Here is a 72,089-nt window from a genome sequence, read left to right as displayed (position 1 = left end):
TTTAGTATGTACTTGTATCCATTGCATTTTAAATAAAGTGCATGTATTCTCAGCCCAAAAATATAGATTGCAAAAACAATTAAAAAGGGAGCAAATGAAACTCACCTTAGCAGTATATAAAGTTGTTCACCAAAATGTGACCGAAACTCGGATTACCAATTAATCGTAGATCTCAACCTAGAGAACATATGTTGGTCAATAAATGTCTATTAAGCTAGGTCAGGTCATATTGTATCACAATGCTAATGCTCGAGATCGACATATAATAGTTATCCAAAGTCATTTCAAAAAGTCAATTTTGACAATAGTTCAACAAAACGAGACGTGCCTTATATAAGGATTCATTTACTCGATTGGTAATATTTAAAAGTTCACTTTATCAGTCTCGTAAACAAGTTGTTTAAATCTTAATTGCATATTCAAAAGCAATTTCAATTAACGTCAATCATAATTCAGTTGATCATATCTTTTAATCCGTTCATCGAAACTATTCGATATCTAAATGAAAAGTTATTGATTTTTCGCCAGCTTTCCAAAAACATGTATATCATATACCTTTTACCAGTAATATATGTATTTAATTTGTGATTCATTATAACTGTTTAATGACGAAATTTAGCATACAAGCATATATAAATATATATACTCGAGCACTAGACATGGATACACAATTAATATATAAAAGATAAGATATGAATGCTTACGTATCAATATTGTGATTTAATATTGCAGGAAAGTACGTAGACGCAACGAAGATGATAAACACTAGGTTTGACTTGCGAACAGTACCCATGAACATTACCCATAACCTCCATAGCTATAACCCGTAATTTTTTTAGCTTTATCCCGTATGAAAACCCATTTTGAAAGTGACACGCTCATGACCTCGTCGTAGTATTTTATGTATAATACTAATTATAACGATATTTAAAAATACTAATAATAATAATAAGATTAATAATAATAATATTAATCTTAATAATAATAATAATAATAATAATAATTATAATAATAATTAAATAACATAAATACGGAGTAATATATGATCAGAAGAGGAAATGTGCCACAAATGAACTAAAACGTCGAAATTTATAGACTTTGGCCTATCCCCCTTAGCCATGCGATCACATGGAAGTTGTGAGGGGAAACCATGCGATCGCATGGTCCCTTTTTACAGGTCACATTCGTTTGTTTTTATCTCCGTCGACATATTTAAATATATTATATATAATATATATAATTTAAATTAATTAATTATATATTATATTATATTCTCGTGTATAGGTGACTTGTAATTTTTATTCCGATAAGTCGTACGTCGTCACTCGACTTATGTCCCGGTTTTGGTTTTTCGAGTGTCCCTTCGTACTCTGAGAAAACTTGAAATTTACATTTTGGGACACGTACCTTAGTCAAAATATAGCATTAAATTATCCCTAAATTATATCACTTGAAATATAACTTATACATTTGAGTGTTTTGGTCATTTACTTCTATAAATCATCGTCTCGCTATTTGTTAAATTACATTTTAAAATAGTGTTTTACTATAGCAAAGTTACTGTAGCAAAGTTTTTTTACTGTAGCAAATAGTGATTTTCGAAAACACTGTAGCTTTTCGGGTACTGTAGCAATTCGAAAATACTGTAGCAAATTAGTGTTTTACTGGTTCATCTTAAACGTTTTAGTTAACTTATCTAAATATCAATCAGATAATCAAACCAATAAGGTTAATGCACAATATCATTTTCATAACACTTTGTTACGTTTTCAAGTTATAGCATATATATCTATTTACATATAATTGTTCGCGAATCGTTGAGAACAATCGAAGGGTAATTGAATAGTTCAAAATTTTGAGATTCAACTTCATAGACTTTGCTGATCGTGTCGGAAATGTTAAAGATTAAGTTTAAATTTGGTCAGAAATTTTCGGGTCATCACAGTACCTCCCCGTTAAAGAAATTTCGTCCCGAAATTTGAGTGAGGTCGTCATGGCTAACAATAAAAATGTTTTCATGACGAATATGAGTTGATATATAGAATTTTTATCATCGTTGAATAATATGGATAAAACAATCCAATTACTCGAAGCGTATGAGGAAAGTTATCGTAATAGAGTGAAATGGAGAATAGAGATTTGTCTTAACTCTTGACGTAGTAACAATTGATTTTCGGAATTTAAGGAATATAAAATCTTCATAATCTAAATAAGATTTGATTCTTCGGAATTTGCGGAAATTAGGATTTTCTTTGATTAAATGCGTAATCTTCCTCGATTGCTATGCCTGATATTTCGCTATAAATTGACCTCTCCCGTTTAATTTATTTTTACCACTCCTATAATCTTCTTCCTTATTTAATACTTCTTAATAGATTGTAAAAAATGCTTCATCCAGTTCTGATTCTTGATATACTCCTAAATTTCATATCTGTCATTCTTCTTTTTCATCTACCACCAGAGAAAGTTATTTTCTTCTACTATTACCTTGGGGTTATAGTGTTTTTCATCCTCCCGTGTCTTTATATTGCTATACGCATTGATATACACGGTTTGTAATTTCGGAGTTGTTATAGGGCTTTATATTTTCCATTATATTTCGGAGCTTCATGCTTTCGTTTTCTCTTCCCGACTTTAAGTCAAGCGAATAATGTGATACCCCGTCCTAATCCACCTGGACGAAGTCACCAACATCTGGTCCCATTGCGATGATCGACTCGAAATAATGTCTTTAAAATGAGCAAATGCACAGCGGAAGGTTTCTTTCATACCTGAGAATAAACATGCTTTCAAGTGTCAACCAAAAGGTTGGTGAGTTCATAAGTTTATCATAAAACAATAAAATTCACATTTTGATAGACCATAAGATTTAAATGTGCATGGTACAAATGGGCCCGAATCCTATACCTACCTGTAATGTACATGCGATATCTTTTACCTACAGTACACATTTCTCTTGTACGAAACCATTTTTCATCAATCTTAGTAACCATACACATACCTCGTGCACAAAAATAACATACACATAACCTGTATATAAAATCATTCTCTCGATACATAACATTCATATCAATTGGTGGCAATTATCATGTCCACATAATTCAATGGTGGCAATTATCATGTTCACATAATTCAGTAATAATTCGCAGAACTTCTGTCTGCATAATAATTCATTTGAGGAATGTTTTGCTTGTGTCTATCTCGTCAAATATTTATAAAATCATTTCATGTATTCGCAGTTCAAAATATATTTCAAAAGCATTTAATAAAGCAGTTGTATAAACAGCGCATGTATTCTCAGTCCCAAAAATATAGAGAGTAAAAGGGAATCAAATGAACTCACAATATTGTATTTTGTAGTAACAATACATATGACGATATTGAACAATGTAGGGTTGACCTCGGATTCACGAACCTATATCAATTATATATATATTAATACATATAATTGTAATCGAACCAAATTAGGTATTATTATTAATTGTTATTTTAGTAACCTGTACGTTTCATTAATGACTAAATTAACTATATTTATTTTTATATACATTAAATAGATAATTAATATTTATTACAAACATATTAATATAGTTATGTTTTATGTAAATAATATATTTCTATATAGAAAATCTTTATTTGATATATTAATAATACTAATAATAATAATGATAAAAATAATAATATTAGTGTTAGAAATAATAAAAATGATAATATAAATAATAATGATAAAAATAATGATAATTCTAATAATAATAATAATGATAGTTCTAATAATAGAAATGGTAATTTTTATAAAAAAAATTAGTTTCAATAATAATATCACTTACATTAAAAATGATAATAATAATAATAATAATAATAATAATAATAATAATAATAATAATAATAATAATAATAATAATAATAATAATAATAATAATAATAATAATAATGAGTAATAAGTAAACTACCTCAAAGAAGTTGTCCTTAAAAAAAATGCCCAAGTCCGGGTTTGAACCCGCGACCTCCCGCTAACCCAATATCATCCTTAACCATTCCATCGCCATTTCATTTCTAATTTAACCACTACTCTAAATCATTTAAACTCAAATGAATCTACTCCTTCTTCTTCTTAGTTCACATAAAATCGTCATCAACATTTTATGTTCATAATATCATCATCATCGTGACCAATATTATTATCATCGATCATGAATCATTATCATCTTCATTTCCTAACCCGTTACCATAATTATCTACATATCATCTTTATCATAACCTCATATCATCATACCATTATGTATTCATCATCATACACAATCATCATTATGTCCTAATCATCATCATGAAACAATTATCATCTTAATTATCTTATTATTATATCTATATCATCATCCTTCAATTATGTAATCCTAACATCATTCAAGTATCAACATCCTATCTCGAGTTATTTAAACAGAAGTGAAAATGGAATAACAATTGCAACCACAATCTATTATCATTATTCTCATGTTTGGCCCAACAAGCTAAGCCCAATATCGAAACTAATTAGTGACGGCCCAACTAAAGGAACTCTTGGCCCAAACAACGATTCTAAATAATCAGTCCAACAACACATCCTGTAACCAACCGATTATGATATTGTAAGGGTTTCAAGTCGGGTTATTCCACCGAAACAGAAACATTATTATATTCGTTTCATATAATAACAAAATATCAAGTTATGTGATTCCATTTTGTCGGCCAAAAAATCCTACATGTAAGTGCTATACTATAAAATATAATCAAGTGGGTTATCTAGTTAGATTTCCACTCACCAACTCTCCATCATAAATAACAGTTTTTTTTCGATTAACACAGTAGCTTCATCTTTATTCAATAACGTTATTGCATCATCCTTCAAATGGTTATGCTCGACTAAAACAGGAAAGTGATGCATCAGTAGTTCACAATGGTTGTGGTGGTGGTTTGAAATGAATAGGAAAACAGAAAACAACTGCAGTAGTAACAGGAGCTTACATAAGATAATTCAAAGGTATTTTCAAGCTGTGAATCGAGAACAGAAACAGGAGAAAAAAAATAGAAAACATGACATCAGAATACAAAATGTTGTCCTTGGTGATTGTCGGGCTGGAACAGGAAACATTGAGTAGTGATTGGTAACATGTTGATGGTTTTGTGGTGACGATTGAAACAGAAAATCAGAAGTAGTAACCCAGGCTATGGTTTGGGTAGTAAAGGTATCAACAGAAGCAACAGTTTGAGGGCTGAAGATGGTGACAGATGGTGGACTGTGGTGATGTAAGGTGATAGTCATGAATGTTTTGGTTCAAGGTTGAAGATGGTGGTGATAGGGTGGTGCAAGGAGAGGTGGTGTTATGGCGTGTGATGGTTATTCTTGCAAGTGGGTGGTGGTGTTTGTTGTGTTCAAAACTGAAACATAAACATGGTAACGAGGTTGTGGTGACTTCCGGTAGTGATTCATGAAGAAGAGAAGAGGGAGAGAGAGTATGAATGAGTTGAGGTGGTTCAGTTTCAAATAGGGATGGTTGTTTTGGGTCGTGCTCAAAATGAAAACAGAAAACGGAAATTGTTTAAGGTGATGAAGGTGGTGATGACTTTTAGATGGTGATCACGATGGATAATGAGCCAGGGTGGTGGCGGATGGTAGTTGCCAGTGGGTGATGGTGGCGAGCAGGAAGTGGTGATGGATGATGCACGATTGTATGTATCTATATGTGCTCTCTAATGATTGTATAAGTTTATCTATATACAAGGATAAGAGATTATTGATAGGTAGTTAAAACAATGACACTAACAATAATGTATCATCAAAGTCACGGATGAATAATATTAATAATATAATAATAAAACTTTAATAACCATGCAGAATTCATAGCCACCATTCACTGTACGGTTAATATGTCGACATAATTTTATAATTATTTAGACTTCATGTTTTTCACGGACTGGATCTCATGCTCTGTTGTTAAACGTGGCGGATAAAAATACTCTAAAAAAATCCCATATCTCTAAATTAACAATATTTATTTATTTTGGTCATTATGGTATAAACGTCAATCATTAATTTAATAAATAAAATTTACATCAACTGTCCCTCTCAATTCTGGGTAAAATATAAAAAGTGTTAAAATTAAATAACTAGATCATAAATACATTTTAGTAAGCCTAAAATTTATAGAACTTATTTTTGGAACACTGTTTATTTTAAAATCACATAAGTTCGAATTTAACTTGTTTAATATAAATCGGAACATCAAACGAGTAATACAATCATTTAATATTTATTTTTAATATACTTTATATATATAGATATGTTTTAAATAATAATTATTATAATATCCTATTTTATAACAATAACATTAAATATTTCAAATTATACATCCAATTATTATTTATATATATACACACATATCTATTTACAAATAGTTGTTCGTGAATCGTCAGGAATGGTCGAAAGTCAAATGAATATAGGAACACAATTTTAAAGTTTTTGAGACTTCAACATTACAGACTTTGCTTATCGTGTCGAAACCATATAAATATTGAGTTTAAATTTGGTCAAAAATTTCCGGGTCGTCACAAATAATGGTCCAGAATTCGTAGGTATGGATTTTGAAATGAACATAGTTAATGTTCTAAGAAAGAAATTGTAATGGCACGATCTTGATTTGTCAAATTACCAGAATATCTGGAAAAGACCGAATCATCAAGAAATATATTTTCTTGATATATTTGAAGATTATATGGAATGAAAGAGTTATGTAACATGGTTCATGATGAGGGTGGGATCTGTGAACCTTTATCACGTTCTATTAGAAACTCAGCATGACTTACTGTAATATAATCACATTGATCAAGTGTCATTATATTATACTAATTCATGCTTCAGTTCCCAACACTACTTCAAAACATTCATATTTTAAACTTAAAGGTTTCAGAATTTAGAAACTAAAATAGTTTCTTTTATGATGTAATACAGATAGCGCGAAGAGATGAATGATTTCAGATAAGAATAGTTATGAAGATATTTTCAGAAATATCGAGGATATTTATAATGAAAGATACGATGATATCTTAGAATTTCTAATATCAGAGGATGATGCGGAAAATCTGTCTGTGAAGGTTTAGAACGAGGAGTAAGGTGTTTGCTAACGATTTTAGCAGACACTGAATCATTTGGATCCTTTGAAGGTAGATTTCGTCCTTGTGATTTTTCCACAGCCTCCTTCATAGTTTGCTCAATCCGTTTTCCAATTTCAAACCTTCTCTTTTTCTCAGCTTTACCACCATACTATTCTTTATCATCAAACTTTTGACTGTCAAGGTCGTTTACAGTTTTTGCTACTTCATCAGCATTGTTCCAATTTCAGAGAACTAGTTCATAGTTTGGGATGTTTTTTAGAAACTTCACATTCGGAGTAAATAAGTCTAGGAGATAGTGAACTTCACATTGGGATGTTTTTTTTACTGTAGCAAATAGTGATTTTCGAAAACACTGTAGCTTTTCGGGTACTGTAGCAATTCGAAAATACTGTAGCAAATTAGTGTTTTACTGGTTCATCTTAAATGTTTTAGTTAACTTATCTAAATATCAATCAGATAATCAAACCAATAAGGTTAATGCACAGTATCATTTTCATAACACTTTGTTACGTTTTCAAGTTATAGCATATGTATCTATTTACATATAATTGTTCGCGAATCGTTGAGAACAATCGAAGGGTAATTGAATAGTTCAAAATTTTGAGATTCAACTTCATAGACTTTGCTTATCGTGTCGGAAACGTTAAAGATTAAGTTTAAATTTGGTCAGAAATTTCCGGGTCATCACAGCTGTGACGACCCGGGAATTTCCGACTAAATTTAAACTTAATCTTGATATGATTTCGATACGATAAGCAAAGTATGTAATGTTGAGTCTAGAAAATTTTGAAACAATGTTCATATATTCAATTGACTTTCGACTGTTTCCGATGATTCACGAACCATTGCTTGTAAAAATGTGGATATATATATATAAATATGTGTATATATAAATATATGTATCATATATATAATAACATGAACATTAATAAACTATTATATACATTTATTGTTATAAATAAATATGTACAATAAAATACATTGTAATAAAAACTATTATTTTATATGTATATATATTTTAATCATTTAATATATATTTATGTGAATAGTAAATTTTGTTATTTAAAACTGTTTATATATATACATAGTGTATATTAAATATATTTAATTTTGAGCTTAAATGGTAAATGTCTGTAACTTTCGGTTGATGTTTAATTATTTTAAAATAGATCTAATATATATATATAAGAAGTTCTAAAATAAATGTTGTTTCAAAATTTGATTAAAAAGACAATAGTTTTGATAAATATTTTTTTTACCATTTCAATCAAAGTTTTTGTACTCCGTACATATAAATTGGAACAGAAAATAAATATTTTTCGAACCTTTTTGATCAGGTTTCAAACAGGTAATGAGTGAAATAATTAAATATATTTAATCAAAAAAATTGGGATTTTTAGGAACACTTTTATATGTTAACTGTTTAGCAATGGACACAATATAATACTCCGTGAATTAGATATTATTATTAAAGAAACCATTATTTTTTTATAATATTGTTATCATTTTTTATGATTTTTGTTTCATTATTACTTATTATTATTATGGATATAATGATGATGATGATGATTATTATTATTATTATTATTATTATTATTATTATTATTATTATTATTATTATTATTATTATTATTATTATATTTATTAATTATTAATATTAATCTAAAAATAAAAATAAAAAAGTCAAGAACTAGTACCATTCCGTTACCCATTTCAATCCAACTTTTTTAAATTTTGTTTTCTATCTGTAATCTGTTAGATGTCCATTTCACAACTCAATTAGGATCAATGCAATCACTCTATAAAAGAATTATTCTGCAATTCATTAAGTAAAACATAAAAAATCACAAAATAAGCTCGACACTCTGTACATTCATCTTTTTCACCATATTTTGATTTCGAATGAATTTCCAAAATGTAATAATGCAGTCTTGTTAGGAATCGTCTATCTAAACTATCTGTAAGTTTTCAATCTTCAATTCTTTCTATCAATTTCTAATTTGAGAGTCAAAGTTTTGGTTTTCAAAGTCAACTAAGTGTTCTTGAATCAAATTCGAGTTTGTTTTGATATCTCCAGTTAATTTGATGATCCATAAAGTTTATAGGATTGATTTGCAACACAATTCATGTTGTAATCATAACCTATAACACTCTTAATCTAAAAATCAATTTTTGAGTTCTTGAGTTCTTCACAGTAATATACACTAACGTAAATTCGAAACAAATTTCAAAAGCTAAAAATGCAGAGTTGTTAGGAATCATTTACTTAAACTTCCTACAAAATCTCAATTTCCAATTCTTAATAACGAATTCGAATTTGCAAGTCAAAGTTAAATTGTCAAAAGTCAACTGTTTTGTTCTTGGAGAAATTAGAGCTTGTTTTGATGTTTTAAGTTCAATTGACGATTTCAATAGTTTTTAGGAATGATTTGAAACATGTTTCATGTTGTAAAGATTGTCCAAAACGAACTCAAAATTGAAAACAAAATTTTTTTTTTTCTAGCTACCAGCAAGCAGTAGGATTTTTTTTTTGTTTTTTTTCTCATTTTTTTTATATCATGAACACATTTTTATTTTTTGTTTCATGTTTGTTTAGAAGTCCTAAAACCATTTTGATGATTGACTATTAAGAATGAAGTTGTTTGATTGTTTAGATTTTGGTGAAGAAGATGAAGTGGGTTGAAACATGTAATAGATAAGTATTTAGGTTTGTATTATAAATCAGAAAAACTGAAATGGAGGAATGGTTAAGGGTGTTGATGAGTGAGCGAGAGGTCTCGGGTTCGAGCCCGGCTTGGTGCAATCTTTTTAAAACTGACTCCTAAGGTAGTTTTATACTTTTAAAAATTATTATTATTATTAATATTATTATTATTATCCTTAGTCAGGTATTTCTACAATTATTAATTTTGCAAAACAAAAGATATATATGTAAATATATTATTACATAAAATATACTAATATTATATAAAATTATGTTTCAACTAATATTATTGATATAACATTAATTAAATATCAAATAAGTATCATAATATATTATAAGAATAATTAATACATAACAAATATATAAACTTAATTGATTTATACTATAATGTGTTAATACTTGATATAGGTTCGTGAATCCGAGGCCAACCATGCATTGTTCAATGTCGTCATATGTATTTTTACTACAAAATACAGTATTGTGAGTTTCATTTACCTTTTTACCCTTTATATTTTTGGGCTGAGAATACATGCGCAACTTTTATAACTGTTTTACGAAATAGACACAAGTAATCGAAATTACGTTGTATGGTTGAATGATCGAAACTGAATATGCCCCTTTTTATTAAGTCTGGTAATCTAAGAATTAGGGAACAGACACCCTAATTGACGCGAACTCTAAAGATAGATCTATCGGGCCCAACAAGCCCCATCCAAAGTACCGGATGCTTTAGTACTTCGAAATTTATATCATGTCCGAAGGAGGATCCCGGAATGATGGGGATATTCTAATATGTATATTGTGAATGTCGGTTACCAGGTGTTCAATCCATATGAATGATATTTTTGTCTCTATGCATGGGACGTATGTTTATGAGAAATGGAAATATGAAATCTTGTGGTCTATTAAAATTATGGAATGATTATTTATGTTAAACAAATGAACTCACCAACCTTTTGGTTGACACTTTAAAGCATGTTTATTCTCAGGTACAAAAGAAATCTTCCGCTGTGTATTTGCTCATTTTATAGATATTACTTGGAGTCATTCATGGCATATTTCAAAAGATGTTGCATTCGAGTCGTCGAGTTCATCAAGATTATTATCAAGTCAATTATAGTTGGATATATTATGAAATGGTATTCAAGCCTGTCAACTTTCGATGAAATGAAAGTTTGTCTTTTCAAAAACGAATGCAATGTTTGTAAAATGTATCATATAGAGGTCAAGTACCTCGCAATGTAATCAACTGTTGTGAATCGTTTATAATCGATATGGACTTTGTCCGGATGGATTAGGACGGGGTGTTAAAGTTGGTATCAGAGCGGTGGTCTTAGCGAACCAGGTCTGCATTAGTGTGTCTAACTGATAAGTCGTTAGGATGCATTAGTGAGTCTGGACTTCGACCGTGTCTGCATGTCAAAAGTTTTGCTTATCATTTAGTGTCAAAAATTATTTTCTTATCATCCTTAAAGTCTAGACACGTCTTACTGCCTCTATTACATAGACAGTGTATAGATAAGTTCATATCTTAGTGTATATGTTATTGTTACCTTTGCCTGACAGCTTCCGTAGATTCCTCCATAATTTATGGGATTTTAGTATTATATATGCATATGTAAATTATGTATTGCAGGGTACTAATCTACATCCTATAATCTATTTCTTATCGAAAATCCTTCATCTGATCGTACGAGATGAATTCCTCAAGCAGTTCGAATTCCTCGGATTCCGATGGCTATTCCGATATGGAGTTTCACCTATCAGCGTCACCGGAATGAATCAATCAATCAGTCATCCCCAATTCATCTGATGGGTTCGTAGTCGACTTAATCAATGGAGACGCGAAGAAGGTGATCCCTTCCATCAAACGAATTCACCTATTGACAATGAACCTGAAGCGTTTACCGGCGAACCTGTTCGAGACACCATTTTCTCTCTCACTTCTAGAGTGTCTCGTCACGATCATATACTATCTCAGATTCTAAACCTCATTCATCCGCTCGTTCGAACCGACAATCATCTTAGTATAATAGAAGAAGTCAACGAGCTTCACGCCCGAGTTGTAGCCTTGGAAAAGATAGTGCAAAATTTACCAGCTTCAGCAACATCACCGGCATCAACAGTACCATCAATAACAGTACCAGTACCATCAACAATCCATGCCTCAACATCTCACTCTGTACCTCAAGTATAATCATCGTTCTACGTATCGTTCTACATCATTTATCTTCGTTCGACATGGCGATTATGTAATCTCTAATGTTTTAGAGATTATATATTCTTGTTCCAACGGTAAATCAAATGAGTTTAATATCATATTGACTCATTAAATCCATGATTACATCTGAAGAAAATATATATGTATATATATTTTCATAAAGATTGTAATTAAAAATTCTTGTGTACAAACTGTTAATGGTGAAAATATTTTAACGGGTAGGTAATACCCGAGGTGTATTTAGATTTCACATTAATAAGTTACACTGTACATTCTTCGAATATAATTCAACAGTCGTTTACTATCCTACTTACATCCACCGATATACAAATCCGTTCACCACAGAATAACCATATTCATCCAATTTCATATTTGGATTTTGATTTATCAAAAATCAAGTGGCATAATGAAGGAAACATTTGACAAAATAAAATTTGTTAGAAACAAACAAATTAACTATGAGAAATTTTGTTAAGAATCCACGCTAACTGTTCCTAACTAATTGTTCCCAGCTAACTGATTACACTTTATTTATCGCAATTTAATTATCGCAATTTACATTCTCGCAATTTTATTTATCGTCATTTAATTTCTGTTATTTACTTTACGCACTTTATTTATCATCATTTAATTTCTGTTATTTATTTTTACGCACTTTAAATATCGGGACACGTATACAAGGTTTTGACATATCATATCGACCCATCTATATGAAAGGACCCGTCCTAATCCATCTGGACGAAGTCACCAACATCTGGTTCCATTGCGATGATCGACTCCAAATAATGTCTTTAAAATGAGCAAATGCACAGCGGAATGTTTCTTTCATACCTGAGAATTAACATGCTTTCAAGTGTCAACCAAAAGGTTGGTGAGTTCATAAGTTTATCATAAAACAATAAAATTCATCATTTTGATATACCACAAGATTTAAATCCTGCATGGTACAAATGGGCCCGAATCCTATACCCACCTGTAATGTACATGCGGTATCTTTTAAATACAGTACACCTTTCTTGTGTACGAAATCATCTTTCATAAATCTTAGTAACCGTACACATATCTTGTGCACAAAAATAACATACACATAACCTGTGTATAAAATCATTCTCTCGATACATAACATTCACTTTTCATTGCTTTCATAGCTTGGCTTGGTAACCGACCTTAACATATAATGCGCATAATAATATCCCCAAAACAGAACATCTCGTCTGTATAATAATCATATAAACTTCGAAGTACTAAACACCACGCCCACTAGCCCTTTCGTCTAGTGAACATTCTGGGTGGGGGTGTTAAACCCGGTAGCTACCTTTAGGATTCGCGTCAATTAGGGGCCATTTCCCTAATTCTTAGGTTACCAAGCAATAATAATCAGGGGAAAAAATATTCATATCAATTGTGGCAATTATCACGTCCACATAATTCAATGGTGGCAATTATCACGTCCACATAATTCATTCGAGGAATGTTTTGCTTGTGTCTATCTCGTCAAACATTTATAAAAGCATTTCATGTATTCGCAGTTCAAAATGTATTTCAAAAGCATTTAATAAAGCAGTTGTAAAAGTAGCGCATGTATTCTCAGTCCCAAAAATGTAAAGAGTAAAAGGGAGCAAATGAACTCACCATACTGTATTTTGTAGTAAAAATACATATGACGTCATTTAACAAGTGTAGGGTTGACCTCGGATTCACGAACCTATATCATTTGTATATATATTAAAATATATAATCGTAACCGAATAAGTTTATATATTATATCTTACATTATTTATTTAGTTGTATATATATTCAAAATGTTAAATTTATATATAGTTATATTAATATATATTTGATTAGTATAAAGATATCTAACTTTTTATATATGTGAATATTTATATAGATTTTGTAAATATAATTAAAACACACTTATATCCAAAATAATATCTTTAAAACTTTTATTTTCATACATGTAATTATTAATAATAATGATGTAGATAATACTGATAATAATAATAATAATCTTAGTTTTAATGAAAACAAAATAATAAGTTAGTAAAAATAAATAACAACCATAATAATAATAATATCAGTAATGATAATAGTAATATAAATGATAATATCCTAAGTTATGTTTATGATATTAATAATAATAACAATAATAATCACAATAATAATAATTATACTAACTAAAATCATAATAATAATAATAATGAAAATATAAATGTAAAATGGTATACCCCCTTTAAAAGCCTTCCTTAAAAAGGATTGCCTGCGACGAGGATTGAACCTAGGACCTCTCGTTTAACCCTTAACACTCCAAACCATGCTTCTATTCCTCAATTTCTGTTTTAAGACTTAGATTTAATTTATATAACTCGTGTACTTCGGTTACCTTCTTCTTTTTTTTTTTTCATGTATCACTTCTATATTTTACTTCAATATATCCTAATCATTATTTCAGCTAGGTCTCGGCCCATTAACCCAAAATATATATACGACCCATCAATTCCTTCGGCCCAACACTTGTAAACTGGATCACGGCCCAATTGCAGAGCCCATACATATTCTGTTGTTAATAATATAAAAAAATATGCTATGGCCGGGGATTGAACCCGCGACCTCTAGTTTTAAGAAAACACTCTCAACCATTCTACTAATCTCATTTTTCTGATTCAAAATCATACCTATAATTAATAACCCGCCATTCATCTATTTCTTTTCCTTCTCATTCATCACAGCTCATACACTTAGTCACCTTCCATTAACTTGTCTTTACAACTCACCTTGATCATTAATAACTTCATGTGGGGAACCTTTGGTTTATAAATATCAGTTAGAAAAAGAAATAAATAACATCATCGATGATTAAAAAAAAAATTCATAATCGCTTTATAACTTTTTTTTTTTCATCATCTTCTTATTATCCATCCTTTTTGCGTGGCCTTTTAAACTGAAAAAGAAACAGATGAAATAGTAATTTGATCGATTGAATGATCAAGGTGAGGGTTTGGTGGCGTCTTCCAGCAAGAACATCAAAAAGAAAAAAATATATATATAAATATAGTTGTAGCGAAAGGGAAAAAAATATATGTTATAGTGGCGGTTTTGCTTCGGTGATTCATGACAGGATTCAATCGAAACAGGTGGTACAGGAGGTTGCAGGTGGTCGTGATGTTGAAGGTGGGTTTACCATGGTGATCGTATGTGATTAAGGTTGGTGATAGTGGTGTTTGGGTTAACCGAAACAGGAACACAAAACGGGTAGTAATATAAACAAGATGGTGTGTTTTGGTTTCGGTCTAATGTAGTAATATCAAGAACTCGTAACACTAACCTAAATGGGTTTCTTTGTTAGAAAGGAAATAGACTAAATGGGTGTTCGGTTTCATGATGTAGGTGGTTGTTATGGTGATGGTGATAACCGGCGGATTTGTGGTTGGAGAAGAAAAACGATGAAGGTGGTGGATCAATGATGGTTGTTGGTGATAGTTTATCAATGAACTAGAAGTAGAGATATAAAACATACATAGGTGTGATGGCGGATAGAGGTGGACGGAGGTGGTTGTTCGAGTGGTAGTAATCGATGGTGGAGGAGGACGTCCTAAGGCCAAATGAAATTGCAGAGAATAAGGTGATGAAAATGTTTTTAAAGCTGCTCACCAACTCCATTTAAAGGCTAGGCAAAGATGAACTAGTAATTTACCGTAAAATAAATTATGAATATTACAAAGTGCTAGTAATACATATTTTAAGAGATGGGTCATTGTTAAAAGCAAAATAAAGAGATTAGGTAGATAGTGCTTGTCTGTGTTATGGCATGTATATGCATGTATATGTGGTTCATCGCAAAAAAACAAATGTGAGAAGGAAGAAGGTGTATTGGAAAGGATTTGAATGTAAGTGGAGTTGGTGATAAAGATTTATAATTCGTACAATAATATGAATATATATATATATATGAATATATATATACCTTGTTAGATGGATGGATGGATGGATGGATGTGTAAGTAAAACAGAAAAGTGAAGTCACTTTAATAATTGTAATTCACGGGAGTAGTTTCTATTTCTCTACCGACATGTACAATAGAATATAAATTCATACCCCGTTGATAAGTCAATGGCAGAAAAAAGTCTTCGGACAAATTTGAAAATTTTATATTAGTCATCTTTATTTATTTCAGTCATTATGGTATAAAATTCGGTCATTAACTATTAAATAAAAATTACATTAATTATTCACTCCCAACCCCAAGTAAAATATAAAAAGTTTTAAAATTCAACAAATAGTTCCTAAATACATTTTTAATAAGTCTATAATTTATAGAACTCATTTTCGAATCACCGTTTATTTTAAAATAATATAAGTTCCTTTTTAATTCATTTATTATCAATTGAATGACAAATGAGCGTTTTCGTCGTTTATTAAATAACTTTTAAATTTCTTATATATATATATAATATACTTTATATGTTCACTTTTATAATAAATTTTAATATATCTTATATTAACTTACATATTATTTATAATAACAATTTGCGTATAACAGTTTATTAATATTCTTATATATAATTATTTATATTTACTTATTATATCTATACCTATCTATGTACAAATAATGGTTCGTGAATCATCGGAAATGGGCGAAAGTCAATTGAATATATGAACATCGTTTAAAAATTATCTAGACTCTACATTACATACTTTGCTTATCGTATCGAAATCATATAAAGATTAAGTTTAAATTTAGTTGGAAATTCCCGGGTCGTCACAGTACCCACCCATTAAATAAATTTCGTCCCGAAATTTGAGTGGGATAGTCATGGCTAACAATAAAAATGTTTTCATGACAAATATGAGTTGATAAATAAAGTTTTCTTATCATTAAGTAATAAGGATGAAATAATTCGATTATTCAAAGAGTACGAATGAAGCTATCACAAAAGAATGAAAATGAGTAAATGAAGATTCGTCTTAACTTTTGATGTAGTCATGGTTGAGTTTAGAAATTAGGATGCGTCTTAACTTTTGACGTTGTTTTGGTTGGATTCCGAAATTCAAGGGATTTGAAGAAAATCTTCGAAATCTAAAAGATTTGATTCTTCGGCGAATGAGGAGATTAAGATCTCTATCATTAAATACGGTGATCTGCCTTGATTACTTTGTCTGATATTTCCATTATAAATTTACCTTTTTTGTTCCATTAGTTTTCACCACTTCTATACTCAATCCTAAATTCAAAAGATTGTGAAAACGCTTAATTCAGTTCTGATTCTTGTTCTTATCCTCACTATCGCAACAATCATTCTCCTTTTTCCAATTACCACCGGAGGAATCTGTTTTCTTCTACCTCGCCCTTGGGTTTATAATGTTTTTAATTCTTCCGTGTCTTTATGTTGCGATAAACATTGATATACACGGCTTGTAATTCCTGTGTTTGTGATCGGCTTTATATTTTCCTTTATTTTTCGGAGCTCCATGCTCTTGTTTTCTCTTCCCGACTCCAAGTCAAGCGAATAATGGTCCAGAATTCGTAGATATAGAGTTTTGAATGATTATAATGTTCTAAACGGGGTGGAACGTGATAGTACGATTTGATTTTCAAATTTATCAAAATTATATGTAGTGACCCGAACTTTTCCATGTTTATATATATTAATTAAGATTGATGTTTACATGATTAAATGTTTCCAACATGTTAAGCAATCAAACTTGTTAAGACTTGATTAATTGAAATAGGTTTCATATAGACAATTGACCACCCAAGTTGACCGGTGATTCACGAACGTTAAAACTTGTAAAAAAACTATATGATGACATATATATGGTTATATATATAGTTAACATGATATTATGATAAGTAAACATATCATTAATTATATTAACAATGAACTACATATGTAAAAACAAGACTACTAACTTAATGATTTTGAAACGAGACATATATGTAACGTTTATCGTTGTAACGACATTTAATGTATATATATCATATTAAGAGATATTCGTACATCATAATATCATGATAATATAATAATTTAAAATCTCTTTTGATATTATAAACATTGGGTTAACAACATTTAACAAGATCGTTAACCTAAAGGTTTCAAAACAACACTTACATGTAACGACTAACGATGACTTAACGACTCAGTTAAAATGTATATACATGTAGTGTTTTAATATGTATTTATACACTTTTGAAAGACTTCAATACACTTATCAAAATACTTCTACTTAACAAAAATGCTTACAATTACATTCTCGTTCAGTTTCATCAACAATTCTACTCGTATGCACCCGTATTCGTACTCGTACAATACACAGCTTTTAGATGTATGTACTATTGGTATATACACTCCAATGATCAGCTCTTAGCAGCCCATGTGAGTCACCTAACACATGTGGGAACCATCATTTGGCAACTAGCATGAAATATCTCATAAGATTACAAAAATATGAGTAATCATTCATGACTTATTTACATGAAAACAAAATTACATATCCTTTATATCTAATCCATACACCAACGACCAAAAACACCTACAAACACTTTCATTCTTCAATTTTCTTCATCTAATTGAACTCTCTCAAGTTCTATCTTCAAGTTCTAAGTGTTCTTCATAAATTCCAAAAGTTCTAGTTTCATAAAATCAAGAATACTTTCAAGTTTGCTAGCTCACTTCCAATCTTGTAAGGTGATCATCCAACCTCAAGAAATCTTTGTTTCTTACAGTAGGTTATCATTCTAATACAAGGTAATAATCATATTCAAACTTTGGTTCAATTTCTATAACTATAACAATCTTATTTCAAGTGATGATCTTACTTGAACTTGTTTTCGTGTCATGATTTTGCTTCAAGAACTTTGAGCCATCCAAGGATCCATTGAAGCTAGATCCATTTTTCTCTTTTCCAGTAGGTTCATCCAAGGAACTTAAGGTAGTAATGATGTTCATAACATCATTCGATTCATACATATAAAGCTATCTTATTCGAAGGTTTAAACTTCTAATCACTAGAACATAGTTTAGTTAATTCTAAACTTGTTCGCAAACAAAAGTTAATCCTTCTAACTTGACTTTTAAAATCAACTAAACACATGTTCTATATCTATATGATATGCTAACTTAATGATTTAAAACCTGGAAACACGAAAAACACCGTAAAACCGGATTTACGCCGTCGTAGTAACACCGCGGGCTGTTTTGGGTTAGTTAATTAAAAACTATGATAAACTTTGATTTAAAAGTTGTTATTCTGAGAAAATGATTTTTATTATGAACATGAAACTATATCCAAAAATTATTGTTAAACTCAAAGTGGAAGTATGTTTTCTAAAATGGTCATCTAGACGTCGTTCTTTCGACTGAAATGACTACCTTTACAAAAACGACTTGTAACTTATTTTTCTGACTAGAAACCTGTACTTTTTTTGTTTAGATTCATAAAATAGAGTTCAATATGAAACCATAGCAATTTTATTCACTCAAAACGGATTTAAAATGAAGAAGTTATGGGTAAAACAAGATTGGATAATTTTTCTCATTTTAGCTACGTGAAAATTGGTAACAAATCTATTCCAACCATAACTTAATCAACTTGTATTATATATTATGTAATCTTGAGATACCATAGACACGTATACAATGTTTCGACCTATCATGTCGACACATCTATATATATTTCGGAACAACCATAGACACTCTATATGTGAATGTTGGAGTTAGCTATACAGGGTTGAGGTTGATTCCAAAATATATATAGTTTGAGTTGTGATCAATACTGAGATACGTATACACTGGGTCGTGGATTGATTCAAGATAATATTTATCGATTTATTTCTGTACATCTAACTGTGGACAACTAGTTGTAGGTTACTAACGAGGACAGCTGACTTAATAAACTTAAAACATCAAAATATATTAAAAGTGTTGTAAATATATTTTGAACATACTTTGATATATATGTATATATTGTTATAGGTTCGTGAATCAACCAGTGGCCAAGTCTTACTTCCCGACGAAGTAAAAATCTGTGAAAGTGAGTTATAGTCCCACTTTTAAAATCTAATATTTTTGGGATGAGAATACATGCAGGTTTTATAAATGATTTACAAAATAGACACAAGTACGTGAAACTACATTCTATGGTTGAATTATCGAAATCGAATATGCCCCTTTTTATTAAGTCTGGTAATCTAAGAATTAGGGAACAGACACCCTAATTGACGCGAATCCTAAAGATAGATCTATTGGGCCTAACAAACCCCATCCAAAGTACCGGATGCTTTAGTACTTCGAAATTTATATCATATCCGAAGGGTGTCCCGGAATGATGGGGATATTCTTATATATGCATCTTGTTATTGTCGGTTACCAGGTGTTCACCATATGAATGATTTTTATCTCTATGTATGGGATGTGTATTGAAATATGAAATCTTGTGGTCTATTGTTACGATTTGATATATATAGGTTAAACCTATAACTCACCAACATTTTTGTTGACGTTTTAAGCATGTTTATTCTCAGGTGATTATTAAGAGCTTCCGCTGTCGCATACTTAAATAAGGACAAGATTTGGAGTCCATGCTTGTATGATATTGTGTAAAAACTGCATTCAAGAAACTTATTTTGTTGTAACATATTTGTATTGTAAACCATTATGTAATGGTCGTGTGTAAACAGGATATTTTAGATTATCATTATTTGATAATCTACGTAAAGCTTTTTAAACCTTTATTGATGAAATAAAGGTTATGGTTTGTTTAAAAATGAATGCAGTCTTTGAAAAACGTCTCATATAGAGGTCAAAACCTCGCAACAAAATCAATTAATATGGAACGTTTTTAATCAATAAGAACGGGACATTTCAGTTGGTATCCGAGCGTTGGTCTTAGAGAACCAGAAAATTTACATTAGTGTGTCTTATCGAGTTTGTTAGGATGCATTAGTGAGTCTGGACTTCGACCGTGTTTTCTTTAAAAATGATTGCTTAACATTTTTGTTGGAAACTATATATTTTTAACATATGAATATTATGTGATATATTAATCTCTTAACGTGTTTGATATTATGTGATAGATGTCTACCTCTAGAACAAGTCCCATTGACTCACCTAATAATAATGAAGAGTCAAATGTAAATTGGAATGATTTGTGGACTGATTCACAAGTTCCCGAAGAGGAACCGGAAGAAGAGTCGGAACCGGAAGAAGAATCAGAACCGGAAGAAGAATCGGAACCGGATGAAGAAATAGAACCGGTGGGGGAAATAATAAAACGGTTAAGTAAAAGAAAATCCTCAACCAACCGACCAAAGTTAATTATGGTCAATGGTGTTTCCGCCAAGGAAGCAAAATATTGGGAGGATTACCAATTCTCCGATGAATCGGATTCCGACGAGAATTCCGATGATGTTATAGAAATTACCCCAACTGAATTTAAAAAGGCAAAAGAAAATAATAAGGGAAAGGGCATAAAAATAGAGAAATCTAATTCCAACCCCGATGAACTTTATATGTATCGTCAACCCCCGAAGTCCTTAAGTTGTAACAATGACCCGGGAACCTCTAAACCACCAGGTTTTTCTAAACCAATGTGGACAACGACGGCTCGTATTAGGGGAACATCATATATCCCTAGAAACTTGGCAAAACGAACCAAAACCGAAGAAGAAGAAACGAGCGAGTCGGAATAAGATAGTTGTATTCGTGTGGTGTAATATATGGAATATAGTGTTCTTATGCTTTATGATATATGTAAAAATTGCTTGTATTAATAAGTATTTTTTTATGAATCTAACTCTTGTCTATTTTACAGTTTAAAAACACAAAATGGATAGACAACCCAATATTTTAAGAGACCTACCCGGAGACATGATTGATGAAATCTTGTCTAGAGTCAGCCAGAATTCTTCGGCACAACTATTTAAGGCGAGATCAGTTTGTAAGACATTCGAAGAACGTTCCAAGAATGTCTTGGTTTATAAGAGACTTTCGTTTGAAAGATGGGGGATATCACATTGGGAAACCCATAAGTTACGATGTGTTTACTTTGACGCATATATTGCGGGGAACCCAAATGCTATTTTACGCAACGGGTTAAGAAATTATTTTGACTCAATATATCCGAATATTGGACTTCGTGATTTAGAAAAAGCGGCTAACATGCAACATAAAGAAGCATGTTATACTTACGGATTAGTAATGTTCGCTTCTCACCAAAGTGAGAACAAGAACATCGGGCTACAACTATTAAACAAAACGTTTCCACAAGTGACGGAGTCGGTAATTGGGGTAAGAAATGAGGTTTTTAGATTATTACGGGACTGTTGGACATTACGTAACCCTCATCCCTTTGATGACGTTACAACACGCTGTCTTATCAACGGCCATAACGATTATGTTGCACAAGACCAAGGATGGGAAGTAGTCCTAGTAAAACCAGAATGCATGACTTGTTTCTGGACGTATGAATTACGTGTCTTTATTGCCTTTGCTGAACGACTTGTGTACTAGCTAGAATTGTCTTCACAACTATCTTGTATCAAAGTTATTGTGTGCTATATTTCATGCTTTATGTAAAATAAGCGGTATTGTAAGTTTGTAAAATATTGTATAAAAGTTTGAACGCGAAATATTATTATAATCAGTTTTTCATATAGAATTGTTAGTTGAATTGTATATTAGCTACTAAGTATGAACTTAACGGGTAGGTACTACCCGAATTTAAATTTATAAAACGCTAATATGAAGAAAAAGCTTTTATAAATGAGTTCATATTATGCTACGAAATACTATTAACTACTCTTAATATTCTGTATGATTAACTTGTTCCATTTAACTATTTTGAAGGAAATGGCACCGACTACTCGACACACCGTGAATATGAATGAAGAGGAATTCCGTACTTTTCTAGCTTCAAACATAGCCGCAGTACAGGCTGCGCTACATACCAACAATAACCTTGGATCTAGCAGTACAGGAAATCGTGTAGGATGCACCTACAAAGAATTCACTGCCTGCAAACCTTTGGAATTTGATGGAACCGAAGGACCGATCGGATTGAAACGGTGGACCGAGAAGGTTGAATCGGTGTTTGCCATAAGTAAGTGTACTGAAGAGGACAAAGTGAAGTACGCTACGCATACCTTCACAGGTTCTGCGTTAACATGGTGGAATACCTATCTAGAGCAAGTGGGACAAGATGATGCGTACGCACTACCGTGGTCAACATTCAAGCACTTGATGAACGAGAAGTACCGTCCCAGAACCGAGGTCAATAAGCTCAAGACAGAACTTAGAGGGTTACGAACCCAAGGATTTGATATTACCACGTACGAAAGACGATTCACAGAATTGTGCCTATTGTGTCCGGGAGCATTCGAAGATGAGGAAGAGAAGATCGACGCGTTTGTGAAAGGATTACCGGAAAGAATCCAAGAAGATATAAGTTCACACGAGCCCGCCTCCATACAACAGGCATGTAGAATGGCTCACAAACTAGTGAACCAGATTGAAGAAAGAATTAAAGAACAGACTGCTGAAGAGGCCAATGTGAAGCAAGTCAAAAGAAAGTGGGAGGAAAACGGTGATAAGAATCACCAATACAACAACAACAGCAATTACAACAATAATCGCAACAATTATCCCAACAATCGCAACATCAATCGCAACTACAACAAACGGCCCAACAACAACAACAACAACAACAACAACAACAGCAACTACAACAATCATCCCAACAACAATAATAACCGCAACAACAACAACAATCAGAAACAACTATGCCAAAGGTGTGAAAAGAATCACTCGGGGTTCTGCACCAAATTTTGCAATAAGTGTAAAAGAAATGGTCATAGCGCGGCGAAGTGTGAGGTCTACGGACCAGGGGTTAATAGAACGAAAGGAACAAATGGTGTCGGAACGAGTAATGGCGGAGCAAGTAGTTTCGGAGCAAGTTATGCCAATGTAGTTTGTTATAAATGTGGAAAACCATGCCACATTATTAGAAATTGCCCGAACCAGGAGAACACGAATGGACAAGGCCGTGGAAGAGTTTTCAATATTAATGCGGTAGAGGCACATGAAGACCCGGAGCTTGTTACGGGTACGTTTCTTATTGACAATAAATCTGCTTACGTTTTATTTGATTCGGGTGCGGATAGAAGCTATATGAGTAGAGATTTTTGTGCTAAATTAAGTTGTCCATTGACGCCTTTGGATAGTAAATTTTTACTCGAATTAGCAAATGGTAAATTAATTTCAGCAGATAATATATGTCGGAATCGAGAAATTAAACTGGTTAGCGAAACATTTAAGATTGATTTGATACCAGTAGAGTTAGGGAGTTTTGATGTGATAATCGGTATGGACTGGTTGAAAGAAGTGAAAGCGGAGATCGTTTGTTACAAAAATGCAATTCGCATTATACGAGAAAAAGGAAAACCCTTAATGGTGTACGGAGAAAAGGGCAACACGAAGCTACATCTTATTAGTAATTTGAAGGCACAAAAACTAATAAGAAAAGGTTGCTATGCTGTTCTAGCACACGTCGAGAAAGTACAAACTGAAGAAAAGAGCATCAATGATGTTCCCATTGCAAAAGAATTTCCCGATGTATTTCCGAAAGAATTACCAGGATTACCCCCACATCGATCCGTTGAATTTCAAATAGATCTTGTACCAGGAGCTGCACCAATAGCTCGTGCTCCTTACAGACTCGCACCCAGCGAGATGAAAGAACTGCAAATCCAATTACAAGAACTTTTAGAGCGTGGTTTCATTCGACCAAGCACATCACCGTGGGGAGCTCCTGTTTTGTTTGTCAAGAAGAAAGATGGTACATTCAAGTTGTGTATCGACTACCGAGAGTTGAACAAACTTACCATCAAGAACCGCTACCCACTACCGAGAATCGACGACTTATTTGATCAACTACAAGGCTCGTCTGTTTATTCAAAGATTGACTTACGTTCCGGGTATCATCAAATGCGGGTGAAAGAAGATGATATTCCAAAGACTGCTTTCAGAACACGTTACGGTCATTACGAGTTTATGGTCATGCCGTTTGGTTTAACTAATGCACCAGCTGTGTTCATGGACCTTATGAACCGAGTGTGTGGACCATACCTTGACAAGTTTGTCATTGTTTTCATTGATGACATACTTATTTACTCAAAGAATGACCAAGAACACGGTGAACATTTGAGAAAGGTGTTAGAAGTATTGAGGAAGGAAGAATTGTACCCTAAGTTTTCAAAGTGTGCATTTTGGTTGGAAGAAGTTCAATTCCTCGGTCACATAGTGAACAAAGAAGGTATTAAGGTGGATCCGGCAAAGATAGAAACTGTTGAAAAGTGGGAAACCCCGAAAACTCCGAAACACATACGCCAGTTTTTAGGACTAGCTGGTTACTACAGAAGGTTCATCCAAGACTTTTCCAGAATAGCAAAACCCTTGACTGCATTAACGCATAAAGGGAAGAAATTTGAATGGAATGATGAACAAGAGAAAGCGTTTCAGTTATTGAAGAAAAAGCTAACTACGGCACCTATATTGTCATTGCCTGAAGGGAATGATGATTTTGTGATTTATTGTGATGCATCAAAGCAAGGTCTCGGTTGTGTATTAATGCAACGAACGAAGGTGATTGCTTATGCGTCTAGACAATTGAAGATTCACGAACAAAATTATACGACGCATGATTTGGAATTAGGCGCGGTTGTTTTTGCATTAAAGACTTGGAGGCACTACTTATATGGGGTCAAAAGTATTATATATACCGACCACAAAAGTCTTCAACACATATTTAATCAGAAACAACTGAATATGAGGCAGCGTAGGTGGATTGAATTATTGAATGATTACGACTTTGAGATTCGTTACCACCCGGGGAAGGCAAATGTGGTAGCCGATGCCTTGAGCAGGAAGGACAGAGAACCCATTCGAGTAAAATCTATGAATATAATGATTCATAATAACATTACTACTCAAATAAAGGAGGCGCAACAAGGAGTTTTAAAAGAGGGAAATTTAAAGGATGAAATACCCAAAGGATCGGAGAAGCATCTTAATATTCGGGAAGACGGAACCCGGTATAGGGCTGAAAAGATTTGGGTACCAAAATTTGGAGATATGAGAGAAATGGTACTTAGAGAAGCTCATAAAACCAGATACTCAATACATCCTGGAACGGGGAAGATGTACAAGGATCTCAAGAAACATTTTTGGTGGCCGGGTATGAAAGCCGATGTTGCTAAATACGTAGGAGAATGTTTGACGTGTTCTAAGGTCAAAGCTGAGCATCAGAAACCATCAGGTCTACTTCAACAACCCGAAATCCCGGAATGGAAATGGGAAAACATTACCATGGATTTCATCACTAAATTGCCAAGGACTGCAAGTGGTTTTGATACTATTTGGGTAATAGTTGACCGTCTCACCAAATCAGCACACTTCTTGCCAATAAGAGAAGATGACAAGATGGAGAAGTTAGCACGACTGTATTTGAAGGAAGTCATCTCCAGACATGGAATACCAATCTCTATTATCTCTGATAGGGATGACAGATTTATTTCAAGATTCTGGCAGACATTACAGCAAGCATTAGGAACTCGTCTAGACATGAGTACTGCCTATCATCCACAAACTGATGGGCAGAGCGAAAGGACGATACAAACGCTTGAAGACATGCTACGAGCATGTGTTATTGATTTCGGAAACAGTTGGGATCGACATCTACCGTTAGCAGAATTTTCCTACAACAACAGCTACCATTCAAGCATTGAGATGGCGCCGTTTGAAGCACTTTATGGTAGAAAGTGCAGGTCTCCGATTTGTTGGAGTGAAGTGGGGGATAGACAGATTACGGGTCCGGAGATAATACAAGAAACTACCGAGAAGATCATCCAAATTCAACAACGGTTGAAAACCGCCCAAAGTCGACAAAAGAGCTACGCTGACATTAAAAGAAACGATATAGAATTTGAAATTGGAGAGATGGTCATGCTTAAAGTTTCACCTTGGAAAGGCGTTGTTCGATTTGGTAAACGAGGGAAATTAAATCCAAGGTATATTGGACCATTCAAGATTATTGATCGTGTCGGACCAGTAGCTTACCGACTTGAGTTACCTCAACAACTCGCGGCTGTACATAACACTTTCCACGTCTCGAATTTGAAGAAATGTTTTGCTAAAGAAGATCTCACTATTCCGTTAGATGAAATCCAAATCAACGAAAAACTCCAATTCATCGAAGAACCCGTCGAAATAATGGATCGTGAGGTTAAAAGACTTAAGCAAAACAAGATACCAATTGTTAAGGTTCGATGGAATGCTCGTAGAGGACCCGAGTTCACCTGGGAGCATGAAGATCAGATGAAGAAGAAATACCCGCATCTATTTCCAGAAGATTCGTCAACACCTTCAACAGCTTAAAATTTCGGGACGAAATTTATTTAACGGGTAGGTACTGTAGTGACCCGAACTTTTCCATGTTTATATATATTAATTAAGATTGATGTTTACATGATTAAATGTTTCCAACATGTTAAGCAATCAAACTTGTTAAGACTTGATTAATTGAAATAGGTTTCATATAGACAATTGACCACCCAAGTTGACCGGTGATTCACGAACGTTAAAACTTGTAAAAAAACTATATGATGACATATATATGGTTATATATATAGTTAACATGATATTATGATAAGTAAACATATCATTAATTATATTAACAATGAACTACATATGTAAAAACAAGACTACTAACTTAATGATTTTGAAACGAGACATATATGTAACGTTTATCGTTGTAACGACATTTAATGTATATATATCATATTAAGAGATATTCGTACATCATAATATCATGATAATATAATAATTTAAAATCTCTTTTGATATTATAAACATTGGGTTAACAACATTTAACAAGATCGTTAACCTAAAGGTTTCAAAACAACACTTACATGTAACGACTAACGATGACTTAACGACTCAGTTAAAATGTATATACATGTAGTGTTTTAATATGTATTTATACACTTTTGAAAGACTTCAATACACTTATCAAAATACTTCTACTTAACAAAAATGCTTACAATTACATTCTCGTTCAGTTTCATCAACAATTCTACTCGTATGCACCCGTATTCGTACTCGTACAATACACAGCTTTTAGATGTATGTACTATTGGTATATACACTCCAATGATCAGCTCTTAGCAGCCCATGTGAGTCACCTAACACATGTGGGAACCATCATTTGGCAACTAGCATGAAATATCTCATAAGATTACAAAAATATGAGTAATCATTCATGACTTATTTACATGAAAACAAAATTACATATCCTTTATATCTAATCCATACACCAACGACCAAAAACACCTACAAACACTTTCATTCTTCAATTTTCTTCATCTAATTGAACTCTCTCAAGTTCTATCTTCAAGTTCTAAGTGTTCTTCATAAATTCCAAAAGTTCTAGTTTCATAAAATCAAGAATACTTTCAAGTTTGCTAGCTCACTTCCAATCTTGTAAGGTGATCATCCAACCTCAAGAAATCTTTGTTTCTTACAGTAGGTTATCATTCTAATACAAGGTAATAATCATATTCAAACTTTGGTTCAATTTCTATAACTATAACAATCTTATTTCAAGTGATGATCTTACTTGAACTTGTTTTCGTGTCATGATTTTGCTTCAAGAACTTTGAGCCATCCAAGGATCCATTGAAGCTAGATCCATTTTTCTCTTTTCCAGTAGGTTCATCCAAGGAACTTAAGGTAGTAATGATGTTCATAACATCATTCGATTCATACATATAAAGCTATCTTATTCGAAGGTTTAAACTTCTAATCACTAGAACATAGTTTAGTTAATTCTAAACTTGTTCGCAAACAAAAGTTAATCCTTCTAACTTGACTTTTAAAATCAACTAAACACATGTTCTATATCTATATGATATGCTAACTTAATGATTTAAAACCTGGAAACACGAAAAACACCGTAAAACCGGATTTACGCCGTCGTAGTAACACCGCGGGCTGTTTTGGGTTAGTTAATTAAAAACTATGATAAACTTTGATTTAAAAGTTGTTATTCTGAGAAAATGATTTTTATTATGAACATGAAACTATATCCAAAAATTATTGTTAAACTCAAAGTGGAAGTATGTTTTCTAAAATGGTCATCTAGACGTCGTTCTTTCGACTGAAATGACTACCTTTACAAAAACGACTTGTAACTTATTTTTCCGACTAGAAACCTGTACTTTTTTTGTTTAGATTCATAAAATAGAGTTCAATATGAAACCATAGCAATTTTATTCACTCAAAACGGATTTAAAATGAAGAAGTTATGGGTAAAACAAGATTGGATAATTTTTCTCATTTTAGCTACGTGAAAATTGGTAACAAATCTATTCCAACCATAACTTAATCAACTTGTATTATATATTATGTAATCTTGAGATACCATAGACACGTATACAATGTTTCGACCTATCATGTCGACACATCTATATATATTTCGGAACAACCATAGACACTCTATATGTGAATGTTGGAGTTAGCTATACAGGGTTGAGGTTGATTCCAAAATATATATAGTTTGAGTTGTGATCAATACTGAGATACGTATACACTGGGTCGTGGATTGATTCAAGATAATATTTATCGATTTATTTCTGTACATCTAACTGTGGACAACTAGTTGTAGGTTACTAACGAGGACAGCTGACTTAATAAACTTAAAACATCAAAATATATTAAAAGTGTTGTAAATATATTTTGAACATACTTTGATATATATGTATATATTGTTATAGGTTCGTGAATCAACCAGTGGCCAAGTCTTACTTCCCGACGAAGTAAAAATCTGTGAAAGTGAGTTATAGTCCCACTTTTAAAATCTAATATTTTTGGGATGAGAATACATGCAGGTTTTATAAATGATTTACAAAATAGACACAAGTACGTGAAACTACATTCTATGGTTGAATTATCGAAATCGAATATGCCCCTTTTTATTAAGTCTGGTAATCTAAGAATTAGGGAACAGACACCCTAATTGACGCGAATCCTAAAGATAGATCTATTGGGCCTAACAAACCCCATCCAAAGTACCGGATGCTTTAGTACTTCGAAATTTATATCATATCCGAAGGGTGTCCCGGAATGATGGGGATATTCTTATATATGCATCTTGTTATTGTCGGTTACCAGGTGTTCACCATATGAATGATTTTTATCTCTATGTATGGGATGTGTATTGAAATATGAAATCTTGTGGTCTATTGTTACGATTTGATATATATAGGTTAAACCTATAACTCACCAACATTTTTGTTGACGTTTTAAGCATGTTTATTCTCAGGTGATTATTAAGAGCTTCCGCTGTCGCATACTTAAATAAGGACAAGATTTGGAGTCCATGCTTGTATGATATTGTGTAAAAACTGCATTCAAGAAACTTATTTTGTTGTAACATATTTGTATTGTAAACCATTATGTAATGGTCGTGTGTAAACAGGATATTTTAGATTATCATTATTTGATAATCTACGTAAAGCTTTTTAAACCTTTATTGATGAAATAAAGGTTATGGTTTGTTTAAAAATGAATGCAGTCTTTGAAAAACGTCTCATATAGAGGTCAAAACCTCGCAACAAAATCAATTAATATGGAACGTTTTTAATCAATAAGAACGGGACATTTCATTATAGAAGATAGAACTATCAAGAATACATTTTCTTGATATGTTCAGAAGTTAAGTAGAATAAAAGAGTTATGTAACATGGCACCTGATGACATTATGATCTGTGAATCATCATGTTTCAATAGAAACTCAGCATGACTTACTGTAATATAATCACGTTGGCCAAGTGCCATTATATTATACTAACTCATGCTTCAATTTCCAACACTTCTCCACAATTCATTCATAATTTATACTTAGATTTTACAGAAGTTTCCAATATAATGGAATACAGAAAACACAAAGAGATAGATAATTTTGGACAAGACTATTTATGAAAATATCCTCAGAAATATCGAAGATATTTATGATGATATTTTGGAATTTCTAAGTTCGAAGGTTGATGAAGAAAAATTTTCCGCAAGATTTTAACTTGACTTCAGAGCAAGATATTCTCTAAAGATTTCATCGGATCCAGAATCACCTGGATTCTTTGAATATAGGGTTTGGTCCTTGTATTTATCCTTGGTCACCTTCATGGTTAGCTCTATCCGTTTTTCAGTACCAAATTTTTCTATCGAGCGTTCCCAACACTCCATTCTTTATCATCAAACTCTTGGCCATTTAGGCCATCTATTATTTTACTGTTTCGTCTGCATTTAATACAGACATATCTGAATTGTCGGTTATCAATCCGAGGTGTTTTCAGGAGAATTGTGTTTTTAGATGATTAAACGTTGATGGTAATATGGTGGAATATAAAAGGTTCCCCGGTAACAATAAAAGATCACGCATATATATATCAAAGTTATAATAAGGTTGTTTTGAATGAAAAGTCGAAGTTATCTTGCTGGAGCTGTGACAAAATTGGCTATCTTGAAAAGGGATTGTAAAGTTATCTTGGGTAATAACAACACTAAAGGAGCTAGCACAGATACGTGTTAAATATTTACTCAGGTTCCGAGTGTTTTTAGGTGGATAACTACATGCGTCAATCTTTTCTTCCGTAGATGAAGTGCGGTTGGTTCATCCTCTCAATTGAGGTGTTTTCAAGAATCATGAAAAGTTTGAACGCAGATTCTATTCATCAAGATACAAATGAGGTTTAAGATGAAATCAAGTGGCAAACTTGAAGAACTATTTAGTTTCATATGTTATAATCAGTATTTTAATTCATTTTAATTGTCCGATATTATTCGTCCACAGTCGATAGTCCACAGTTAACAGTCCAGTAATTCATATATAGTTTAATATATTATATACGAATTAATTAATACGTGTCGTGACCGGTATACGTCTCAGACTCGATCACAACTCAAAGTATATATATTATTGTAGAATCAACCTCAACCCTGTATAGCTAACTCCAGCATTACTGCATATAAAGTGTCTATGGTTATTCCAAATAATATATATAGATGCGTCGATATGATATGTCAAAACCTTATATACGTGTCCCGATATTTAAAGTGCGTAAAAATAAATAACATAAATTAAATGACGATAAATAAAGTGCGTAAAGTAAATAACAAAAATTAAATGACGATAATAAAATTGCGAGAATGTAAATTGCGATAATTAAATTGCGATAAATAAAATGTAATCAGTTAGCTAGGAACAATTAGCTAGGAACAGTTAGCGTGGATTCTTAATAAAATTTCTCATAGTTAATTTGTTTGTTTCTAACAAATTTTATTTTGTCAAATGTTTTCTTCATTATGCCACTTGTTGGATTCTGATAAATCAAAATCCAAATATGAAATTGGATGAAATTGGTTATTCTGCGATGAACAGATACGTATATCTGTGGATGTAAGTAGGATAGTAAATGATTGTTGAATCAGATTCGAAGAATGTACAGTGTAACTTATTAATGTAAAATCTAAATATTTATCGGGTATTACCTACCCGTTAAAATATTTTCACCATTAACAACTTGTACTAAAGAATTTTTAATTACAATCTTTATGAAAAAATATATATACATATATATTTTCTTCAGATGTAATCATGGATTTAATGAGTCAATATGATATTAAACTCATTTGATTTACCGTTAGAACAAGAATATATAACCTCTAAAAAATTAGAGATTACATAATTGTCATGTCGAACGAAGATAAATGATGTAGAACGATTCGCAGATTGATGATTATGCTCGAGGTACATAATGAGATGTTGAGGTGTGTGATGTTGAACTTGGGTTGTTGGTGGTACTGGTTATGCTGCTGATGGTACTGTTGGTGTCGGTGATGTTGTTGAAGCTGGTACGTTTTGCACCATATTTTCCAAATTGATTACTCGAGCGCGAAGTTCGTTGAACTCTTCCATTACTACAGAATGATTGTCGGTCAGAACGAGAGGATGAATAAGGTTTAGAATTTTAGATAGAATATAATCGTGGCGAGATATTCGGGAAATGAGGGTGAAAATGGTGTTTCGGACTGGTTCACCGGTAAATGCTACGGGTTCTTCGTCAAGAGAGCAATTTGATTGGTGGAAAGGATCGCCTTCTTCGCGTCTCCATCGGTTAAGTTGACTATGAACCCATCAGATGAATTGGGGATGACTGATTGGTTGATTCATTATGGTGACACTGCTTTCGTAGTTTAGGTGAAACTCCATATCGGAATAGTTGTCGGAATCCGAGGAATTCAAACTGGTTGAGGGATTCATATCGTACGATCAGATGAAGGATTTTTGATAAGAAATAGATTATAGGATATAGATTAGTACCCTGCAATACATAATTCACATATGCATATATAATACTAAAATCCCATACGTTACGGAGGAATCTACGGAAGCTTTCAGGTAAAGGTAACAATAACAGATACGCTAAGATATGAATTTATCTATACACTGTCTATGCAATAGAGGCAGTAAGACGTGTCTAGACTTTAAGGATGATAAGCTAATAATTTTCGACACTAAATGATAAGCAAAACTTTTGACATGCAGACACGGTCGAAGTCCAGACTCACTAATGCATCTAAACAACTACTAGTTAGACACACTAATACAAGACCTGGTTCGCTAAGACCACCGCTCTGATACCAACTGAAAGGACCCATCCTAATCCATCTGGACGAAGTCACCAACATCTGGTTCTATTGCGATGATCGACTCCAAATAATGTCTTTAAAATGAGCAAATGCACAGCGGAATGTTTCTTTCATACCTGAGAATAAACATGCTTTCAAGTGTCAACCAAAAGGTTGGTGAGTTCATAAGTTTATCATAAAACAATAAAATTCATCATTTTGATAGACCACAAGATTTAAATCCTGCATGGTACAAATGGGCCCGAATCCTATACCCACATGTAATGTACATGCGATATCTTTTAAATACAGTACACCTTTCTTGTATACGAAATCATCTTTCATAAATCTTAGTAACCGTACACATATCTTGTGCACAAAAATAACATACACATAACCTGTGTATAAAATCATTCTCTCGATACATAACATTCACTTTTCATTGCTTTCATAGCTTGGCTTGGTAACCGACCTTAACATATAATGCGCATAATAATATCCCCAAAACAGAACATCTCGTCTGTATAATAATCATATAAACTTCGAAGTACTAAACACCACGCCCACTAGCCCTTTCGTCTAGTGAACATTCTGGGTGGGGGTGTTAAACCCGGTAGCTACCTTTAGGATTCGCGTCAATTAGGGGCCATTTCCCTAATTCTTAGGTTACCAAGCAATAATAATCAGGGGAAAAAATATTCATATCAATTGTGGCAATTATCACGTCCACATAATTCAATGGTGGCAATTATCACGTCCACATAATTCATTCGAGGAATGTTTTGCTTGTGTCTATCTCGTCAAACATTTATAAAAGCATTTCATGTATTCACAGTTCAAAATGTATTTCAAAAGCATTTAATAAAGCAGTTGTAAAAGTAGCGCATGTATTCTCAGTCCCAAAAATGTAAAGAGTAAAAGGGAGCAAATGAACTCACCATACTGTATTTTGTAGTAAAAATACATATGACGTCATTTAACAAGTGTAGGGTTGACCTCGGATTCACGAACCTATATCATTTGTATATATATTAAAATATATAATCGTAACCGAATAAGTTTATATATTATATCTTACATTATTTATTTAGTTGTATATATATTCAAAATGTTAAATTTATATATAGTTATATTAATATATATTTGATTAGTATAAAGATATCTAACTTTTTATATATGTGAATATTTATATAGATTTTGTAAATATAATTAAAACACACTTATATCCAAAATAATATCTTTAAAACTTTTATTTTCATACATGTAATTATTAATAATATTGATGTAGATAATACTGATAATAATAATAATAATCTTAGTTTTAATGAAAACAAAATAATAAGTTAGTAAAAATAAATAACAACCATAATAATAATAATATCAGTAATGATAATAGTAATAGTAATATAAATGATAATATCCTAAGTTATGTTTATGATATTAATAATAATAACAATAATAATCACAATAATAATAATTATACTAACTAAAATCATAATAATAATAATAATAATGAAAATATAAATGTAAAATGGTATACCCCCTTTAAAAGCCTTCCTTAAAAAGAATTGCCTGCGACGAGGATTGAACCTAGGACCTCTCGTTTAACCCTTAACACTCCAAACCATGCTTCTATTCCTCAATTTCTGTTTTAAGACTTAGATTTAATTTATATAACTCGTGTACTTCGGTTACCTTCTTCTTTTTTTTTTTCATGTATCACTTCTATATTTTACTTCAATATATCCTAATCATTATTTCAGCTAGGACTCGGCCCATTAACCCAAAATATATATACGGCCCATCAATTCCTTCGGCCCAACACTTGTAAACTGGATCACGGCCCAATTGCAGAGCCCATACATATTCTGTTGTTAATAATATAAAAAAATATGCTATGGCCGGGGATTGAACCCGCGACCTCTAGTTTTAAGAAAACACTCTCAAATATTATACTAATCTCGTTTTTATGATTCAAAATCATACCTATAATTAATAACCCACCATTCATCTATTTCTTTTCCTTCTCATTCATCACAGCTCATACACTTAGTCACCTTCCATTAACTTGTCTTTACAACTCACCTTGATCATTAATAACTTCATGTGGGGAACCTTTGGTTTATAAATATCGGTTAGAAAAAGAAATAAATAACATCATCGATGATAAAAAAAAAAAATTCGTAATCGCTTTATAACTTCTTTTTTTTCATCATCTTCTTATTATCCATCCTTTTTGCGTGGCCTTTTAAACTGAAAAAGAAACAGATGAAATAGTAATTTGATCGATTGAATGATCAAGGTGAGGGTTTGGTGGCGTCTTCCAGCAAGAACATCAAAAAGAAAAAAAATATATATAAATATAGTTGTAGCGAAAGGGAAAAAAAATATATGTTATAGTGGCGGTTTTGCTTCGGTGATTCATGACAGGATTCAATCGAAACGGGTGGTACAGGAGGTTGCAGGTGGTCGTGATGTTGAAGGTGGGTTTACCATGGTGATCGTATGTGATTAAGGTTGGTGATAGTGGTGTTTGGGTTAACCGAAACAGGAACACAAAACGGGTAGTAATATAAACAAGATGGTGTGTTTTGGTTTCGGTCTAATGTAGTAATATCAAGAACTCGTAACACTAGCCTAAATGGGTTTCTTTGTTAGAAAGGAAATAGACTAAATGGGTGTTCGGTTTCATGATGTAGGTGGTTGTTATGGTGATGGTGATAACCGGCGGATTTGTGGTTGGAGAAGAAAAACGATGAAGGTGGTGGATCAATGATGGTTGTTGGTGATAGTTTATCAATGAACTAGAAGTAGAGATATAAAACATACATAGGTGTGATGGCGGATAGAGGTGGACGGAGGTGGTTGTTCGAGTGGTAGTAATCGATGGTGGAGGAGGACGTCCTAAGGCCAAATGAAATTGCAGAGAATAAGGTGATGAAAATGTTTTTAAAGCTGCTCACCAACTCCATTTAAAGGCTAGGCAAAGATGAACTAGTAATTTACCGTAAAATAAATTATGAATATTACAAAGTGCTAGTAATACATATTTTAAGAGATGGGTCATTGTTAAAAGCAAAATAAAGAGATTAGGTAGATAGTGCTTGTCTGTGTTATGGCATGTATATGCATGTATATGTGGTTCATCGCAAAAAAACAAATGTGAGAAGGAAGAAGGTGTATTGGAAAGGATTTGAATGTAAGTGGAGTTGGTGATAAAGATTTATAATTCGTACAATAATATGAATATATATATATATATATGAATATATATATATACCTTGTTAGATGGATGGATGGATGGATGTGTAAGTAAAACAGAAAAGTGAAGTCACTTTAATAATTGTAATTCACGGGAGTAGTTTCTATTTCTCTACCGACATGTACAATAGAATATAAATTCATACCCCGTTGATATGTCAATGGCAGAAAAAAAGTCTTCGGACAAATTTGAAAATTTTATATTAGTCATCTTTATTTATTTCAGTCATTATGGTATAAAATTCGGTCATTAACTATTAAATAAAAATTACATTAATTATTCACTCCCAACCCCAAGTAAAACATAAAAAGTTTTAAAATTCAACAAATAGTTCCTAAATACATTTTTAATAAGTCTATAATTTATAGAACTCATTTTCGAATCACCGTTTATTTTAAAATAATATAAGTTCCTTTTTAATTCATTTATTATCAATTGAATGACAAATGAGCGTTTCCGTCGTTTACTAAATAACTTTTAAATTTCTTATATATATATATATATATATATATATATATATATATATATATATATATATATATATATATATATATATATATATATATATATATATATATATATATATATATATATATATATATATATATATATATATATATATATATATAATATACTTTATATGTTCACTTTTATAATAAATTTTAATATATCTTATATTAACTTACATATTATTTATAATAACAATTTGCGTATAACAGTTTATTAATATTCTTATATATAATTATTTATATTTACTTATTTATATCTATACCTATCTATGTACAAATAATGGTTCGTGAATCATCGGAAATGGGCGAAAGTCAATTGAATATATGAACATCGTTTAAAAATTATCTAGACTCTACATTACATACTTTGCTTATCGTATCGAAATCATATAAAGATTAAGTTTAAATTTAGTTGGAAATTCCCGGGTCGTCACACTATATATATTATTTGGAATAACCATAGACACTCTATATGCAGTAATGAGGGAGTTAGCTATACAGGGTTGAGGTTGATTCTATAATAATATATATACTTTGAGTTGTGATCGAGTCTGAGACGTATACGGGTCACGACATGTATTAATTAATTCGAATATTATATAGTAAACTATATATGAATTATTATTTGTACACTGTTAACTGTGGACTATCAACATTGGACAATTAAAATGAATTAAAATATTGATTATAACATATGAAACTAAACATTTCTTCAAGTTTGCCACTTAGTCTCATCTTAAACCTCATTTGTATCTTGACGATTACAGTCTGCGTTCAAACCTTTCATGATTCTTGAAAACACCTCAATCGAGAGGATGAACCAACCACACTTCATCTACGGAAGAAAAGATTTATGCATATAGTTATGCACCTAAGAAACTCTCGGCAATTGAGTAAAAGTTTAACACGTAGCCGCGTCAGATCCTTTGGCATTTATTAGCAAAGATAACTTTGCGATCCCTTTTCAAAGTAGCCAATTTTGTCACAGCTCCAGCAGGTCAACTTCGACTTTTCATTCGAAGTAACCTTACTATAAATCCTGATATATACAATTACCCTTTTGATACCGGAGAATTCTTTTATATTCCACCATATTACCAACAGACGTACCAGCAACCTTGTTGCTTCTTGGCTTAAATCTCTCTGACAAATCATTATATTTATTCATTGAAACCCTATCATATACTCATCCGCATCTTGTAACGAGAACTGCCATACCAATTACCAGGGAATCAGCAATCAGTACTTTGAAAACTCACAGCATATCTACATCAACAGTTATATGTATGACATTTATCTCTTAGAATTATGATCTCTCATTCTGAAATTCTGAAAAGCACTCAGTCACAAATCAATACTCTGAATGTTGAAAAAAGCTGAATGAAGCAGCAGAAACCATAGACAACCATAAACGCCCTTAATCATCGGAAGTTTGATGATAAAGAATAGTATGTTGGAAAAGCTCAGAAAAGTTAGAACTGGAAAACTGATTGAGCAAACTACGAAGGAGTCTTTGAACAAATCACAAGAACTAAGCTTGTACATTAAGAATCCTGTTGATTCTGTTTCTGATGAAATCTTTAGCGAATACCTTGCTTCTGACTCCAAACTCTTGCGAATAAATTTTCTTCACCACCCTTCGATATTAGAAATTCCAAGATATCATCGTATCTTTCATTATAAATATCCTCTATATTTCTGAAGATATTTTCATAACTATTCTAATCTGAAATCGTTAATCTCTTCGTGCTATCAGTGTTACATCATATAGAAACTGTTAGTTTCTATATTCTGTAAACTTTTGAGCTTAAAATATGAATGTTATTGAAGTAATATTCGGAACCGAAGCATGAGTTAGTATAATATAATGACACTTGATCAACGTGATTATATTACAATAAGTCATGCTAAGTTTCTAAATGGAACATGATGATTCACAGATCATAACGTCATCATGTGCCATGTTACACGACTCTTACGTTCTGTCTAATCTATAAACATATTAAGAACATATTTTTCTTGATAGTCCTATCTTTCCTTGAATTCTGGTAATTTAACAAATCAAATTGTGCTATTACCATTTCTTTCTTAGGACACTAACAATGTTCATTCTGAAACTTATATCTGCGAATTCTGGACCATTACCAGAGATGCACAATCGCAAGAAGAAGAAGAAACGAAGGGATAAAGCTCCGAAATATAAATTGGAGTATAAATCGCAGCAAATAAGGGGGGAAGTATTAACTGTGGATGACAGTGATTATAGGAGACAGGAATAGGGACATTGAAATATAAGGAAGAATATAAAGCCCAACAACAACACCGAAATTACAAACTGTGGATATCAGTGCGTATAGCAATATAAAGACACGGGAGGATTATAAATACAATAATCCCTAGAGCATAGTAGAAATAAACAGATTCATTCTGTGGAAGTTGAAAAAGGAGAATGATTGTTACGACAGTCAGGATAAGGACAAGGATTAGAATTGGATTAAGCATTTTCACAATCTTCTGGATTTGGGAATTGAGTATAGAAGTGGTGAAAACTAATGGAACGGAAAAGGTAAATTTATAATGGAAATATCAGATGTAGTAATCGGGACAAATCGTCGCATTTAATTATAGAGATCTTAATTTCCTTATTCGCCAAATAATCAAATCTTTTAGATTTCGAAGATTTTCTTTATATCCCTTGAATTCCGGAATTTAATCAAGACGACGTCAAAAGTTAAGACAAACTTTATTTTCTAAATTCAACCCTGACTCTGTCAAAAGTTAAGATGAATCTTTACTTTCCTATTTCACTCTTTGGTGATAGCTTCATTCGTGCTCTTCGAATAATCGAATTATTTTATCTGTATTATGCAATAATGATAAAACTCTATTTATCAGCTCATATTCGTCAGGAAAACATATTTATCGTTAGCCATGACGACCTCACTCAAATTTCGGGACGAAATTTCTTTAACGGGTAGGTACTGTGACGACCCGGGAATTTCCGACTAAATTTAAACTTAATCTTGATATGATTTCGATACGATAAGCAAAGTATGTAATGTTGAGTCTAGAAAATTTTGAAACAATGTTCATATATTCAATTGACTTTCGACTGTTTCCGATGATTCACGAACCATTGCTTGTAAATATGTGGATATATATAAATATGTGTATATATAAATATATGTATAATATATATAATAGCATGAACATTAATAAACTATTATATACATTTATTGTTATAAATAAATATGTACAATAAAATACATTGTAATAAAAACTATTATTTTATATGTATATATATTTTAATCATTTAATATATATTTATGTGAATAGTAAATTTTGTTATTTAAAACTGTTTATATATATACATAGTGTATATTAAATATATTTAATTTTGAGCTTAAATGGTAAATGTCTGTAACTTTCGGTTGACGTTTAATTATTTTAAAATAGATCTAATATATATATATAAGAAGTTCTAAAATAAATGTTGTTTCAAAATTTGATTAAAAAGACAATAGTTTTGATAAATATTTTTTTTACCATTTCAATCTAAGTTTTTGTACTCCGTACATATAAATTGGAACAGAAAATAAATATTTTTCGAACCTTTTTGATCAGGTTTCAAACAGGTAATGAGTGAAATAATTAAATATATTTAATCAAAAAATTTGGGATTTTTAGCAACACTTTTATATATTAACTGTTTAGCAATGGACACAATATAATACTCCGTGAATTAGATATTATTATTAAAGAAACCATTATTTTTTTTATAATATTTTTATCATTTTTTTATGATTTTTGTATCATTATTACTTATTATTATTATGGATATAATGATGATTATTATTATTATTATTATTATTATTATTATTATTATTATTATTATTATTATTATTATTATTATTATTATTATTATTATTATTATTATTATTATTATTATTATTATTATTATTATTATTATTATTATTATTATAATAAACTTAAAAGTTTTAAAACTTACAAAAAATTAGTGAGAAGCCTAGAGACAATCTGGGCCCCCACACCTCTAGCAATAGCAAAACCTATCCTAGTAAAAATATGAACAGTAGCACCGGCACCAATATCTTGCGCCATCGAACTCTTCTGAACCCGCTTTAGCAAAGAAATAGCCTCCTTCTCTAATTCCCCAAGGGAAGAAAATGAGAAAGGAATGAAACCATAACCAATCGCCAGACAACTAGATTCGTACTTGGCACGCTTCCGACGAGCCGCATTAATCACAGCACGTCCAGGGACAAAGTCAGAAAGCCCAGACTGTGTCAAAGGAGAAGACCCTGTCAAGTCAACACAAACATCGCGACCACAATCCCAGGAATAAAGTAACACATCTGCAGGTCTGAGGGCCCTGTCGTTCCCTCCAGACAACCCAATGTCAACCTCCTTTCTCGCTGAAATCCCAGATCGATAACAAACATCAACAAGGGAATCCCGGACAATATTATGTCGATGCTTAATACCCACCATACCAGCACAAGACACCGCGTGATCCCCGAAAATATCCCCAGTAAAAACCCTTGAACAGGCAGAGCATGCCGTCGAGATAGAGAACAATGGAACACCTAACCGGTAGCACAACACACATCGGTAAGTCTTTGCATTCATCGTCTGACCCAACCCCAAAATAGGGACTGCCCTTAGCCAAGCAGAAGTGTGATCACTCTGCTGTGATTTCCATAAGGCCGATTGTCGGGGAGATAACGAAAAAGTGGATCCTGCAGAAGCGGTAACCTTTGTGAAATAAACATCTGCCAATTTCTTCATGAGTATTGGGGCAGCGACCTCACTCGGATTAATTATTATTATTATTATTATTATTATTATTATTATATTTATTAATTATTAATATTAATCTATAAAAAAAAAAGTCATGAACTAGTACCATTCCGTTACCCATTTCAATCCAACTTTTTCAAATTTTGTTTTCTGTCTGTAATCTGTTAGATGTCCATTTCACAACTCAATTAGGATCAATGCAATCAATCTATAAAAGAATTATTCTGCAATTCATTAAGTAAAACATAAAAAATCACAAAATAAGCTCGACACTCTGTACATTCATCTTTTTCACCATATTTTGATTTCGAATGAATTTCCAAAATGTAATAATGCAGTCTTGTTAGGAATCGTCTATCTAAACTATCTGTAAGTTTTCCATCTTCAATTCTTTCTATCAATTTCTAATTTGAGAGTCAAAGTTTTGGTTTTCAAAGTCAACTAAGTGTTCTTGAATCAAATTCGAGTTTGTTTTGATATCTCCAGTTAATTTGATGATCCATAAAGTTTATAGGATTGATTTGCAACACAATTCATGTTGTAATCATAACCTATAACACTCTTAATCTAAAAATCAATTTTTGAGTTCTTGAGTTCTTCACAGTAATATACACTAACGTAAATTCGAAACAAATTTCAAAAACTAAAAATGCAGAGTTGTTAGAAATCATTTACTTAAACTTCCTGCAAAATCTCAAGTTCCAATTCTTAATAACGAATTCGAATTTGCGAGTCAAAGTTAAATTGTCAAAAGTCAACTGTTTTGTTCTTGGAGAAATTAGAGCTTGTTTTGATGTTTTAAGTTCAATTGACGATTTCAATAGTTTTTAGGAATGATTTGAAACATGTTTCATGTTGTAAAGATTGTCCAAAACGAACTCAAAATTGAAAACAAAATTTTTTTTTTCTAGCTACCAGCAAGCAGTAGGATTTTTTTTTGTTTTTTTCTCATTTTTTTTATATCATGAACACATTTTTATTTTTTGTTTCATGTTTGTTTAGAAGTCCTAAAACCATTTTGATGATTGACTATTAAGAATGAAGTTGTTTGATTGTTTAGATTTTGGTGAAGAAGATGAAGTGGGTTGAAACATGTAATAGATAAGTATTTGGGTTTATATTATAAATCAGAAAAACTGAAATGGAGGAATGGTTAAGGGTGTTGATGAGTGAGCGAGAGGTCTCGGGTTCGAGCCTGGCTTGGTGCAATCTTTTTAAAACTGACTCCTAAGGTAGTTTTATACTTTTAAAAATTATTATTATTATTAATATTATTATTATTATCCTTAGTCAGGTATTTCTACAATTATTAATTTTGCAAAACAAAAGATATATATGTAAATATATTATTACATAAAATATACTAATATTATATAAAATTATGTTTCAACTAATATTATTGATATAACATTAATTAAATATCAAATAAGTATCATAATATATTATAAGAATAATTAATACATAACAAATATATAAACTTAATTGATTTATACTATAATGTGTTAATACTTGATATAGGTTCGTGAATCCGAGGCCAACCATGCATTTTTCAATGTCGTCATATGTATTTTTACTACAAAATACAGTATTGTGAGTTTCATTTACCTTTTTACCCTTTATATTTTTGGGCTGAGAATACATGCGCAACTTTTATAACTGTTTTACGAAATAGACACAAGTAATCGAAATTACGTTCTATGGTTGAATGATCGAAACTGAATATGCCCCTTTTTATTAAGTCTGGTAATCTAAGAATTAGGGAACAGACACCCTAATTGACGCGAACTCTAAAGATAGATCTATCGGGCCCAACAAGCCCCATCCAAAGTACCGGATGCTTTAGTACTTCGAAATTTATATCATGTCCGAAGGAGGATCCCGGAATGATGGGGATATTCTAATATGTATATTGTGAATGTCGGTTACCAGGTGTTCAATCCATATGAATGATATTTTTGTCTCTATGCATGGGACGTATGTTTATGAGAAATGGAAATATGAAATCTTGTGGTCTATTAAAATTATGGAATGATTATTTATGTTAAACTAATGAACTCACCAACCTTTTGGTTGACACTTTAAAGCATGTTTATTCTCAGGTACAAAAGAAATCTTCCGCTGTGTATTTGCTCATTTTATAGATATTACTTGGAGTCATTCATGGCATATTTCAAAAGATGTTGCATTCGATTCGTCGAGTTCATCAAGATTATTATCAAGTCAATTATAGTTGGATATATTATGAAATGGTATGCAAGCCTGTCAACTTTCGATGAAATGAAAGTTTGTCTTTTCAAAAACGAATGCAATGTTTGTAAAATGTATCATATAGAGGTCAAGTACCTCGCAATGTAATCAACTGTTGTGAATCGTTTATAATCGATATGGACTTCGTCCGGATGGATTAGGACGGGGCGTTAAAGTAGCAAAAAAGTCTATAAAAAAATATGACTAAAATGGTGAAGGCTCGTTGAATTTGCGAGTTGTCACTGTTTCATCATATCTTCTTCAAAAGCTCATACACTCGTAAATCAAATGGTTACATATTCCAATTTTGTTAGGAGCGAAATTCGCTCCCTGCCCTCACATCCCCACAATTAAACTTGAACAGGATAATCAAACCGTCTAATAGTGAAATGTTAAAGGATATTTTTATTTGTCCTCAAATTCCATAGGAAACCTTGTTATATTAGCATTTTAGCTTAAAAGCATTGTGGATTTTAATATGTCACAACAGCGTCAAATATTTGTTTTGCATTTAATCGTAACAAGAGAAAAATAGTTATGTTCGAACCACGTAAAATTCACACACTGACTTTTAACATGACATGACATGTACTAATTGTAAGGGTGCAAACAAAAGTCCCACATCAGTCATGGAACAAAACAAATGTATGTATATAAGTTTAAGGAAAAATCATTTTATCACTAATTGATTTTAGAATAAGGATAGACTTTTGGACTTGTATTGGATTTAAAACCCATGAAAATTTGATTTTACCATTTTTATGGCGTCTCAATTTTATTTTATTTTTTTTTAATTTTTTTCCTACTTGTTGGCCGGAGGTTCACTCGGAAGCAATCTCTCTATCCGTCGAATAGAGAGAGATGACTTTCTCTACTTTTGAGAATGTTTTCACTCTGGGAGAAATGACTTGTCTTTATTCTCGGATAGGGGAAGGATTGTCTACATTTCACCTCCCCCATATACCACTTATGTGGTATTGGATTTTGTTGTTGTTGTTGTACTTAAATAAAGTTGGCATGCCATACTAAACCTAAACTGAAACAAAATCTTAAAATAAAGTTGAATGTGGAGGTTTAAAACTCTCAAATTTGAGTCTACCATTTTTACGGCGACTCACCTTTTTAAAAAAAAAAAAAACCTACTTATTGGTCTGTAAGACCCGAATATTTATTGTACGGAAGTGCAATTATGCTACATAGAGTGTAGGAAGCATTGTGTAATTAAACGAAGGTCAGAATCTGCCCAGACATGGGTGCGCGCCGCGCACCATAAGGTGTGCGCGCCGCGTACATGCCCAGCGACATAATTCTGCCTTTTTCTATTTTAAGTTTAATGAGGGGTTTTTTGGTCTTTTCACTTGAGGCCGGATCTTAGGCCTTATCAGCTGGTTTGGATCTACTTTTGGATCATTTTCACATCCATTCATCACTCTCAAGTATCTTAGAGAGAGAGGGAGAATTCTAGTGAGAGAATTGGGGTTTTGGAGAGGAAGGAGCTTGAATTGATCAAAGTCTCGGGTTCTAAAGTTGTTCACCTCGTTTCTAGTTTCATTTTGGTTGTTGTGGTAAGTTCTAACTCCGAATTTCATTATTTGATTTTGATATTCAAGTTAGGGTTTGAACTTGAATTGTTGATAAACCCATTTAAACTCATGAAGTGAGTTTAGTGTTGCTTGTAATCGAGTTTATTGTTATTATTGGTGGATTTTGGGTTGGTGAACAAATTGGTTATGATTAGGACTTGTAATTGGGTTTAATCACTAGGTTTAGTGATTATGGAAGTATTGGAACCCTTTTTGTGTGTTTGAAAGACTAATTTTGTAATTGAGTCAAAATTAGGGTTTTTGGGTGATTTTGAGATTGATAAGTGTTTAACACTTAAGATTGGGTTCATTGGCATATTAGAACCATGTTCACTTGTGATTAGTGATTATTGGTTAGTTTGGATGCGTTGTGTTTATGAGTGCAATTGGTCGAATTTGCACTAAGTGTCAAATTGAGTTGGTTGTAAATCCACTCTAAGTGTGTTGTTGTATTTGTGATGAATTGATTAGGTATTTTCCATTGACATGAAGCGACCCGTCCTAATCCATCTGGACGAAGTCCATATTGATTACAAACGATTCACAATAGTTGATTACATCGCGAGGTACTTGACCTCTATATGATACATTTTACAAACATTGCATTCATTTTTAAAAGACAAACTTTCATTTACATCAACAGTAACAGCATGCAGACCATTTTATAATATATCCATCTATAATTTACTTAATAATAATCTTGATGAACTCAACGACTCGAATGCAACGTCTTTTGAAATATGTAATGAATGACTCCAAGTAATATCTCTAAAATGAGCAAATGCACAGCGGAAGATTTCTTTCGTACCTGAGAATAAACATGCTTTAAAGTGTCAACCAAAAGGTTGGTGAGTTCATTAGTTTAACATAAATAGTCATTTCCATCATTTTAATAGACCACAAGATTTCATATTTCCATTTCTCATAAACATACGTCCCATGCATAGAGACAAAAATATCATTCATATGGATTGAACACCTAGTAACCGACATTCACAATATGCATATAAGAATATCCCCATCATTCTGGGATCCTCCTTCGGACATGATATAAATTTCGAAGTACTAAAGCATCCGGTACTTTGGATGGGGCTTGTTGGGCCCGATAGATCTATCTTTAGAGTTCGCGTCAATTAGGGTGTCTGTTCCCTAATTCTTAGATTACCAGACTTAATAAAAAGGGGCATATTCGGTTTAATAATCCAGCCATAGAATGTAGTTTTAAGTACTCGTGTCTATTTCGTAAAACAGTTATAAAAGCAGCGCATGTATTCTCAGTCCCAAAATATATATTGCGAAAGCATTTAAAAAGGGATTAATGAAACTCACACATATAAATATTGTAAAACAGTTAATAAAGCATTTGCATGTATTCTCAGCCCAAAAATGTAAAGAGTAAAAGGGCAAATGAAACTCACACATATAAATATTGTAAAACAGTTAATAAAACATTTGCATGTATTCTCAGCCCCAAAAATGTAAAGAGTAAAAGGGGAGCAAATGAAACTCACCTAATGTATTTTGTAGTAAAAATACATATAACGACATTAAACAACTGAACAATGCAAGGTTGGCCTCGGATTCACGAACCTATATCATTTGTTTATTTATTAATACACATAATTTAGATCGAACAAATATATATATATATATATATATATATATATATATATATATATATATATATATATATATATATATATATATATATATATATATATATATATATATATATATATATATATTATATTTTAAATTATATTTTATATATAAATATTTTTGTCTGATTAATATTATATTAAGAACACCTACTTTATTATATATGATTATTTATATACAATTTGTTAATACGATTAATACATACCTATATGTAATGTAAATATAACTTTTATTATGTTATATGCACTAAATATCTTTTTATTTACATATATCTTTTGTTTATCAAAACAGTAATTTTGATTATACTAAGTTAATATTGGTAATTATAAAAATGATGATAATATTATTACTAATATACTTATGTTACTAATAATAGTTCTAATATTTATAAATGGATAATAATACTAATATTTATGAAAAATTGTATTATTTTTATAATATTAATAATAATACTAAACATAATAATAATAATGATAATAATATTTAGTATGGTAATTTTAGTAGTATTGGTAATATTTATAGTAACTGTTAATATTAAGGATGATATTAATTAATAGTAATGATAAAAATAACAATAATACTAAATAATAATAATATTTGATATTGATAATGATATTAGTATAATTCATAAAATTGTATAATATTAATTATAATAACAATATTCTTAATTATAATCATAATGATAAATATTAACTAATACTAATAATAATAATAACATAACAATAATAATAATAATAATAACGAATACTAATAATAATAATCATAATAATAATTATAATGATAATAATAATGAATGAGTAATAACTACCTCAATAATAAGCTTTAAAAAAATATTTCGCTCCTGCCCAGACTCGAACCTTGGACCTCCCGCTATCCCGACACACACATAAACCATTGATCCAGTCTTGTTTTTCTGAAATTAAATCCCACCGTATTTTATTTATCCCAAACGTATATATCTGTGTTCTATCTTTTTCTTCTTCTTCATGAGGAATCAAACGATTCAGCAACCAACAACAACTAAACCAACTAATTTTCGGTTTCAAACCTCTTATCTAATCAGAGAGCTCGTGATTAACAGAAACAAAAGGAACACAAGAAAAAATGAAAAAAACTACCTTTGCTGCTGCGTCGAGGTTTAAGAGAAAAAAAACATTTGCTTTCGCAATTTAAAACTTAATAGACGATACTTATAATATAAAATAGGTTAGAATTCATCAATGGAAACTTTTCCAATCAACAATTTTGATAGAAACCGTCTTTAAAACATCAATTTGATCTTTGAACAATCCTTTGACTTTTTGATATAAAAGCTTTGACTTCAAAATTCTTGATTGTTCTTTCGAATTAGCTTTTGTAACTTTAAAGAATGTTTCAAGTACCGAATTAGAATGTTTTTATATTTTCACTTTTCATCAACTTGCCTCGAATCAATTTTATGTCTATTTGTTCTCGGTATCAGACAGAATGAAGAACAGAAAGAAAGAGAAAAAAATAAAATAAAGAACCCAAATGATTAATTAGCTGAGGAGGATTCTGATGTGCAGTATGTATGTTAAATTCCAAAATTAATTGATCAAATTTCTTCATGTAGGGTTGGTATTTGATAAAGGTAATATCACGAGCATAATAGAAGTAAGGAAGACGGCGATATTAAACAGATTCATTATATCTATCTGACTTTTTCATTTATATATAATTAATACAAATAACTAATAAATATAAATATGTTAATAATAATACTTTTAATACTATTAATAATAATAAAAGTAATAATAATAATACTTTTATAATAAGGATAATGGTAATTATTAATAATAATGTTAATAATAATATTAATAATTATAATATTATTGATAAAGATAATAGTAATAAATGATAATTAATAATAGGATTATATTAATACTACAATAATGATTATTTTAATAATTTTGATTACTAGTAATATTCTTATTAGTTACAATAATATTAATGTTGTTAATGATAATAATAGTATTAATAATAATATCATAACTTATATATATATATATATATATATATATATATATATATATATATATATATATATATATATATATATATATATATATATATATATATATATATATATAGTTTATATTAGATTTACTATCATTAATAATACAATTATTGATGTTACTATCAATAATAATACTGAAAGTAATACCCATATTATTAATATAACATTTATACTTTTTCTTGAAATTACACATAATATAATAACTTTTATTGAATGTTTATTATTTATAAATTTTATCTATATTATAGTATACACACAATAATATTTATGTATAAATGTCATATCTATAGATTTATTTTTATAACAACCTTTTTATATTATATTATTTTACATATTCAATTCTACTGATTAATAGTCATTTTATTATTTCTTACTATTATATATACACATATATTTATATTTATATGTATGTATATACACATTTAATTATAAGCAATTGTTCGTGAATCGTCGGTAAAAGTCAAAGGTTAACGGAATATATGAAACAGTTCAAACTCAACATTTACAGACTTTGCTTATCGTGTCAGAAACATATAAAGATAAAGTTTAAATTTGGTCGGAAATTCCCGGGTCATCACATGACATGTTGCGGATTACTTGGAAGCATTCATCAAGGCGACAAGGTGAGTGTTAATATCCTATGTGCATATGTATGTGTAGGATGGGTGCGGGTCGGGTGAAGTGGTTATCGGTTATAGAGCTCACTTCACATATAGGTGGATTTTTATGGACTTGTGTAATAGGTCCAATTGGCACGGTTGTGCGTTTTAGTTGACCACTGTTTGTGAGTTGCACACTTGTGTGTACGATATCACATGGATTGTGATTTGGAGTTATAACCCCAACGGCGTGGGTTATGGAGTGGGAAATGAATATCGGTTTGCTCGTATTCATAACATTTTGGGTAGTGAATCTCGGGTAGTGCGGATTCATGATGACTCGGGTTGTTCGGTCATCTTGTGATGAGGTAGTGAATCTCGGGTTGTGCGAATTCACTAAGGCTCGGGTAGTTCAGCCAACCTCGGTTGTTGAATTGGTGCAGAAGTGAATATCGGGTTGTGCGAATTCACTAAGGCTCGGGTTGTTCGGCCAAATCTTCATTGTGGTGTTTGGTATTCGGTAATGGGTTAAGGGGTTAACCTTATTCGTTTATATATTGTTATATATATATATATATATATATATATATATATATATATATATATATATATATATATATATATATTGTTTTATTGTCGTGATGTAGCTAACTCTCCGGGTGTAGCTTCTTGGCGTTGTTCACATCGTCATTGGTGAACTTATGTTTGTTGATGCATATTTAGCTTGTTGCTTAGTGATCGTACGGTATGCTTAGATTAGCTTGCCTTATTGCATGGATGCTCCGGTATGCAGTATTTGAATATTTGTGGCGTGTCCATTTTATGCATATATATGTATGTAGTATATTTTCACTCAGTAAGCGTTAGCTTACCCTCTCGTTGTTTACATTTTTATAGATTTGCTTGGAGACGGTGGCTCGGGTAAGTGTGGGGACTAGTGGACTTGCATAGTTGCTTTAGAAGATCTTGCTTTTGGATTGATTAGGATTGGGTAGCGTAACCCCAATCGCCATGCCCGGTCTTTATTTTGTGTTAAAAATCATGTAGTTGAAATCTTGTATTTTGTACGAAAGTCGTAAAACGGCCGATGTGGACCCGGTCTCGTAAAACTCATTTTATTATTGGAACGTGTTAGTTTTAACTAATATAAAATGTTGTGAAAAGCGTTTGGTCTAAATGTGTCGGGAAGTCGAAGATATTTTCGCGTGAAATGGAATTTTTGGACAGCGGGCTGCCAGGCCCTGTGCGCGCCGCGCACAGGTGGGTGTGCGCGCCGCGCACCCCATCTGGTATGCCCAGTTTTAAATTTTTTTTTTATGCTGCGTTTTTGGTTGGTTAACGGGTTGGGTTGTTACAAGTGGTATCAGAGCATGGTCTAAGGGATTTAGGTGACTTTAGATAGGTGCCTAGACTTAGACTTTTGTGTGTGCTTAATTTTGTTGCGGGACTTGTAGGAGTACGGGTCGGAATAGGTTATAGTTAGTGCCTTGTTTGTAGGTGGACTAACATTTATATTAGTAATGCGGATATTATTAATATACTTTTGTTTTGTGATAATAATTCTCGCGTGTGTTTATATCGCGTAGAATTTTGTTTGTGTTTGTTTATATCATCAAGCGAGGCGGTCGTTGTACTAACAAGTTGATACGGCGTGTATGCGTAATAAGGACTTGCAAACCTTATTACGGGTGCAAATCATGTCTAACAAGTGATGTACGACGAGTGTTTAGCAAGATGGGGCGGTATTGTGTGTGTGCTTTATACGTTCGTGATCTAATCGCTTTGCATTCCTTAGAATGGCGACTGGAAACGGGATCAAGACGAACGATTTGGAGTTTAACGCTAGAGTTGTGTCCGCCGTTGCGGAGCAAATGGGTGTGTTGGAAGAAAGAATGGATAGGAGGTATTCTGAATTTCGGAGTAGCAGTGAAATGGAGCGTTGTCTTAAGAGCTTCATGAGGACTAAACCTCCGATGTACGATGGGAAACCGGATCCCTTGGTAAGCACCACTTGGATCTCGGATGTCGAAGGGTGTTTTCGCACGATTGAATGTCCTCCCGAGAAGAGGACAAGGCTCGCTGCAAGCTTGTTGCGGGGTAGAGCAAAGGATTGGTTGGATAGTAAGATTGATCTTGTTGGGGGTGAACTGTTTATGGCCTTATCATGGGACGAGTTTAAGAGGGAATTCTTCGAGGAGTTTCGGACATCAGCCGATTTGTCAGAAATATGAAATGAGTTGCGAAATTTGCAACAAGGATCGATGGACTTGAATAATCTAAAGACGACCTTTATGTCGAAGGCTCGTTTCTACCCGGAGTATATTGGGAATGATCGGATGTTGATGGAAGATTTCTATCGGACGTTGAATGATGATTTGCAGGGCAAAATTAGCATTGGCCAAGTGAACTCGTTTGCGGAGTTATTCAACATGGCTAGGGGTTTCGAATCACATTCGCGATCGAAAGCTAAGGAGCTCTCAAGTAAGAGAAGGGTTGATTCGTATGGTGCTCCAAGTAAGAAAGCTAAGGGCATAAGTGCGAGTATGGGTAATGTGGTGAAAGGTTCGACGAGTTCTCGTGCGCCTAGATGTTTCAATTGTGGTGTTAGGGGCCACAAGTTGTGGGAATGCACAATGCCGAAGAGTGATGACGGAATGTGCTACTATTGTCATAAAGAGGGACATCGCAAGCCGGATTGTCCCGAGTTGGCGGCGGCGAATGCCGCAAGGAGACGTTGAGGTACGTTTCATTTTAATAAATATGCCCTTTGAATATTTATTTATGTGTCGATGCGTTCGGGTTTGTGGGTTGCATAGTGTTTTGCATGTTATTGTTATGGGTGACGTTCCTAATAGAAGTACCCTATGGTGACGTTTTGATTAATGGGTGAAGGGCGTAAGACTTGGTGCAACCAAGCATTCCTTAGTATTGAGAAATGTTCTACCAAGCCTTGGGAATGGGCTTTGGTGTTTGGATGTTAGAGCATATTCGCTCTCGTGTTGAAATTGATGAACCGTGAGGTTCGTCGGGTGGTTGGAACCTTTGAGATCAAGTGTTTTGGATCACGATGTATGTTGGTAATGGAGTCTACATGACGCGACATTAGGTGCCTCTTTCATACCTACTAGCGTAGTGTTCGACTCCGATGGTGTTGCGGTTACATTGTGCTTAGGGTACCGGAGAGAAACCCTTAGGTACATGAGTGACTGGGTGAAGTTTGGCGAGCTATAACAATTGGATGATTGCGAGTGTATAGTTGTGTAATTTTTGGTACACTTTTCGTTCAAAGTGTTTAAGGATTGGTTAAAATCCTCCGTGTGCTCAAGATTGGAGCAAGAAGTAGTGATGGGTCGTGTGAACCCAATTGTTGGTAAAGTCTACCTTTGGTAGCACTGTACGGTAGTACGAGTTGTGGTTATGGAATGTAGTTCCAAGTGGGGAGTTACACTCCCACACGAGGAAGTTTTAGTGTGAGACTTCGGATAATGCTTTTGGTAGATCCGGAAGTTTGCGTTGGGACCTAGTTTTGGTCGATTTGTGGTAGAGTACAATTTCGGTTAAATTGTACTTATGATTTTGGGATATAAATTATCACCGAGGTGATAATGTGGTAATCTCGTTAAGAGATAATGGGCGAGTTTGGCGAGTAAGGTGAAATCCCTCGGCTAAGGGATGTGCGTGGTGGATTCTCTTGTAGAGAATTATTGATTTGTGCCTATGTTCGATATAGGTGGTTCTTGCTCGATTGTGTGGATGGTTAGTGGTATCCGTTAGGGTTCACTATAGTATAGCAGAGCGCGATGTTGCACTACTCGCTGTTTGAGGCCAAAAGTGCGTATGAGATTGATGGAGCATGACCTTCGGGGTCTGCTGACTTCATCATGGGTTTAGTGTTATATCGGTATGGTATAACGTTATCGGAATGGGAGTACCATTCACGTGTTGTGTAGTGGGACGTGAATATCGGGTTGTTCGTATTCACAATAATTCGGGTAGTACGATTGTCCCTGTTGGTTGGACTCATAGTTTGAGGTAGTGAATGTGGGGTTGTTCGGATTCACTAAGGCTTGGGTTGTACGGCCATCCTCGGTTATACTATGTGGTGGAGGTAGTGGATATCGGTTTGCGCGTATTCAAGATGACTCGGGTTGTGCGGTCATTTCATTGTGGGAAATATGGATTGGGTTGGTGAATTTCGGGTTGTTGCGAATTCACTAAGGTTCGGGTTGTTTCGACCATCCTCCATATGTGTTTAGGCTCGGGTTGTTTCGGCCATGTTGTGTTGTGTGATCTATCGGTTGTTTTATACACCGATGGTGGGGTCGTAAGGACCGTGTGGTGTGATCTATCGGTTGTTTTATACGCCGATGGTGGGGTCGCGAGGACCATGTTGTGAGATCAGTGATGCGATAGCTGTGTTTCGCTCACATGTTGTTAAGGGTGTGACAATAGTCGATTTTGTACACCTTGGGTTTAGCGTTGCCTTAATCGTTTCGGGCGCTATCAGTTTTAGTCGTTGTTATGATGTTACGGTAGTTGCATATTGGTCGTGTTGCGCACTACAAGGGATGTTTAGTGATTGGTGTTATCCTTAAGGTTTCGTTTGGTTCGGTCTTCATCGTTTCGGGTTGTTGACCTTAGGTTGAGACTTGGTTGCTTTTAGCATTGTACTCGGTAAGGGTACGCTAAGGGATTGATATCTCGGTAAGAGATTGGTTGAGTTTTTCCCGATGTGAGGGATTGAGCAAGTTTTAGTGCTCGGATTTACGGATTTGTTAAATCACGGATGACGATTTAGTGTTAAAGGCGGTCCATTGGGGAGGATTGCCTAGAGAGATTGGAAGGAAACATGATGTTTCCGCAAATGTTAAGCGATTGTGGTAGTTTTCGGATGTCGTGTGTATTGCATGTCTCGAAATGCTTGCACGTGTGTAATTGGTAAATGATTTAAATCTTCAAGTTTATGATAATAGTGGTAGGAGTCGGTTTGGAACGTGTGTTTTAGGACCGTAGAGTGTGGGTCCGTTTGGTTAAGTGACTAGGATCACGAGGACGTGATCGATTCTAAGTGGGGGAGAGTTGTAAGACCCGAATATTTATTGTATGGAAGTGCAATTATGCTACATAGAGTGCAGGAAGCATTGTGTAATTAAATGAAGGTCAGAATCTGCCCAGACTTGGGTGCGCGCCGCGCACATGCCCAGCGACAGAATTCTGCCTTTTTTCTATTTTAAGTTTAATGAAGGGCTTTTTGGTCTTTTCACTTGAGGCCAGATCTCAGGCCTTATCAGCTAGTTTGGATCCACTTTTAGATCATTTTCACATCCATTCATCACTCTCAAGTATCTTAGAGAGAGAAGGAGAATTCTAGTGAGAGAATTGGAGTTTTGGAGAGGAAGGAGCTTGAATTGATCAAAGTCTTGGGGTTTAAATTTGTTCACCTCGTTCCTAGCTTCGTTTTAGTTGTTGTGGTAAGTTCTAACTCCGAATTTCATTGTTTGATTTTGATATTCAAGTTAGAGTTTGAACTTAAATTGTTGATAAACCCATTTAAACTCATGAAGTGAGTTTAGTGTTGCTTGTAATCGGGTTTATTGTTATTATTGGTGGATTTTGGGTTGGTGAACAAATTGGTTATGATTAGGACTTGTAATTGGGTTTAATCACTAGGTTTAGTGATTATGGAAGTATTGGAACCCTTTTTGTGTGTTTGTAAGACTAATTTTGGAATTGAGTCAAAATTAGGGTTTTTGGGTGATTTTGAGATTGATAAGTGTTTAACACTTAAGATTGGGTTCATTGGCATATTAGAACCATGTTCACTTGTGATTAGTGATTATTGGTTAGTTTGGACGCGTTGTGTTTATGAGTGCAATTGGTCGAATTTGCACTAAGTGTCGAATTGAGTTGGTTGTAAATCCACTCTAAGTGTGTTGTTGTATTTGTGATGAATTGATTAGGTATTTTCCATTGACGTGTTGCGGATTACTTGGAAGCATTCATCAAGGCAACAAGGTGAGGGTTAATATCCTATGTGCATATGTATGTGTAGGATGGGTGCGGGTCGGGTGAAATGGTTCTCGGTTATAGAGCTCACTTCACATATAGATGGATTTTTATGGACTTGTGTAATAGGTCCAATTGGCACGGTTATGCGTTTTGGTTGACCACCGTTGGCTAGTTGCACACTTGTGTGTACGATATCACATGGATCGTGATTTGGAGTTATAACCCCGACGGCGTGGGTTATGGAGTGGGAAATGAATATCGGTTTGCTCGTATTCATAATATTTTGGGTAGTGAATCTCGGGTAGTGCGGATTCATGATGACTCGGGTTGTTCGGTCATCTTGTGATGAGGTAGTGAATCTCGGGTTGTGCGAATTCACTAAGGCTCGGGTAGTTCGGCCAACCTCGGTTGTTGAATTAGTGAAGAAGTGAATATCGGGTTGTGCGAATTCACTAAGGCTCGGGTTGTTCGGCCAAATCTTCATTGTGGTGTTTGGTATTCGGTAATGGGTTAAGGGGTTAACCTTATTCGTTTATATATTGTTATATATATATATATATATATATATATATATATATATATATATATATATATATATATATATATATATATATATATATATATATATATATATATATATATATATATATATATATATATATATATTGTTTTATTGTCGTGATGTAGCTAACCCTCCGGGTGTAGCTTCTTGGCGTTGTTCACATCGTCATTGGTGAACTTATGTTTGTTGATGCATATTTAGCTTGTTGCTTAGTGATCGTACGGTATGCTTAGATTAGCTTGCCTTATTGCATGGATGCTCCGGTATGCGGTATTTGAATATTTGTGGCGTGTACATTTTATGCATATATATGTATGTAGTATATTTTCACTCAGTAAGCGTTAGCTTACCCTCTCGTTGTTTACATTTTTATAGATTTGCTTGGAGACGGTGGCTCGGGTAAGCGTGGGGACTAGTGGACTTGCATAATTGCTTTAGAAGATCTTGCTTTTGGATTGATTAGGATTGGGTAGCGTATCCCCAATCGCATGCTCGGTCTTTATTTTGTGTTAAAAATCATGTAGTTGAAATCTTGTATTTTGTACGAAAGTCGTAAAACGGGTGATGTGGGCCTGGTCTTGTAAAAATCATTTTATTATTGGAACGTGTTAGTTTTAACTAATATAAAATGTTGTGAAAAGCGTTTGGTCTAAATGTGTCGGGAAGTCGAAGATCTTTTCGCGTGAAACGGAATTTTTGGACAGCGGGCTGCCAGGCCCTGTGCGCGCCGCGCACCCCATCTGGTATGCCCAGTTTTAAAAAATTTTTTTATGCTGCGTTTTTGGTTGGTTAACGGGTTGGGTTGTCACATGGTCAGAGGTCTATTCGGAAGCAATCTCTATATTCATAGAACATTGAGAGGGAGGATTTTCTCTACTTTTGGCGTGTTTCACTCAAGGGCGTATCTAGAGCTTGAGGAGTGGGGTCCTATGACCCCACTACTTTGAAATTTTTTTACTCAATGTACTCTTCAAATCGTATTGGACACCACTAAAATTAACTATAGAACCCCATATATTTTTAAAGTTTATGATTTTTAGAGGTAAACAACCACTAAGATGCCATTCAAATATAATTACCTTTGGAAAAAAAATATTGAAACCCCATTGGGTTTGAAACCTGGATTCGCCACTGGTTTCACTCTAGGTGGAGAAATGACTTCTCTTTATTCTAGGATAGGGGAATGATTATCTACATCTTACCTCTCCCATAACCCACTTTTGTGAGATTGGGTACTGTTGTTGTTGTTGTACTTCCGTTACCAAAAATGAACAAGAATGGAGACATCGGGTCCCCTTGTCTCTGTTGAATGTGTGAAGAATTTGATCAAAGTAACAAGGCTTGACTTGGTGAACAAGTCGTAGAGAGCTTGACTTGGTGAACAAGTCGTAGAGATCATGTTGCCTTATTTAATTCTTCTAGCACGAATAGAGTATGGAGCAAGTATCTAATTTATGGAAAGGTCTTTTACTTGAATGCAAAGTTATACTTGTGCATCAAGGTGGTCAAGAAGATTCCAGATTGTTTATTTGCTTGTTCCCTAAGCTATTATTTCCCTATATATTGTAACCCTTACCTCATTGTAATGTGTGCACGAATATAATAGTGAAAAATCTCTGGTTTGCGCCCGTGGAGTAAACCCTTCTCCGTGTTTTGGAGTTGGGATATAACCACGTTAAATACCCTGTGTCATTTATCATTTTTATTTATCGTTCTAGCTTTATTAATCGTTTGTCGTTTGTGGGTTTTGTGGTTTGATGAATCACCATTCATGTTAGGGCCTACCGAATTCCTAACAAGTGGTAACAGAGCTTCAATGTTCGAAGACGGGCACGATGACGATTTGAAAGCAAGATATTCGATATGTTTGATGATTCGGGTGTTCATCAAGGTTGGATTAAACGACAGGGTTGTGTGTCTTGCTGTAAGATCCAGTTTCTCTCAGTTGTTTGGGACGCGTCCAAAATGGTGGGACGCCGTCCCAGTGTGAAGGGCTGGACGCCGTCCAAATGGTCTGGCGGGCCAGCTGTATGTTTTTGGATATTTTAAAGAGGGCAAAGTGGTAAATTCACATGGGGACCGAATTTAAGGCCCTAGATCAGTTTTGGAGCATCATTTACTCCATTTTCAACAACCACACCACTTCCAATTCAATTTAGAGAGAGAAAAGGGTTTCTAGAGTGAGAGAGCTCAAATCAAGGAAGAAGAAGGTCGAATCGGGTCTAAGTGCAAGTTCTAAAGTTGTTCATCTAGTCCCTAGCTACATTTTGGTTGTAATGGTAAGTCTTAAGCTTGATTTCTTTGTTTTGAGTGTTTAAGGGTTAGGGTTTGGGGTAAATATGAACATAAAACTCAATTGTTAGAGTTTTGGGGGTTTTTGGGTAAGTTTGGGTCATGAGGACCCAAAGATGACTAACCTAGGGTTTGGAAATGTTAAATGGTGTATATGGGTCTTAAATGATGGTAAATCACTAGCACACTTAGAGTTTAAAGTGAATGGGTGTATTTGGGTATGATAGTGACCCAAATGGGTGTGTTAAACTTGAAATGGGTCAAACGTGTCCTTGGTGGCCTAAGTGGGTTAATAGGTGTGAAGTGAGATAACTTTGTGTTGAAAAGTGTTTTAAGACCATAATTGAATCGTTAGTAAGGGTTTGACAAAATCCCGACCTAGTGTTACAATGAATGGTGCAAATGGGTCACGTTTGCACTATGGGCCAAATGGCACTTGTATGGCGAATAAGTTGGTTGACCAACTTGAATGTATGATTGATTTATGTGCGTAATGTATTAGGTACTTTGCTTTGAAGAGTACGGAAGTGTAATCATCACCGACGTGGTAAGGTGAGTGGAATAATTATATGCGTAGATATATAATGTATTTATTTGTTGTAGCGTGAGATGTGAAGTGTCGATGTGCTAAGACACCATATTTCACGTGACGAGTGAAGTGTCGATGTGCTAAGACACCACTCAAAGTAATATGACGGGTGAAGTGTCGATGTGTTAAGATGCCACCCGGAGTGAAGTATCAATGTGCTAAGATGCCACTCCAAGAAGTTAACGGATGAAGTGTCGACATGTTAAGACGCCATCCGGGGTGAAGTATCGACATGTTAAGATGCCACCCGGGGTGAAGCATCGACTTGTTAAGATGCCACCCGTGGGATTAGTGTACGACATGTTAAGTACTCTAATGGTTGTTATGAACACCGATGGGAAATTCAAGTACCATTCCTTGTACGATTGGTTAACCATGGTTATGTGTTGTAGTATAGTATAATATATTGTTCGTATTATATGCTATCGTTTATGCTAGCTCATGATATCGTGGACTTAGCATTTGTATTTTGAGATGGTATGCTAATTTTTAAAATGCTAGCGTGTATGAGGTATTTGTGTAAGTGATTGCAAGTAAGTAGATTATATATGTATGTGTATAATTATTGCATTCACTAAGCTTTGCTTACCCTCTCGTTGTTTACCTTTTTATAGGCTCGGGCATTGACAAGGGTAAGGGCGTTCGGTTGGATTAGAGATACCGCTTTGTTTTTGATAGGGGACGCTTTTGGATGTGTTAGCTTTTGAAGTTTGGCCAATATGTGGGTAGTTTAACTCCAAACACCATGCTCTAGGTGTCGTTTGGAATTTAAACTCTTATGGTCGAACTTGTATTTTTGAACGAAACTCGTAAAACGGCCGATGTGGGCCCGATGTTGTAAAACTTGGTTTTATGGTGGAAATCTCTTAGTTTAACTTATTATAACATGTTGTGAAAAGATTTTCGTTTAAAAGTGTCGGGAAGCGGGTTTTCCGCTCACGTAAGTGGGACACCCAAATCAGTAACTGACAGTTCATTTGGATGACGTCCAGACCTTCTGGACGCCGTCCAAGGCTTCTTTGCTGGACGCCGTCCAGATGTATTGAAACAGAAATTTTTTTTTTAGTGTGTTTTTGAGATAACGAAGTCGGGTCGTTACACTTGCAACTTGTGTCGAGATATCGAAGATTTGTTGCTGAAGACAAAGAAAAGAATTTTCAGGAAGATACGGGTATCGGATCTAAGTTATCATTCCTTGCGGTCCCGTTCGAGGGAATGATGAACTTTTCAAAATTAGGATTTCACTGCGCAGCTGGAGAAGAAAAAATACTACGGGTTCGTTAGCCATTGGATCAGCTTGAAATTTTTACCGAAGGTACTGGAGTCATAGATCTAGTAGCTATATAAATTTGAGGAAGAAAGAACCGTTAGATCTCGAGAAGTAATTTTTCGAAGCTGCTGCCGTTCAGGTTTAACCTATTTTGTTTCGGAGCTGTTAGAGGAGAAACATTATTACGGGTTCATCAACCGTCGGATCGCCTTGAAAATTTATTGTAGATGTTAGACTCGTAGATCTAGTAGTGGTCCAAATTTGGCAGTGATCGGACCGTTAGATCTTAAGTTATGTTTTTTACAAGTTGTAGTCGTTCAGGTTTGGAGCTGCTGTAAGAGAAAATTCATAGAGGGTTCGTCTACCGTTGGATCGACGTGAAACTTGGACTGTAGGTTCCAGAATTACTGATCTAAGAGTGGTAAAATTTTGGTGATGATCGGACAGTTGGATCTTGAGATACGCTTTTTTTTAAGTTACGACAGTTTTATGAGAGAGTTCCGGTTTGATGTTGCGAGTGGCGAGACGATTTGTTTTGTGAATCTTCGGGCGATAAAGGCTGTGATTTTCCAGAGATGTAGCTTTGTTACGGAAGCCAAAATATATTCCGGATGTGATGGATGGCGTCGTGGGCGCACCTCTCAACGCGTGTACGTTCCCTTGGTAACCTTGAGTTGATCCTGAAGTCTTGTATCGAAATCTCACTGGTCCGCACACAGACAGTTTGAGAGTTCCGTATGGCGGCGGAAAAGTGAAGCGACCCGTCCTAATCCATAAGGACGAATACAATAACATATGATTTCATTGCGAGGTATTTGATCTCTATATGATACATTTTACAAACATTGCATTCGTTTTTAAAAGACAACCTTTCATTACATCGAAAGTTGACGGCATGCATACCATTTCATAATATATCCAACTATAATTGACTTAATAATAATCTTGATGAACTCAACGACTCGAATGCAACGTCTTTTGAAATATGTCATGAATGACTCCAAGTAACATCTTTATAATGAGCAAATGCACAGCGGAAGATTTCTTTCAAACCTGAGAATAAACATGCTTAAAAGTGTCAACCAAAAGGTTGGTGAGTTCATTAGTTTATCATAATCAATCATTTCCATAGTTTTAATAGACCACAAGATTTTCATTTTTCATTTCTCATAAAGATCGTGCATGCAAAAATCATTCATATGGATTGAACACCTAGTAACCGACATTAACAAGATGCATATAAGAATATCCCCTATCATTCCGGGACATCCATCGGACATGATAAAACAACATCGAAGTACTAAAGCATCTGCAACCATGGATGGGGTTTGTTAGGCCCAATAGATCTATCTTTAGGATTCACGTCAATTAGTAGATCGGTTTACTAATTCTTAGGCTAACAAGCAAAAAGGGGCATATTCAGCTTCGATCATTCAACCAAAAAATTTAGTTTCAATTACTTGTGTCTATTTCGTCAAACATTTATAAAAACAGCGCATGTATTCTCAGTCCCAAAAATATATATTGCAAAAGCATTTAAAAAGGGAGCAGATGAAACTCACAATACTGTATTTTGTAGTAAAAATACATATGACGACATTGACCAAGTGTAGGGTTGGCCTCGGATTCACGAACCTATATCAATTGTATATCTATTAAAACATATAAATGAAATCACATAATTTCCTTTATTAACTATATATTATTTATGTGTTTGTAGCTTATATTCTATTTAAAAACATATACTTATATTGTATATTTATTTTGTATATATATTTAAAGTGATTAATATAGTTATATATATATATTTATATACATACATATATATGTTTAGTGTTTATATTTAAAATCAATAGTTTGTTATATATAAGTATAATGTTAATAGGTTTGATATATATAGTTATGTGAAATATTAATATAATTATAGTATATGTAATAAGTATATTTTATTGTACAAAATATTTATCTATTTAAAATGATAGTTTTGATAATAATGATTTACTAATAGTAATAATAATAATCTTAACAATAATAATAATGATAACAATACTTATATTAATCTTAGTAATAAGCATAATAATAATAATAATAATAATAATAATAATAATAGTACTAAATTTTAATACTTAGTAATGAGGATAATATTAGTAATAATTTACTTTTTATAATCATGATAATAATAATAAGTGTTAATTAATAATACTAATAATTACAATACTAATAATAATAATAATAATAATAATAATAATAATAATAATAATAATAATAATAATAATAATAATAATAATAATAATAATAATAATAATAATAATAATAATAATAATAATAATAATAATAATAATAATAATAAAATTAATAATAGAATACAACCTTTGAAGACAAGCTTTAAAAAAATAAACGCCTTAGCCCATATTCGAACCCACGACCTCTTGCTTACCCAAAACACCCCATTAACACTCCTCCATTCCTATTATTTCTGTTCTAATTTAAGAAATAAAATCATTTAACTCGATTTCCTGTTTCTCTTTTCTTTACCAACGAGATTATTATCTCATGATACATGTATTATCATTTCCTAGCTTAATAAAAATAGAACTGATGAAGCAGCGAGTAGCAGCAACAATCCAACAGAAAAACCTGGGTTGGGTCACGGCCCAATTAACTAACCCAAATGAATGTTGGACCGATTTAGAACAAAATTTAAGCTAAGTGTATAATGGCTTCGGCCCATGTTGCAATCAAGCCCAAGACAGTGACCCAAAAACAATTCAAGGATTTCTTGGTCTGGTGACGTGAATTCGAATGTGAATTCGAATGACAGATACACCAAAAAAATACCATACACTCATCATGATTTCATCATCATCAATTCATCATCCATTATCCATTTGAACCAACTCCACTCTAGTATTATATCGACCTGTCATTGCCTTCTTTAATATATACGTCCCCATCATGAACCCCCCTCTATTCCTCTTTTAATATTAAAAGAAATTAATAATCATTCACCGATTTAATAAATGGGTTTTTTTTCGGTTTGAAGAGAGAAAAAGAACGGCTGATAGAAGGTTGGTAGTCCTCAGCCTTTTATTATCATACATCATCTTTATAATTCATCATCATCATGGTATTTATCAATCATCATCATACGCCATCTATCGATATCATGATATCATACATCATCGAGTCTTCGAAGTTGCAGGAGCAAAACAGTAATGAGTAGCAGCAAGGTAAATATGTGGGTTTTGTTGTGGTATATTTCTTGGACAAAACAGGAAGAAAGAAAGAAAAGAAAAGAGGGTGGTCTTGGTTGTTAATGGGGATAGTGATGGTGGATGACGGTGATTCTATAGAGGTGGCGGGTGGTTCTCGAAGGTAAAGATGGCTCGATGGTGTTGTAGCCGTAGATGGTATCCGGTGGAAAATGTGATGGTGTTCCGAATGTTCCAAGGTGGGAGGGTGGTTCTTGGATTTAATAGAAATAGAAAATGTTAATACTTGAGGTTGTATTTGTTCTCGGTTGTAGTAGCAGAGATAGAAAACAAGTATGATGGTTCCCGGTTAGGGTGGTGGTTCACAGTAGTTGGTGATGCAGGGTTGTGGAAAGTGGCGGCTAGTGAGCAAGGTGATGAAGGTGGTGAAAAGTTGTATGATGGTTGTTTCGACTGCACAAGAGAGCCGAGCGAGGTTTCCTTTAGTTGTTGATAGTTGTTCAAAGAAGAGAGTTGTGCAGCTCTTTTGTTTAATCAGAAAGAAATAAAAAGAAAAGAACAACATGTGACTTGAATGTATGAAAGTGTGTGGTTGAGTTAACTAGAAGAGGAAGAGAAAGGGGTGAGTGTTGGATGATATATATCTATTAGTTTTCTCTGTATAATTATATCTATATTCTACATATAGATGGTATGGTGAAGAAAAGAGTAAAATAACCAACACAGTGTTATTAATAATGTATCGAGTAATAGACAGAAAAGAAATGATGTGGCTTGGAGTTGGTGAATGATGCATGAATATGTACACTTAAACGTAGAAATATCAAACATAATAATCCTACTTTTTAAAAAAAATAATAATCATTTGATTTAAAAACGTGTATGTTGTTTCATCCTACCGACGAAATTTCTCGGACTGTTATACCGTACTCCATTGTAAATGAGTGGCGTATAAAAAGTCTTCAGAAAAATCCCATATTTTTAAATTAACTATATTTATTTATTTTGATCATTATAGTATAAAATTCGATCCTTAATTTGTTAAATAAAAATTACATCAACTGTCCCTCTCAATTTTGGGTAAAATATAAAAAGTGTTAAAATTTAATAATTGAATCCTAAATACAATTTTAGTAAGCCTAAAATTTATAGAACTCATTTTCGAATCACCGTTTATTTTAAAATCATATAAGTTTGAATTTAACTTACTTAATATCAATCGGGACATCAAATGAGTACTACAATCATTTAATATTTATTTTTAATATACTTTATTTTATATATATAGATATATTTTAAATAATAATTATTATAATATCCTATTTTTATTTTATATTACATCGTAAATTCTAATAATTTAATTATATAACATTTAAAATAATATATATATATATATATATATATAATTAAATATGTACATATCTATTTACAAATAGTTGTTCGTGAATCGTTGGGAATGGTCGAAGGTCAATTGAATATATGAAACAGCTCAAAATTTTCAAGACTCAACATTACAAACTTTGCTTATCGTGTCGGAAACATATAAAGATTATGTTTAAATTTTGGTCGGAAATTTTCGGGTCGTCACAGTACCTACCCGTTAAAGAAATTTCGTCCCGAAATTTGATTGGAATGGTCATGGCTGACAATAAGTATGTTTTCATGACGAATATGAGTTGATAAATAAATTTTTATCATCATTGAGTAATATGGATAAAACGATTCGGTTACTTGAAGAGTACGAGTGAAGCTATCACAAAATAATGAAATGAGAAATAAAGTTTCGTCTTAACTTTTGACGTTGTCTTGGTTGAATTCCGGAATTCAAGGGATTTAAAGAAAATCTTCTAAATCTAAAAGATTTGATTCTTCGGCGTATAAGGAAATTAGGATCTCTATAATTAAATACGGTGATCTGCCTCGATTACTCTGTCTGATATTTCCATTATAAATTAAACTTTTTTCGTTCCATTATTTTTACCACTCCTATACTCAATTCCTAAATTCAAAATATTATGAAAATGCTTAATCCAGTTCTGATCATTGTTCTTATTCTGACTATCGCAACAATCATTCTCCTCTTCCAACTTTCACCAGAGGAATCAATTTTCTTCTACTTCGCCCTTGGGGTTATAGTGTTTTTAATTCTCCCGTATCTTTATGTTGCGATAAACATTGATACACACGGTTTGTAATTTATGTGTTGTTATCGGGCTTTATATTCTACCTTATATTTCGGAGTCCCTGCTTCCGTCTTCTATAATCATTGTCATTCACAATTAATGCTCTCTCCTATTTGCTGCGATTTATACCTCCTTTCTATTTCGGAGCTTCATGCTTTTATTTTCTTTTCGTAAGTAATGGTCCAGAATTCGTAGGTATGGAGTTTCGACTCATCATAATATACAAGGTAGGTAGGAAAGGTAGTAGCACGATTTGATTTGTCAAATTACCAGAATATTCGGAAAAGACCGAATCATCAAAAATATTTTCTTGATATTTTTGAGGTTAAACAGAATACAAGAGTCGTGTAACATGGCACATGATAACGGTATGATCTGTGAATCATCATGTTTCATTAGAAACTCAACATGACTTACTGTAATATAATCACGTTGATCAAGTGTCATTATATTATACTAACTCATGCATTAGTTTCCAACACTACTTCAAAAACATTCATAATTTAAACTTGATTTTTTTTTTTTCAAAAATTTAGAAACTAAAGCAGTTTCTTTTATGATGTAATACAGATAATGAGAAGAGGTATTTAATATCGGATTAGAATAGTTATGAAGATTTCTCCAGAACTATTGAGGATATTTATAATGAAAGATACGATAATATCTTAGAATTTTAGAATCAAATTTTGATGAAGAAATTCATTCACGATGATTTAGAGTGATTAAGGAGCAAGGTATTCGCTAAAGATTTCATCAGAAATAGAGTCATCTGGATTCTTTATATACAAGTTTAGTCCTTGTGATTTGTTCAGAGTCTCTTTCATGGTTTGCTCAATCCGTTTTCCAGTTCCAACTTTTCTGAGCTTTGCCAACACACTATTCTTTATCGTCAAACTTCCGACGATTAAGGTCGTTTACGGTTGTTTACAGTTTCTGCTGCTTCATTCAGCTTTTTCAACATTCAGTGTATTGATTCGTAGACTGGGTGCTTTTCAGAATTTCAGAATAAAAGATCATAATTCTAAGAGATAAATGTTATATGCATACATATAACTGTTGATGTAGAAACGCTGCGAGATTCAAAATACTGATTACTAATTCTCGGTAATTGGTATGGCTATTCTCGTTACAAGATGCGGATGAGTATATGATAGGGTTTTAATGAACAAATATAATGGTTTTTCAGAGAGACTTAAGCCAATGAGTATTGAAGTTGCTGGTAAGTTTACTGCTAATGTGGTGGAATATAAACGGTTCTCCGGTAACGATGATGAAGGGGTAATCTATATAATAAGGTTTATTCGAATGAAAAATTGAAGTTGATTTGCTGGAGCTGTGACAAAATTGGCTAATTTGGAAAGGGATTGCAAAGTTATTTTCAGTAATAACAACGCCAAAGGAGCTAGCACAGATACGTGTTAAACGTTTACTCAGGTTCCAAGAGTTTTTCATATGCATAACTATATGCATAAATCTTTCTTCTCGTAGATAACGTGTGGTTGAATTTATCCTCTCGATTGAGGTGTTTTCAAGATCTGTGAAAGGTTTAAACGTAGATTGTGATCGTCAAGGTACAAATGAGGTTTAAGATGAAATCAAGTGGCAAACTTGAAGAAATGTTTAGTTTCATATGTTATAATCAATATTTTAATTCATTTTAATTGTTCAATGTTATTAGTCCACAGTTACTAGTCCACAATTAGTAGTTCAACAATTCATATATAGTTTAATATATAATATCCGAATTAATTAATACGTGTCGTGACCCATTATATACATGTCTCAGACTCGATCACAACTCAAAGTATATATATTATTTGAGAATCAACCTCGACCCTTTATATGCGAACTCGAACATTACAGCGTATAGAGTGACTTACGGTTATTCCAAATAATATATATAGATGATGTCGATATGATATGTCAAAACATTGTATATGTGTCCCGATAAAGTGGGTAAAATAAATAATAGAAATTAAATGACGATAAATAAAATTGCGAGAATTAAATTGTGATAATTAAAATGTAATAAGGAATTAACAGTTAGCTAGGAACAGTTAGCTAGGATTTTGTTAGCGTGGATTCTTAACAAAATTTCTCATACTTAATTTGTTTATTTCTAACAAATTTTATTTTGTCAAATGTTTTCTTCATTATGCCACTTGTTGGATTCTGATAGGTCAAATTCCGAATGTGAAATTGAATGAAAATGGTTATTCTGCAGTGAACGGATTCGTATATCTGTGGATGTAAGTAGGATAGTAAATGACTGTTGAATCAAATTGGAAGAATGTACAGTGTAACTTATTAATGTGAAATCTAAATATTTCTAGGGTATTACCTACCCGTTAAAATATTTTCACCATTAACAGTTTGTACAAAAGAATTTTTGATTACAATCTTTAAGAAAACATATATACATATATATATTTTCTTCAGATATAATCGTGAATTTAATGAGTTAATATGACATTAATCTCATTTGATTTATCGTTAGAACTAGAACACATAATCTCTAAAACATTAGAAATTATATAATCGTCACGTAGAATCAAGATAATTGATGTAGAACGATAATTATACTCGAGGTACAGAATAAGATGCTGAGGCTTACGACGCGGTTGTGGTTGGGGTTGGTAATGGTACTGTTGGCATTTATGATGGTGGTACTGGTTATGCTACTGGTGCTGCTGCTGGTGCTTGTAACCTTTGCACCATATTCTCCAAGGCCACCACCCGAGCGCGAAGCTCATTGACTTCTTCTATTACACCGGGGTGATTTTCGGTTCGGACGAGTGGATAAATAAGATCTAGTATTTGATGTAGTATATAATCGTGACGAGATACTCTGGAAATGAGAGAGAAAATGGTGTTTCAGACAGGTTCGCCGGTTAGTGCTTCAGGTTCTTTGAAATGTCCCGTTCTTATTGATTAAAAACGTTCCATATTAATTGATTTCGTTGCGAGGTTTTGACCTCTATATTTTTGATGTTTTTCAAAGACTGCATTCATTTTTAAAGCAAACCATAACCTTTATTTCATAAATAAAGGTTTAAAAAGCTTTTCGTAGATTATCAAATAATGATAATCTAAAATATCCTGTTTACACACGACCATTACATAATGGTTTACAATACAAATATGTTACATCGAAATCAGTTTCTTGAATGCAGTTTTACACAATATCATACAAACATGGACTCTAAATCTTGTCCTTATTTTAGTATGCAACAGTGGAAGCTCTTAGTATTCACCTGAGAATAAACATGCTTTAAACGTCAACAAAAATGTTGGTGAGTTATAGGTTTAACCTATATATATCAAATCGTAACAATAGACCACAAGATTTCATATTTCAATACACATCCCATACATAGAGATAAAAATCATTCATATGGTGAACACCTGGTAACCGACATTAACAAGATGCATATATAAGAATATCCCCATCATTCCGGGACACCCTTCGGATATGATATAAATTTCGAAGTACTAAAGCATCCGGTACTTTGGATGGGGTTTGTTAGGCCCAATAGATCTATCTTTAGGATTCGCGTCAATTAGGGTGTCTGTTCCCTAATTCTTAGATTACCAGACTTAATAAAAAGGGGCATATTCGATTTTGATAATTCAGCCATAGAATGTAGTTCACGTACTTGTGTCTCTTTTGTAAATCATTTATAAAACCTGCATGTATTCTCATCCTAAAAATATTATATTTTAAAAGTGAGATTAACTCACTTTCACAGATTTTTACTTCGTCGGGAAGTAAGACTTGGCCACTGGTTGATTCACGAACCTATAACAATATATACATATATATCAAAGTATGTTCAAAATATATTTACAACACTTTTAATATATTTTGATGTTTTAAGTTTATTAAGTCAGCTGTCCTCGTTAGTAACCTACAACTAGTTGTCCACAGTTAGATGTACAGAAATAAATCAATAAATATTATCTTGAATCAATCCATAACCCAGTGTATACGTATCTCAGTATTGATCACAACTCAAACTATATATATTTTGGAATCAACCTCAACCCTGTATAGCTAACTCCAACATTCACATATAGAGTGTCTATGATTGTTCCGAAATATATATAGATGTGTCGACATGATAGGTCGAAACATTATATACGTGTCTATGGTATCTCAAGATTACATAATATATAATACAAGTTGATTAAGTTATGGTTGAAATAGATTTGTTACCAATTTTCACGTAACTAAAATGAGAAAAATTATCCAATCTTGTTTTACCCATAACTTCTTCATTTTAAATCCGTTTTGAGTGAATCAAATTGCTATGGTTTAATATTGAACTCTATTTTATGAATCTAAACAGAAAAAGTATAGGTTTATAGTCGGAAAAATAAGTTACAAGTCGTTTTTGTAAAGGTAGTCATTTCAGTCGAAAGAACAACGTCTAGATGACCATTTTAGAAAACATACTTCCACTTTGAGTTTAACCATAATTTTTGGATATAGTTTTATTTTCATAATAAAAATCATTTTTCCAGAATAAAAACTTTTAAATCAAAGTTTATCATAGTTTTTAATTAACTAACCCAAAACAGCCCGCGGTGTTACTACGACGGCGTAAATCCGGTATTACGGTGTTTTTGGTGTTTCCAGATTTTAAATCATTAAGTTAGCATATCATATAGATATAGAACATGTGTTTAGTTTATTTTAAAAGTCAAGTTAGAAGGATTAACTTTTATTTGCGAACAAGTTTAGAATTAACTAAACTATGTTCTAGTGATTACAAGTTTAAACCTTCGAATAAGATAGCTTTATATGTATGAATCGAATGATGTTATGAACATCATTACTACCTCAAGTTCCTTGGATAAACCTACTGAAAATGAGAAAAATAGATCTAGCTTCAAAGGATCCTTGGATGGCTTGAAAGTTCTTGAAGCAGAATCATGACACGAAAACAATTTCAAGTAAGATTTCCACTCGAAATAAGATTGTTATAGCTATAGAAATTGAATTAAAGTTTGAATGTGATTATTACCTTGTATTAGAAAGATAACCTACTGTAAGTAACAAAGTTTTCTTGATCTTGGATGAATATTTGGAATGGATTTAGAAAACTTGGAAGTAAACTTGCAATCTTGGAAGTATTCTTGATTTTATGAAACTAGAACTTTTGGAATTTATGAAGAACACTTGGAACTTGAAGATAGAACTTGAGAGAGATCAATTAGATGAAGAAAATTGAAGAATGAAAGTGTTTGTAGGTGTTTTTGATCGTTGGTGTATGGATTAGATATAAAGGATATGTAATTTTATTTTCATGTAAATAAGTCATGAATGATTACTCATATTTTTGTAATTTTATAAGATATTTCATGCTAGTTGCCAAATGATGGCTCCCACATGTGTTAGGTGACTCACATGGGCTGCTAAGAGCTGATCATTGGAGTGTATATACCAATA

Source organism: Rutidosis leptorrhynchoides, chromosome 4, assembly GCF_046630445.1.
Source record: "Rutidosis leptorrhynchoides isolate AG116_Rl617_1_P2 chromosome 4, CSIRO_AGI_Rlap_v1, whole genome shotgun sequence".
Classification (NCBI taxonomy): domain Eukaryota; kingdom Viridiplantae; phylum Streptophyta; class Magnoliopsida; order Asterales; family Asteraceae; genus Rutidosis; species Rutidosis leptorrhynchoides.
This window is presented reverse-complemented; position numbering follows the sequence as displayed.